The following is a 72089-nucleotide window of genomic DNA, read 5'->3' as shown; positions in this document are numbered from 1 at the left end:
AAGAAGTCTAACAGCAACATTACTTGTCCAGGCCACACTGTGAGTCTGATGCTGAGTCACAAGCAATCCGCACATGGACATGATGCTGATGTTCACATAGTTGAGAGACTTTTAGCAAACCCTACAGGGCATGTGTAAAACGGAGTGTACTCATGAAGACTGCTGTTGCGAATGGGACAGACGACATGAGAAATGGGGAGGAAAAGTGGTGGGCATTCCTGGGCGGTGACTGGGATGTGGCTAGATATGAACAAAAAAAGTCTGTCTCATATGCATGTTATGGGAGTGTCGCAGGCGTGTCAGAGAAAGTGACTGCTATCCCAGATGCACAGCCACAGCTTTAAGAGACCAGAGTCAGACGATGAAACTGCGCTGATGGTGGCGTCTAAGGAATCACCGGTGGTGTTACAGTGTACAGAGATGCAGAAAGTGGGCATCTCAGTTCATGCACATTCAGATGCAGGCTACTACACCAGGGCTCTCTCTAACCCTTTGTCCTTGTACACCATGGGAAGAGCTGAGGCTATATTACTTGCCCCACCGCACGCCCTATTAAAAAGTTACCTCTCCGGAGTGCCGTGTCGGTGGTACCATTGCTCTACAAATCACCTGGAAAGTGTCCGTCATGGCCATTTTCCCACGTTTCACGCAGGCGCAGTGAGGAGATCACATTTTCCTTGTGACCTACGTATGCGCAATAAACTCTGGCAGAGCACTAGAGCTCAGTGTGCAGCCAGCAGCCGGGCGGAGAGGAGGGGGCCCAGGACAGAGACCGTACACGGGCCCTCTCCTCTGTTAATACACCCCTGCTATGATCTTTACCAAATAAAAGTAATGTGTGTTGTTGATGTTTCACAGCCTCACAGAATCCCTTTCTAAGGACAGAGGGCTTGATTCAGACCCGGTCGCAAGCGCTGAGCGCTCACAGCCGGGTTGATGGTGGCCCAGAGCGCATGCGCACGACGGAGCCGGCTCCGTCATGCGCATGTGTGAGACCCGGATAGCGACGGGCAATCCGTCGCTCCAGGTCTCGCACCAAAGGGGGCGTGCTGTCGATGTTGAGTGACAGCACGCCCCCTTTGGTGGGCGGGCCGGGGGGGTGGCTGCCCAGATGGAGGCGTTCCCATGAGAACGGCTACTGTCTGGGGGCGGCCCCACTGACATCACAAGTGATCATCCTGGCCACGCGCATTAGCTGCGGGTGGCAACCCACAGCAATGTGAGCGGCCAGGAGGCCGCTCCATTAAATAAAAAAAGACGCCCTGATTCAGTGCGAGCGCTCTGTCACAGCGTCCGGCTCTGAATCAGGCCCAGATTACAGATTTCTTTATTTACAAGTGGACAAGCATATAAATACCTATTATAAGATGAGTGGCTATACTCCCCATTCCAATGACAAATACTTTATATAATGGTACCACAGTGTTTTCCAAAATATGTAATTCAATTATTAGCACTTGGCAAGACAGCACATTCAAAGTGAAATCTTTTAACACATCATTAGCTCTCCCTAAAATAAAACAGTGATGCAGAAAATTGTCTTACAAAATGAATAACCTTATCATACTGCAACTCGTATAGCTGTATTTTAGTAGATAAAAATATGCCCAGTGGTTATGTATGTTTCATTTTCTTTTTAAATATGTATTTCTTTTCTAGATCAAATATTTTCCAAAGCAAGACATAGATGCAAACACACTTTTAAGAGATATGTAGTAGAATGTTTTTAATATATAAAATATATCATACACAGTGTTGAACTGTGAAAAACATATATACGTGTCTTTAAATCTAATGTACAAGCTCCCTTATATAAAAGTACTAGTAATAACATTGCCAAATATATTTAAAAGTTTCATTACCAAGGGCCCATGTAGAGTACTGTAACACATCTGTTATGAGACAAATTGAGCAACAACACAGTGTTACAAATATTGTGCTCTATGGGTTAATTTCAGAATTGGGTTTTGCATATAGGACTTGGCATCAGATATGGCTCTGCGTGTCAGGCATGACATCTTCTTTGATTTTGCATATCAGACTTGGCACCATATATTGCTGGATATGGATAGCACCCTATACCAGACACCATGTATTGCTTATATTCTCTATTTTATATTTGCTACCAAATACAGATGACTTGTGGAGCTGTCTTATACAGCAGGGGTGACAAATAAAGAGTGGACGACTGTGCAGTATTGGTTTGTACAATCGTTTCTGTATAAAGTCATTGGCCACTATGTCCAAAGAAGCTGGCAATTGCGTTGTGCTATTTAAGTTAAAAATTGGGCATGTGACATCATAATAAGCCTCTGGTCCATTATTAAGCTTTAATGGGGAATATCATGAAATCTTCTCATTGCTCCAAGAAATTAGATACCATTTCCAAATTAAGGGCCTGATTCAGAGCCGGACGCTCTGAACGAGCGCCCGCTCTGAATCAGGGCGTGTTTTTTTTTTTCGTCCAGCCTTTTAGGCGCTCGCATAGCTGTGGGTTACCACCCACAGCTTATGCGAGCATCCATGATGATGGTCGCAATGGTCAAGACCATCGCGACCATCGGGCTTGCGACGAGACCCAGCGGTAGGGTCTCGGTGACCGCAAGCTCTGGAGTGATTTTGTCTCTATCAGAGCCAAAATCACTCCCACTGACATCACTAGTGATGTCAGTGGGGCCGGACACAGATGGTAGGCATTGCCATGGGAACACCTCCGTCTGGCAGCCACGCCCCCGGCAAGCCCACCAAAGGGGGCGTGCTGTTAATCACCATCGACAGCACGCCCCCTTTGGTGCGAGACCCATAACTACGGCTACCCCGTCGTTATTCGGGTCTCGCGCATGCGCACGACGGAGCTCCCTCCGTTGTGCGCATGCGCACTAGGGCACCATCGACCCGCTTTCGATCGCTCAGCGCTCGCGAGCGGGTCTGAATCAGGCCTTAAGTTCAAGCTGCCCGCACAGGCTAAAGCCACCCTTGTATTTAATAGACATCGAGATATTTTAAATTATACTTACATTTGGAGTATGATTCTGAGTTGGAGACATCTGCGGCTGCTTTTCCCTAGGGCTGTGTCAGTCTGCTTGATAACTTATGCTAATGCAAGTAACTGCCTGTCTATGCTGATTATACATTCATCTTCATGTGGATGGCCCGCAGGCCTACTATTTTTCTGTCTGCAGCAGTCATCATCAGTGGCGGCTCCAAAGGTGGGGCTGCAGGGCGGTCCAATATTAAAATAGGGGAGCCACACCAACTGTTACTGAAACTGCTGCCAAACATCACTGGCAGTTGGTGTGGCTCACCTATTTGAATTTTGGACTGCACTGCAGCCAGGGGTGTAGGGAGGGCGGTTCCACCGGAGTGCAAGCTCCTGGTGCCGAAGTTGCCAGAGGGCGCCCTCAGTGCCCCGAAGTTGGACTCCAGAAGCATCTGTCAAACAGCTGACAGCCTGCCGGGTGCTGTGAATCCAGAGCAACAGCAGCACCAGTCCTGCCTTCCTGCTCCTCTAGTGAGACTCCGTGGTAGGGATGGCCATCGACCATCGATGATTCATAATCATCAATGGTTTATGGCCAATGTCGGATGCTTTTGACATCGATGGGGGAGAACCAGATAGTTCTCCCCCATCGATTTATAAGCATAACCTGCAAAGCCACACCCCCAGATTCTGATTTGCCCATGGGCCAGTCAGTCACAAAACAGGGATGACCATCAGTTGGTGAAACCATCGATGGTCATCCATTGAATAGTTTGTAGCCATCGATGGCTACTTGCTGTTTTGCCATCGATGGTAACACCACCGATGGTTATCCCTACTCCGTGGTCAGAGGAACTTGTGCTGAACCCTGATTAGTGGAGCTCAGCATGTGCTCATCTGACCCCAGCAGAGGGCAGGGCTACAGCAGCATGTCGACATCAGGGGTATGTTTACTGAAGGGAATCTATCCTGTAACATGGAGGAAGAAGCTGCCGTGTCCACATAAAGATGAGAGAGGTACCCCAGTTATGTCTGTCTGGTTATGTCTATGACCCTCCCTGCCTGTATGTGTGACCCTGTCTGTATGTATATATGTATGTGTTACCCTGCTTGCTTGTATGTATGTTTGACCCTGCCTGTATATATATAAATGATTTCAGAAAAATGGCACTCCCAGACTGCAGTAATCAAACGAATTCCAGTGCTTTACTGTGCAACGTTTCAGGGTCCACCCCCCTGATGATGGGGGGTGGACCCCGAAACGTTGCACAGTAAAGCACTGGAGTTCATTTGATTACTGCAGTCTGGGAATGGCATTTTTTCTGAAATCGTTTATATGGAGGGGCACTTTACCCCAAGGTGAGCACCCCAGCAAGTATTTGCTAGCTCTTTGCAACAAGTGCCGGTATTGTGCACTATACATATATATATATTTATTTATTTTTTTTATATATATATATATATACAGGTTGAGTCTCCCATATCCAAATGCTTTTGGATATCGGAATATTCCGTATTTTGGAATAATTGCATATCATAATGAAATATCTTGGGAATGGAACCCCAATATACACACAGAATGCATTTATGTGTTATATACACCTAATGCACACAGCCTGCAGGTAATTTTATACAATATTTTCAATAATTTTGTGGCTCAAGCAAAGTTTGTGTACATACATGAAATTCATTTCTGTTTCATATACACCTTATATACACAGCCTGAAGGTAATTTTATACAATATTTTTAATAATTTGTGCCTTAGACAAAGTTTGTGTACATTGAACCATCAAAAGTCAAAATGTTTCATTATCTCAGCCCTGCCAAAATAATTGCGTATTTCGGAATATTCCGTATTTCGGAATATTTGGATATGGGAGACTCAACCTGTATGTATGTATGTATGCATGTATGCATGTATGTATGTATATAGTTATATTATACACAGTAGCTGCTGTGTGTGTGTCTCTCTCTCTCTCTCTCTCTCTCTCTCTCTATATATATATCTATATATATATCTATATATATATATATATATATATATATATATATCTATATATATATATATATATATATATATAGATAGATAGATATATATATATATATATCATCCACAGACTGCCGGCACTCCCAACACCTCAACTCCCTCTGGTGCACATTCAAAATGTAATTAAAAACTCCAAAAAAGCGTCACTCAGAGATTCCAAACTGGCAAAAACAATCTATTGTATAGGGTCTATGACCGTTTCAGGGCAGAAGCCCCGTCTTCAGGACCACAATAAAGATGCTTATATTTGTTGATTTATTGATTTTTAAAGTGTCAATCTGTGCATGATTTAATACTCGGATTTTTAAAGTTGATTATGTTTTTTCATATGTTTTTTCATATGTTTTTCTGCTTGCTTGGGGATTGTGTGCCTACACTAAGCGGTGCCTGTCTCGCAATGTCTGTGGGTCCGGCCGCGGGAGGAGGCAGACAGCCAACAGCTTTGGAATGCGGGCTTCCGGAGTTGGTGGAACGCACGCTGGGGTGACAACGGAGCTCGTTGTTCCCGGAAGTGCGGCGGTGATGCACTTCCGGCGGGCGGGTCCTGGAGGTGGCTGGAGATGAGCGGCGGTGTGTGAGGAGGTACATAAGGGGTGTAAGTGTTTGTTCTATTTGTTTGCTTTATATTTGTTGTGGTCCTGAAGACGGGGCCCTGAAACGGTCGTAGACCTTATACAATAGATTGTTTTTGCCAGTGTGGAATCTCTGAGTGTCGTTTATTTGGAGTATATATATATATATATATATTAGGGATGTGCAGGCTCGGATAGGTTCGAGTTTGCACGTTGAGTTCGGATTTTTCCCTCCAAAAAAACGGAACTCAGAAAGAGGCTAAACGTCATCTTACATGGACGAACATCATCATTCCTGGACAAAAGTATTGTATTGTCTTGAGAAAGGAGGTCCATCCTCCGAAACGTTGACCCATTAAAATACATTTTTTCTACTCAATTGGGAGTCTCTGAGTGCCGCCTGAATTTCATCTGTATATGTATGTATGTGTGTATATATATATATATATATATATATAATTAATTAAGGATAATGGATTTCAACCTCTATACGCACCTACCTATACCTTCTAAACCCTGCCTATAAACCTCTAAAATTGACGCTATTTGCATACGCTGTCATACAGTAAAATAAAGACTTCAGACCTTGAACATGTGTTTCCAAAGCACAAAGTATATTATTAAACATAAAACAGTAGGTTACACGCTGTGATCTAAAGACAATTTAGCGCAAAGAAATTATACCTACCCAAGGTACAGTTATTACATATGCAAAAAAACAGTGTTTAAACTTCAAACAATGAGAGAGAGGGAGAGAGAGAGAGAGAGAGAGATAATACAACAATACAAAGAGAGAGAGATCAAAATACAATGAGAGAGATATAAATGTCTGCTGAGAGCACATGTCCAAGATGGCTGGTGAGGGCGTGTGTGGGGGGGTTGGGAATGATACATGCCCTATTGTCCAAACCGCATGGTCTCTAGACAAACTCCATTTTGAAAATAAGAAAACTCACATTAAGTTGTAACTGTGTATTTCATTATATCAATTAATGATCACAATTATAATAACTACAACAACCTATTTGACCTATACAACACCAAAACTGGGTAGAATTATAACTATAATAACAAGACTATTAATTCACAACTTCCATGATTCAAGCACGTTTCAATGGGGGGGGGGGGGGGGGAGTATCACATGTAATGCCATTGTCTAACCCACTTGCTGGCAGCCATCTTTAACAAAAACTGCAGTGTCTATCTTACACACAATTATTATTTGTACCATTCAAAGCTGTTATTGATTAAACTTCCTTAATATAACACTGATACCAGCCTATGATTACATTCATGAGTATACAACACATACTAAGCCTATCTCTCCCAAGCAGTGCTATTGTTCAAGCACATGGGAAGGCCCTAACACAGCTCACCAGAGGATCTCAAACAATTATATCAACCAGCATCATCAATCATTACAAATATTACAAAAACTTCATAATCAATCCCTTTCTTGCATGCTGCTAAAACAACCAGTATGAACAGTATGAACAGACAAACTCGGCACTCACATACTTTCAAACTGCAACTCCTTTGAACATAGGGAATGTTGGTTCCAAAATATTGCAATAATTTGTTAAGCTGGCCACCGCTTCACGGTCATTCCCATCTAGCCAGTCCCTACACTGATTCTCAGATAAATGAACTTGATCTGCCATCTTGGGCTCAAGCTTGCATACATTTTAAACATGAAACTGGGTCCTGCCTTAAATTTTGTGGTCACACTTGCTAGGGCACCCTGTTTTTCAAATGTAAGACAAACGTTTTCTTTTTCCAGGTGCTTGTTAATTGATAGCCCTGGGTGTGGTCCTGTCTCTTTAAGGCAGGATCCAGTTTCAGGTTTAAAATGTATGCAAGCTTGAGCCCAAGATGGCAGATCAAGTTCATTTATCTAAGAATCAGTGTAGGGACTGGCTAGATGGGAATGACCGTAAAGCGGTGGCCAGCTTAACAAATTATTGCAATATTTTGGAACCAACATTCCCTATGTTCACAGGAGTTGCAGTTTGAAAAGTATGTGAGTGCCGAGTTTGTATGATATTTTTTATGTAGATGGTGTGGTCACATACCAAGGGCACCCCAGATGGTCGAGTGCCGTGGATTGAGCCTGTCGTGTGTATGTATATATATATATATATATATATATATAATATATATATATATATATATATAGGCAGGCAGGCAGAAGAGGGGGTTGGCTGGAGTGACAGGGGGTTAGTGTGACAGTTGGGGATAGAGCCCCCTCAGTAAATGTGCCCTGATGTCATCAGTTACTATCCACGTGGACATTGATCGGGAATAGTAACTTGCCCATGCCCGAAGCATGGTGCCGAAGCAAGCCCGCGAGGGTACAAGTGTCTAAAGTAACATCGCTTTAAGGGCACCCCCTCACTCCACGTCACATCCAGGTGCGTTAACTGAAGGGGATCTGTACACAACCATGGTGTGACGAGGCTGAAGAGACGGGGATGTTGTATGATGATGAAATTGGTTACATTCCTACACAAACAGGCATCTTCCAGAGCATGTGATTTCCTATATGAAGAGTACCGACTGAAAACACTGTCTACCCAGGGAGGATCAATTTCTTTAGAGGTTCACTATTGCAGAGAAACCACCATATAGGTAAGGTGTATTTTTATTGAGTACACACAAAACTGGATTTTATGAGTGGAATTGCTTAGTTGGCTGGAATATATCTAGCCCTCTATGCCCCAGTTTGGTGCTGCCCCTAATGTTTATTTTAGTATTGGCACTTACACCCACCCCATGCTGGGTGCAAAAGATTTGTCTGAGACAGGCATGCTGTCAGTTTGCCGATGAGCAAGGAGGTCAGCCTACGTGCCCATGACATTTCCATGACACTACCACAAGATGGATCAGTTCAGTGCCTCCACAGGGTCACCACCCAGCTGCCACCAAGAACAACCTACTTCACAGGAACAATGCCCCGTCATTCTGCTGCACATTCACTCGCCATCCATGTGCGATATGCATGATGTGGTGTATACATATATATACACCGTGTTTCCCCGATAATAAGACCTACCCCGAAAATAAGACGTACCCTTAATTTTGTAACCCGGTCTAAATTAAGCCCTACCCCGAAAATAAGACCTACCTGAACTCATTTTGAGCTGGGAACGCTGCAGAGACCAGCATTCCCAGTCATGCAGTGCGCGGGTAACGTCATGACGTCACCCGCGCGCTGAGGATCCTGTGCGGCCGCGCCTACTGGATCATGTTAGATCCAGTCAGCACGCAGGTGAGAGCGACATCCCGGACGGCGGCGAGTCAGGTAAGTACACTGCAATAAGGGACACTGCTACAGGGGGGGCCTGCATAAGCGGCACTTCTGCAAGGGGGGGCATGCATAAGCGGCACTTCTACAGGGGGGCCTACAAGGGGGGGGCATGCATAAGGGGCACTTCTACAAGGGGGCCTGCAAGGGGGTGGCCTGCATAAGGGGCACTTCTGCAAGGGGGGGCCTGCATAAGGGGCACTTCTACACGGGGGCCTGCGTAAGGGGCACTGCTGTCAATATTAATTAATATAAGACCTACCCCGAAAATGAGCCCTATGGTGTTTTTTTTAACAAAAAAAAAGACAGCGTCTTATTATCGGGGAAACACGGTATATATATATATATATATATATATATATATATACGCAGGATCCATCCTCATTTCCTGGGCTGTAACTACGCATCTGTGACTGTGCCTGTGTACAAAGTGCAGGGCTCTGTGGAGGGCACTGTCACTTTCTTTTGGTTAGCAGGGTGCCGTTCAACTAGAATCACTAACGTGGAGGCACCGCAGCATCATTTAGACCAGGGGTGGGGAACCTTTTTTCTGCAGAGGGACATTTTGATATACATACAACATTATTTGCAGGCCTGGTGCAGGCCACGCCCCCTCTGTGTGACTCACATGGGGGCAGGGCCACAATCATCAGTGATTACAGCAATGCCCAGAGCATCCTCAGGATGCTCCGGGGAGCTGTAAGGGCAACGGTGTGACTGTCTGAAGCATCCTAAGGATGCTCCAGGCGGCACTGCTGCATAGATTCTGGCTGCAGAGTGCCATCTACGCACCCTGCTAGCCAGATGAGGCTAGCAGAAAAAAGCTCAGAGGGCCAGACCAAATGATTTGCGGGCCTGAGGTCCCCCATCCCTGATTTAGACACTTTGGACAGGCAACCTGCATTGTGTGCAGCTGATCTGGCTCTTCTTTGCATTGCTCTTCATTTGGATTACTGCGACAAACTCTGTTGTGTATAGGAAAATGTCTTCCCTGATTAGAACATTGTTAGTTTTCTTCAATTCTGAAAAATAAAAAAAACTTTCACATATATAAATGTACAAATGCCAACTGGTTTTATAGGTTTAGTGGTTCTTTAACAAAATCTTTTTCCTATAATAAACACAGAGTCCTGAAAGGTCAGTGTTTAAATGTACAGGTTACTCTCAGCATGATTATGTTTTCTACAAAAATAATGAGTTATGGCCACTATGTATAATGCCAATGGTGGTGTAAATGGGATCACACTAGTTTCTTAGCTGTTGTTGCCCATATAAGAGAAGAACGCTTACTGTTTTATAAAATGTTTAGTGTTGCAGAGCTCAGCATGACGTTCTTGTATGGTGTATCAAAAGTCCCGGAGGCAAGCATTTTCCTGTTGTAAAAATGGTCAGCTTGTGCTGTGGGTCTTATTAAGTGGAAAGTGAAGATATTTTAAGTCTGGAACAAACAAACAACACACTGTGACAGATCTTGTGTAGCGAGGCTATTCAACTATTATTTTGAGTTGGCCACTCTGAAAAGTTTGGGATATTTGGGGCTGAACATTTGAGTTTTAATATAAAAACACAGGTAAAGTTTAAAATACATTATATATCTTTTTTAAAGTATGTATTTTAACCATTTAAACTGAACTAAATGTTCAATCAATAGAATAGAATAAAAATATTGAACTAGTTACTTATATGAACAGGAGTCAGAGCATAATCCACTCTAAATGTGACAAGTTACATTTTTTATCCAGTGCTATTTTATAAAGGTTTGACTCATATATAGTGAGAACAATCTGAAGGTAGTCTTGTAGTGTCTCATTACTTAATGAGCTTTGTGTGTTGCACTGTATTGCGTTCATGTGTGAAAATGTTGATTTACAAACATAAGTAGATCCAAACAACAAGAGGTCAATTTGTGTTAAGTTCCAAAATTGGTCTGAATCAACATCAATCCAAAAGTTCACTTCAAATGTTCAAGCTTGTGCATCAATTGCTTCCAACTGTAGCTGACCTTCATCAATTGTACACAAGTTAGAAAAGCCCTCACACTGCATAGGGGAGAATGGGTTACAAACAAAAGACATTATTTGACTAACTACACTGAAGCCTTGAAAATGTTCTTCAAAGTTATGATTAAGGTTAACCAAGAAATCTGTCAAAACTTGATTGACACCAACAGATGAAGAGTTGATAAAAATCCCTCAATTTTGGAAAATGGAGACATGTCTCAGAAGTCAAGTCAGACTTAAATAGGTCCAATTTTAAACTACATGCATTGAGTCTTTTAATGAGATGTACAATATGTTTATCTTTTCCTTGTAGCTATTGGTTCAGCACGTCAAGGTGAGCAAATATGTCACATACAAAACACATGCTCGCCATAAATTAATTGTCCTCCATTAGCTGCTTGTATTTACTAGCATTCTTGACAGTCAAGGTGCGGTACCCCAGACCCTAGATGTGCCTACCAATGCTGGATCCTATGTGAGATATATATAGCTTTATGTATATATAGTGTCAATATTCATATTGTTGTTGTTTATTAACTATGTTGGGGCTCTGGACCCCACAAGGGTAACCAAGAGCCAACAGGAGAAGAGAGGAGTAGTAAGTAATGCAGTGGCGAGCCAGCAGCAATGCACATGGAATGGAACCATCAGGAACCAGCATCAGGTGGGGTGAGGTAACAGCCAGTGAGCAGGCGAATGGGGGTGGATCCTCTCCCTCACAATGGCCTGATAGGAGGCGGCTCCCACTCCATATAAGACACTCATCAGGTGGCTTCATGTTCCTGGCGGGCAGGCGGTAAAGCAAGGTGCAGCTTCTTTTAGAGAAACAGATGAGGAGTAAACTGTGACTCCTTCAGAGACTACCCTCTCCATGACAGCTGGATAAGCATCTGGACCAGGTCTGTAATAAGTCATTTCACACAGCCTGCACTACATTTCTACATACCAACTGCAGTTTCAAGAGACAGCAGAAATTCAAATCGACAGGGAGCAGCATAGCTATTCAATGCACATACGCAGTTAGTTAAAAGTGCCGAATAGCAACAAGGACCCACAAAAATCTCATCAGTTGCAGGAAACACTAGGCAGCCTAAAGACTGGCAGTTCACTGAAGAGAGTCGCTATAACATTAAGTTTAAGCATATCTCAGCCATGCAAGCGCTATCTGACCTTCACACATCAGCACAGGCAGAGGAAGCTCAGACATGTACACTGCAGCTGACAGAACTTAAGCCGCATACACACTAGATGAATTTTATGAATGATATGGACGATAACAATATCGTTCAATGATATATCGTTCAGTGTGTATACAGTGAACGACCAATGATGTGCACTCCCACGGGTCGTTAACAGTGTCTTTTGTCATCCGTACATGCAGGCCAATCTGACGATATCATCAAGAACTGCCTGTTCAGAGATGCGCCAGGATGACTTCACTAAAATATATCTTTAAAGATATCTTTCAGTATGTACACCCAATATCGTTTGTCCTGCACTACAGAAAGTTCAAGGGAAATATTTCACCAATATCGTTCATACAGCACATCGTCTAGTGTGTATGAGCCTTTGAGTGCCGGATTGTATTCCCAAAAACTAAGATGGAGGAGCGAGCAACTAGCTTCATTTACACAACCCAGGCAATGAGCTGCAACATAATCTCTGCCAACGCTCACACGACAATGCTCATTAAGACGATATTAACTCTGTTAATCTTAGCAAGTGCACCACCTTTACAGAAAGCACTGGATGGTATCATAGACAGTAATTAGCATGTATGCAGTAAGTATTTTGAGGCAGTTAAAGATGACTTCAGTATAAACCTAGGTGGGCAAGTAATTTTGTAGATTTCTGATATATTGTTGTACAGGTTGAGTCTCCCATATCCAAAATGCTTGGGACCAGGGGTATTTTGGATAACGGAATATTCCGTATTTTGGAATAATTGCATATCATAATGAAATATCTTGGGAATGGGACCCCAATATACACACAGAATGCATATATGTGTTATATGCACCTTATACACATAACCTGCAGCTCATTTTATACAATATTTTCAATAATTTTGTGGTTCAAGCAAAGTTTGTGTACATACATGAAATAAATTTGTGTTTCATTTACACCCTATACACACAGCCTGAAGGTAATTTTATACCATATTTTTAATAATTTGTGCCTTAGACAAAGTTTGTGTACATTGAACCATCAAAAATCAAAGGTTTTATTATCTCAGTCATGCCAAAATTATTCCGTAATTCGGAATATTCCGTATTTCAGAATATTTGGATATGGGAGACTCAACCTGTAATAGTATTGTTGATTTTAAAGTCCTGTCAGATGAAACCAGGTTTATTGTGAACCATTTAATGACATTGTTCAACTGTATGTGTTTATTGAACTAATCTATTAAATCTGCAGCTTCCCTCTTATATTTGTACTTTGCATGGAGGCATTGGCGAGGGCTATCCGATGTAATGGGGATATTAAAGGTGTGCAGATTGGAGACCATGAGTACAAATTGGCACTATTTGCTGATGATCTCCTTACTACCATCTCTTTGCCGGTGACCTCTCTCCCTGCCCTCATGCATGAGTTTGATAGATTCAGTGGGGTATCTAATTTTAAAATCAATTATTCCAAATCCGTTGCCATGAATGTATCAACCCCTGACAGCACTGTGACAAGTCTTAGAGGTGCTTTTCCCTTTGTTTGGACTTCTTCTAGTCTTAAATATTTGGGTGTTCTTCTATCCCCTTCAAATAATAATTTGTACCAGCTAAATTTTCCCCCTCTTATTCAACAATTTAAGACAGATTTTCAGAGATGGTCTATATTGAAGCTATCCTGGTTGGGTAAAATTAACACGGTTAAGATGTCTATTTTGCCTAAGGTTTTATATCTGATGCAAGTGTTGCCTATTACCATACCAGTCTCCTTTTTTCGGGAACTACAAAGTTTAGTGGGTCATTTTGTTTGGGGCTCAGGCAGACCCAGACTATCACAGGCTGTATTAACGCAAAGCCGTTTGAGAGGTGGTTTGCAATTACCCCACTTCCTTACTTATTACCATGCAGTTCACTTGTCTAGGATTGTTGAAATGTCTCGTCTATCTGCAATCAAACAATGGTCATGTGTGGTAGGTCACACAGTAGGTAAACCACCCCATGTCCTTCCCTGGATTGTTAAATGTCCGTACTTATCTCACCCGACACTAGGCCCCACTCTACGCTGTTGGAATAAATTTAGAAACCTCCCCTTGTTTAGCCCATGCGCTTCATTACCTACTCCGCTGGTAGATAACCTGGATTTTCCCCCAGGCCTTATGGCATCTAATTTATCTAGTTGGTCCACAAAAGGTATTACACGTATATCCCATCTAGTGACACCTAGTGGATTATGATCCTTTACAGAACTCCAGTAAATATATAATCTCCCACTTCGCTCATTTTGGGTATTTCTCCAATTAAGACATTATGTGAATTCTCTTAAGGCTAGTGAACCTCGCTGGACTCCAACTAAATTTGAAGTTTTATGTATGGCAGTAGAACCACCAAGACACCTTATTTCTTCCATATACCAAATATGTCTTGAATGCTCTAACCCATCTCTACCTTCTTATGTCTCTGCTTGGCATAGTGAACTAGGAAGGGACCTAACCGAGGATCAGTGGTCACAAATATTTGATTTTACTTCACTCCAAGTTTTAGAAACCCAATATAAGATTCTGGCAAGGTGGTATAGATGCCCTGTTCACATCCACCGGATGTTTCCAAATTTACCTGATTTATGTTGGCGATGTCAACAGGCGGTGGGCACTCCCCTCCACATTTGGTGGCAATGCCCGGTGATAGCTGATTTCTGGAGGAAGGTTCGACAATTATCGGAATTGATCACTGGTCTTCCTTTATCTGATAAACCTGAATTTTGGTTGCTAAATTTATCTGACCTTCCAATATCCATATATAAAAAATCCGTGTTGCGTCATCTGGTGAATGCTGCGAGGGCTACAGTACCATGTTATTGGAGGTCTTCGACTTGTCCTCCCATCTCTCGATGGTTCCAGAGAATAGATCAGTATATGTATATGGAAGACCTCTCATTGTCTAAATCCTCTCCCCTAGATTTTACTGACATTTGGTATTGCTGGCTGAATTTTAAAGAGACTGCTGAGTACAAAATAAATATTTAACTGCTTCTTAGGATATTGCGACATCCTTTTTTATTTTTCCCTACTATTATTTTGTTATCTTTCTTTCTATATATTATTATTTATTTAATTATTTTGATTTTTGTTTTTATATTGATTGTTTATTTTTGTTTTTCATTCTATTTCAGTTAGTAATACTTGAAGACACGTTCAAAATTAAGCGATTTGAGATTTATTCTTTCTTGCTCCTATATTTCATGTTGTTTGAGTATATTTGTCCACTGAATCCATATTGTTACTTGATCTTGTTTGCTGTTTCTGTGGGCCGTTGTAGGCCATATATGTACTGTGCTGCTTTCATTTTCAATAAAAACAGATTATATAAAAATCTGCAGCTTCCCAAGGTTGCTGTAATCTCTGTAGCTAAGGGTATCAGGGCCGTAACTAGGGTAGTGCGACCAGTGCCATGGCACAGGGCACCGCAGGGCAGGGGGCGCTGTTCGGGCCTGTCAATTTTCCTGTTTATTATCATTCTTACTTGTAGCTTCCTCTAATTTCATCCCCAGCATCTCCTGGCCTCCATTATCTCTTCCCTGGCCCTTCCCCATGAGGCCAGGGCCCTTTTTCAGGCTCTTTCTGGCACAGGGCACCAAAAAGTCTAGTTACGGCTCTGCAGGGTATATAGCCGTTCCAGCGGTCCAGTGTAATTAAACCTTCATTTTGTTAGTGTGTTTTACTAGCTAATGTGTGAAAATGTATTGTATTTTGTCTAGAGATGAGCGGTTCGGATTCTGTGGAATCCGAACCGCTCCGAACATAGGGTATCCGAGTCCACCCGAACGCTGTTCGGGTGTTCCCCGCCTGACTTGGATCCCCCTTCGGGGCCGAACGGCGGCCTCCTGATGTCGGATTCTCGCTACAGAATCCGACATCAGGGCTCCTCGAGTGTAGGGCAGACCGCTGTGATAGCGGTCTGCCCTACACAGACACAAACACACAGCCGCCAACAGCAGCTGTGTGTTTGCTACAGCAGCCAATGAGAGTCAGACAGACTCTCATTGGCTGCTGCACGGAGGGAGCCGGCTGGAGCTCACTCAGGAGCTCCGTCTTCCGGCTCCCTCCTCGTCGCGTGGATGCAGAGTGGACGGCGCGGGAGCGGGGATTCAGGTACGTTTTTAATTTTTTTTATGTGTGTAAGGGCTGGGGGAGCTACTGGGGGGCACAGCTACCGGGGGGCCTACTACTGGGGGTCTGCTACTTTGGGGGGCTTACTACTGGGGGGCCCATACTACTGGGGGGGCCTGCTACTGGGGGGGCATACTAATGGGGGGCCATACTACTGGAGGGGCCTGCTACTGGGGGGCATAATACTGGGGGCCTGCTACTGGGGGGGCCTGCTACTGGGGGGGCCTGCTACTGGGGAGCCTACTCCTGGGGGCCATACTACTGGGGGGGCCATACTACTGGGGGGGTCATACTACTGGGGGGGCATACTACTGGGGGGCATACTACTGTGGGCATTGTGTAAAAGCAGCACTACTGTGGGCATTGTGTAAAAGGGGCACTAGTGTGTGTCGTAACATAAATAAGAGACACTACTTTATGGTGTAATGTGAATCAGGGGCACTATGTGTGGTGTAATGTGAATAAGATTGTGCACTGTGACTCCTTGAGCCGTAGCCTACTTTATAAACAAGTACTGTGATTCTGCTGGCCGTACCCCACTGGGTGGGTGCACTACTTTTCATTTCTGCCACTGCTGTGTTGCAATGTTTCATAGATGTTGTTTATACTGTGGTGTCTGCGTCGCTGCGCCGCTGCATTGTCGCTTAGTAACCAGTCAGCTCACTGCAACCTTTGGCAAATAATGTTGAAAACAATATTATAAACTGTGAGGTGTTCTAAATTGACTGGAAATTAATGTTATTGAGGTTAATAATACTCTAGGAAGAAAAAAAGCCCAATTTATGTGATTTTAGCTTTTTTTTGTCAATTTTTGTAAAAAAATCCAAATCCAAAGCCAGTCACCGCAGTCTGGCAAATCCAAATCCAAAGCCGGACGACGAATTAGAACCAAATCCAAATCCGGCAAAAATGGTCCGGCGCACATCCCTAATTTTGTCATGATGGTGCATGCCATTTGCAAAACCTTATTTATTGTGTGCAGGAAACTTTCAATGAATTGAGACCCTTATTTGAAATGAAGCTGTGACGATCTTTGCCTGCATCAACCTCCCTGCCTCTCTGATACATTAAAAAGGACCACGAGATCTGTTTAACTCTGGTAAGATAAGAAACCTTTGCATCACACCATGTATTATCTCCAAGCGGGGTGTTACAGAAGCATAACAAATTTGTACAATTTTATCTTTGAGACCAATGACTCTCTCCAAAACTTGCTTTTACAACAGACATCAGAATGCAGCGAGAGATCGCTATGGTCAGCAGGCATGTCAGAACGAATACTGTGATTTTCATCACAGTATTCATAACATTTTTGAAGTCACTTGAGAGTCTGGCACAAAGCACACTTTGATGAATAAGACGATGCAATGACTGCATATAGGGTGAAACTGCATTCAGTTTAGCGACCAAGCCATTCTCTCTACAATCATCGGAGGAACAACTCTCCCAAAGATCTGTCCTTTGGGATAGAAGGATTTCCGGGTTGAGGACCCAGGAGCCCTTCTGCACATGCGTCGAGTGACACACACACCGCAGGGAGTGCCATAATTATTATTTTAGTAGCAGTAGTAATAATATTATTAATAATAATAATAATAATAATAATAATAAAACATTTTAGATCATATATTCTGTGCGTAAAGATACAATTCATAGATTCACTTTGTACATTATTTTTCACCACTGTAGCACAAAGTTTTGATCTTTTGTTTCAATTCAAAAATCATCATCAAATAACATTTAGCACTGTTGCGTAGGTTTCCTCTGGGTGCTCTGAGTGCTCTGGTTTCCTTCCTTATAATAATAATGTAATGGTAAGTTAAATGGCTTCTAACACAATAGCCTCTAGTGTATTTTTGTTTGTGAGTACTTTTACTACAAGTTTCCCTGGTAGCATAGACTGAGGATAGTTAAACATTCTTCTTTTTTAAATCAAATGAATCTTGTTGCAGATTATTTTATTTCTTATGATCCGTATACCACCATTAATTTGACTTAAATTACTGCATATAGAAAAAGTGGGCTTCGTTCGGTCAGATTCTCAAATGTATGGATTTTGGAATATTATTTTGATGATTTTGCCACCCTGATCTTTGTCAGCCCTTCTTTTGTACAACTTGGATGAAGTGTGTAATGTCCTTTAGACACTCCCAGAAACTCTGGAACTGAAAGTTCTGCCTACAGTCATTCTTTTTGGATTGAAACAAAAACGAAAAGTTAGTTTACTACTATCTTCAAAGTTCCTTTTGGCCAATACATATGAATATGGAGAATTTTAATCTAACGTCAGTTGGCTGTGATTGTTTTAAAAACATGGGAGAGCACCCGAGGAGAACATAAGAGCAACATCTATGAACTAAAATATGTAGCTGAAAACAAGTAAATGAACCTTTGATTAGCAGCTTAATAATGTCTTTTATGGCAGTAGGTGCGGGTATTATGGAATGCAGACTCCCTGCTGCATTAATACCATTAAACCATTCTGGTTCCAGCACACATCTGCACTGCCTTCTTTTCTGGACCAACATGAAGGTTATTATGGAGGTCCAACCAGTCATTTATTAGTCCCACATAATCATATTTTAATGGTACATCTTTTTGGGTCTGTATAAACAAATCTTAATAACTGGTTCTCCGGAATTTCCTGGAACACATTTCCACAGTTTCAGTGGTTATACGGTTCCATTAATAAACAAAAAGTAAATGCAGCATCTGTTTTCTATGAATACATATTTTAAAATTACACATATATAGATGAACAACCATTTAAATTCCTCATATTGCCTTTATTTGTCTCTATCCCGGTGCATTCAGCTTCCAAGTAATATCAACGGTCGGTGTGACACATGGCAGGGATATTTCTCACAAAGCTTTATAGCCCAGATCTTATCTGAAGGGCCATCTACAGTGAGTAACATATTGATAGTTTATGGCTGCTAGTAGTGTAAAATATTAAATTTTTACTCAGAAATTATTTCATAATGCGGGAACACAACTTTGGGCCTGATTCAGAGACGAAGTTAAATTTGATATTTCCGTACATCTCCGATATTTGCAGATTTTCAGGAGCCGCAATGGGCATGTGCAGATTTGTTTCTGCAATGTCGCTCACAGTGCCCCAAAAGCCGAGGTGGTGATTGACAGAGTTCCAGAAAACGGGGGCATCGGCCTCATAATTAATACACCGCTGGTGATGGCTGCAGGCTTTAGATGCAGCCGCTGCTATACCCACACTGTTCCCTCTGGGCTGGCTGGTAACACAATCACAACAGCGTTGACACTGACAAATCTGTTGCGTGTTGTGATGCAGCCTCCCCCGCTCACCGTGTGAAGATGCCAGCACCCTGCGCAGCCCGCCCCCTTGTATAGTGATAGTCGATCACTAGACAAGGGTTGAGCTCAGATCCGGATTAAGGGAGGGAGGGGAGGCGCAGAAGGTCCCCCGGCCAGAACTTCTAGAAACTGGTGCTGTGATTACCTCCAACGCGCCGTGCTACTGCTGACTGGAGAGGCTGGAGAGTAGTAGATTCACTCCCCATGCAGTGTGGTGGGTGGCCGGAGCCAGACACCTGTCCGGTTTTCACTCCCAAGGTGAGGTGACAAGCCGATAGCAGTGTTTCGCTGGGGGTGAGAGGGATAATTAGATATATTAAGGCTGGTGGTGAGGGGGATAATTAGATATATAAGGGCTTTGGGTGATGGAGAAAGAAAAGATATATTTTATAAGGTGGGGTGGAGAAAATTCTGAAGAAAAAAAAATATATATACATATATATATATATATATATATATATATATATATATAAAGGAGTGGGTGTGAGACAATCATTAAACAAATTATTTAAGGGGTGGGAGTGATGAGTTGTTGGGAGGGGAAAAGAGACAAAATCATATATGTAAGGGAAGTAGTGGGGGGGACATTTACAATATATATATGTTACTATATAATATATTTATTATTGAAGGCAGAGCCAGGGGTGGGGGGGTTGCTGACTACAGGGAATTGGGCCCCCCTGTCTTTAGTGCCCCGGGCTCCCTGAAGGCTTAATCCGGCCCTAGTTGGGCTGTGTTGGCAGCATCACACAGTTGGTACGGAACAGGGGAAGGTGCTGCATCAGGTATCTAAAGCAATCTGTTATATATTTATTTGTTTGTTTTTGAAGTTATATTTATTACATTTGTTTTGCAAATATAGTCTTGGCATTTTACAATCATCTTGTCCTGTAAATCTTATTTTTATTGGGGGGGGCTGAAGTTTTGCCTAGGGTGCTGGGAAACCTTGCACCGGCCCTGCTCAAGTGTTCAATGTCCATGCATTTGATCTGAAATTGAGTCTTCAGACACAGCAGCGGTTCACAGAAGCCAGCAGTGCTCGTCTTCTTACTAAAGATGCCTCCTGCAGCTTATTCGTAATTTCGCACAGCCGCTATGTACAAAGGCTGTGCCTTTAGCGTCTATCTCTGAATCAGCTGTTTATTTGTAGTGGACATGTATAAAGTTATCTAACTAGCATGCAAAATGCTATTGTGACTGATTACTGTAGCAGTGGTTTGGGTGGTTGCATGGGGCAAAGGACTTGGGGAGGCACAAAACCCTTCAATAGAAAAATAATATGTAAATAGTCTTCATCTTTAACTTTGCCAGACAAGACGTTTTGCTGCAACTTATTTCTTTCCTGGAATGAATAGTTTGGTGGACTATATAGCAAAACTTATCGGGATTTGCAGTACTCTAGACATTCAGTGGCTTTCCCAGGATCTGTCACAAATTGGACTGAAATGTATGTGCTGGAACCATGTACATGCTGCACAAGTGGTTATTGTAAATTTGATAACTATTATCTCAGCAATAATATCATTGTGTGAGATTGTGAAGTATTAGGAAGAAACACAGGGCCTGATTCAGCAAGGATCGCAGTTGCAAAGACGCGCGCAATCGGTCGATTAATTCGCATTGCACATGCATTGCGGTGCACGTGCACGAACTAGCAGTTGTGATGGGAACTGCGTCTGCAGAGACTACGCAGACACAGAGCACATTGATTGACAGGAAGTGCCGTTTGTGGGTGGTGACGGAGGGGTGCATTAATTAGGCACTGCAATACCATACGCAGCATGAGGGCTCATAGCGTGTGCTGAAGTTAGCAATTCCTGAGTGAGCTCTGACCTGCCTTAACTATGCGTATGGGTCCAATGTTAGTATGTTACTCAATGTTACAATTATTTAGCTATATTGCACAAGTATACGGATGTGTGTAAGGGGAAGTGGGAGTCCTTGCATTAGGCTGTGATCACAATGCGATTGTAAACATTTGCATATCACCGCTAATATTAGCAACTGTGGTGCCTGCATATTAGCAGAACAGCGATTCTTGCTGAATCAGGCCCACAGTCCCCACTGAATGCCTCACCACTCATGTGGGTTAACTAATGAATCAATTAATTATGCATGCTGTCAGAATTGCACTACAGGACTCATTACGGTTTATCTATCTCAAAATACATATAGAGCTACAGTAGCTATATCATTTACGGATTCTCTTGGATCGCCCTTTTTACTGAGTTACTTACAAGTGGATATGTGACTCAGGGGGTGATGTACTAAGCCATGGAGAGAGATAAAGTACAGACCAGTCAGCTACTTACGGTCATGTTACAGGCTGTGTTTGAAAAATGTCAGGAGCTGATTGTTTGGTACTTTATCTCTCTCCACTTTATCTTTCTCCAAGGCTTTGTACATCTATACCTGAGTTGTGTATGACTCTACATCGCCAGTGCTTACATAAGTTTGGTTCCAAGCATGTGCAGTGTGAGAAGATACATCTGCAAAACCAGTCTAGCTGTAACTCTGCATCAGCTCCCTAGTTACTAGCGTATATAAAATGAGTACTGCACAAGAATTGAATGATCAGACTCCTGCCCCGTGTGGGACTTTAAAACTATAACTATAATTGAATATGAAGAACTATGGGACACATAGCGAATGATACATTAGCTAAAAGAAATGGTTTTATTTCAGGTCAGCGATTGCAGGTATCTACATGGCTTCAATTCAAATAAAAGTGACAATAGCAATATTGCTATTTAACACATATTAAGAAACACAGGGCCTGACTCAGAGATGGACGCAGCGTTGGTGTTAGTGCAGTTCAGCGATTATTTGCTAATGCGTTTGCACAAAAAGTCTTGGAAACGTCTACGACATATGCGTATCAGTGAGTGTCCGCAGAGACCACTGGTGTATATGGAGTAGCTTGTAATATAGCTGGGAGTGGAAAGCTATGAGCGTTCCTTAGAGGTGACTGGAAGGTGACTTGAAGTTAACGTAAAAAGAGGCGTCTCATGGGAGTTTGTGTATGGGAGTGTCACTTACATGGCAGACAGTGAACGCACCTGTCTTCTCATAAGTAGAACTGCAGGCCATGAGGAGACACTGCACCAGCTATGGGGCATTGTAAATTTCAATGGTGATCGCGATGGTGTGCTGTTGGTGGAGTGTCTGAGTCTACTGGAGGATTTACACTGTCCACGGACATTGAAAATGGGCTTCTCAGGGCTTGCACTTTCCATCACATGCTAGAACACAAGGCAAAGGCTTAAAATAGCATTTGCATATTATCGCAGCAGCAAATCAGGAAAACTTTGCAGTTGCGCATGCATTAGCCATACTTGCCAACTCTTCCTCATTGTCAGGGAGACTCCCTGAAATAGTAGCAATCTCTGGCCCTGATTCAGACCCACTCGCAAGCGGCTGTCCGCTCGCAAGTGGGTCGATGGTCTGCACTGAGCATGCGCACAACGGAGGGAGCTCCGTCGTGCGCATGCGCCAGACGCGACGAGCGAAGGAAAGTCCTTCGCTCGTTGTGTCTGATCAAAGGGGGCGTGCTGTCGATGTTGATTGACAGCACGCCCCCTTTGGTGGGCGTGCCGGGGGCGTGCCTCCCTGACGGGGGCGTTCCCAAGGGAACGCCTCCCGTCTGAAGCCGGCCCACTGACATCACTAGTGATGTCAGTGGGAGTGATTTTGGCTCTGATAGAGCCAAAATCACTCCGGGGCTTGCGGTTGAAAACCTCAACCGCAGGCTCCGGCTCGCAGTTTCGATGGTCGCGACCATCGCGGCCATCAAACTGCACGCTCGTATAGGCTGTGGGTGGTGACCCACAGCTATACGAGCGTCCAGCTATACGAGCGCTCCATTTTTATGGAGGGCGGCCCTCATTCAGAGCGTGCGCTCTGCTCAGAGCGTACGGCTCTGAATGAGGGCCTCAATGTCTCCCTGAAGAGTCCAGCAATCTCCCTGATTGCACCTTACCCCCATTATGAAGCAATTATGTTAAAAAAACAGAGATATATTCATTCAATGGGATCATTAGTATAATTTCCCTGAATTGGATATAAGACAATGATCCCTATGGCTACATGCATTTTCAAAAAAGTATCAGTGTGTTTTCATTAACAAAATAGATTTTACTAACTGCTTTTGGGCTCATTTACAGTTGAATGTAAATCCATTTTATGACACACCTCTCAGATGTAGCAGTACAAATCCACTTTACCGCTGCGCTCATAAGTGCTGCTATCACAATATCCCTGAAATGCTTTATCAAAAGTAGGCAAGTATTTCATTAGCTCCACCAATGGATCAGGCCCACAGTGTTTGCTAATGTACAGCATTTACAAATTTATTGTGTAATACATTAATACTCCACTAGATGGTAGCACACATATTTTGAACTAATAGAAAGGTTTCATTTATCTGTATAATTTATAGTTCTGTAAACTTCATTTAGATCATTCCACTAGATGGTACTACACAAATTTTATTTTAATAGAAAGATTTCATTTACCTGTGATATTTATATTCTAGTGAACATATGGTTTTTAGAGCTCGCACAGGATAAATAGAAAATGTACCATCTCAGAGTTGTCAACAGAGACTAAAGAATGGAGATGGTTGAAAAAATGCTCAAAGACCAACTTAATCAGATATTGACGCAGGGTATCGCGTACATTTGGATATGTTGGTGGTGCTCCCCAAAGTCAGAAAAGGGTACTATAGTGGTGAAGAAAAATAGGACTCTTTGCTGGTGGCACTCTTATCAGAAAGTGAAGGATTCTGAAGTATATTAAACTTTAGCTTTTATTCTTATACCTTAAAATAAAGGGGTATCACAAATCATATGACGTACACACAAAAAAAACACAAAATATAAAAAAATTGTGTGTAGAAATTAAGTTTTTGGGTTATTCATCAAAAAGGTAATGCAGGAGATAACACAGATATCTACTGCTTACTTTTATCTCCCAGAATGGCCCACTGTCCCATACACTAGTATGGGAACAGAATTCATCAAGCTCCGAAAATACTATATTTTCAGAGCTTGACTGTGGGAGCATTCACCATCTTCAGATCCTTTCCCTCCGCCCCTGTCCGGCTCCTTCCGAAAGGAGCAGTAAAAATACTCGGGGAGACAGCTGATTTTAGGATTAGCGGTCTCCGTGCGGGAGCAATGATGAATTTCTCCAGCGCTCGCGTTGAGTTGGAATGTTAATTAACGGGGTCTGTTCGGACCCCGATAATTAACAATGAATAGAGCCCTTAATGCGGGTGCTTTCATTTTCTGCTTACAAAATGTAAATCTTAGTCATGGAACAAAAGTGGCAACAGTTCCAAACCGGGACTCGTTTCGAACCGGGCCACAAAAGTGAATCTGAACCTTCACCTGGTTCTACTCGGAATCCCAAAATTCGGGTGTGTTCAGATTGGAGAAATCCGGACCCACACATTTCTAGTTTCCATCAATTAAGTTAACAATCTTTAAATGGTAGCAAATGAAGTATGTGAGCAGGAGGATCAATTACATGGCATAGTTTCTTGCCTTTGCCCTACTACTGTTTAATATATAATTGTTCAGATTTAACCTACACTGAGCACCTCTTTAATTTTTTGCATGATTTGTGCTCATTCCAGACTGTAAAGGCCAGGATGAAAATCCAAGAATGGATATATTATTGCAATATTCACATACGTAGTATAGCAAATCAAGTATTTTATAAATGGTGATTGATGTTTATGGATAAAATGCAGTCAGAGATTAGTTAATAAATGGCCAGATGAATTTGCTGTTATAGTAATAATCACTAAGCAATTTGCATTTCAAAAATACTCCATATAGCATTACGTCAATTAAAAAACAGAAATCCCTAATTAAATAACATCTTAATTAACAGATACATTTCAAATATTGAATTTAATGCTGAGCACATGCTGTCCAATAATTGAACAGTGTATTAACCCCGACCAATCAGTAATTATCTATCTGTCAGACATGCAAAATCGTCGAGAATGACCGATAGATCCGATAATTGGGCGGCTGCATCTAGCAGTGTATGCACTGTAACGACCAACCACCCAACATTTCACTTGTTCCTTCAAAGGGTAGGAATGGGGAAATGTTTCCTCCCAAGGGGGGGAAAGCAGATATCGTGACCATAAGCTGGGTACACACTATACGATGTGTACCCGGCCAAGGGTACTACACGATTGAACAATATATTGCGTCGGCCATACACACTACACCATCGGTTCTAAAACTGTGGGTCGCGACCCCAGAGTGTCGCACCCATCCCAGCATGGGGTCGCGACTGACCCACAGCAAGTTAAATTGGCTGGACCGGTCCCACTCCCTGGAGCCTGCTGCAATGTTGATTCGTAGCGGTACGCCTGCATTAGCAGTCTCCCGCCAGTTCCTTCTCCCCACACTGTGATTTACACCCATGAGACATCCCAACGTTCGTGCATCATGACATCTCCTGGATGTCAGTCACAGTGAAGGAGCCGCAGCACAGCCTGTGTAGTTGTAGGAGGCGTGCTGAGTCACTGTCCTGCAGCAGCTAGTGGCAGCTCTATAGTGTAAAAAAGAAAGAACCATTTTTTATGGTAAGTAAAGTAAAATGTAGAACTATGATCATAAATTAAAGTAGGATGATTTGTATAAGTTTTATGCCACATCACCACCCTTGTCCATCACCAAGAAGAACCCAAGAGGCTGGAGAACGCAAAGGGGGCATGGCTTATTGAGAGAAAGAAGAAGATAAGTAGATGAGTAAGGGGAACTATAGCGTGAGAGTGTGTGTGTGTGTGTGTGTGTCAGAGGGGAATGTGTGCGGGGCTCATTTAGTGTGGGGGATTGCTGACAGAAAAAGGGGATCGCTGAGAGAGAAGGGAATGTGGGGGGATCGCTGAGAGAGAGAGAAGGAAATGTTGGGGGATTGCTGAGGGAGAGAGAAGGGAATGTGGGGGAGGTCGCTGAGAGAGAGAGAGGGGAGTGTGGAGGGGATTGCTGAGAGAGAGAGGGGAATGTGAAGGGGAATTGCTAAGAGAGAGAGAAGGGAATATGGATTGGATCACTGAGAGAGAGAAGGGAATATGGAGGTGATCGCTGAGAGAGTGAAAAGGGAATGTGAAGGGGAATTGCTAAGAAGAGAATGTTGGGGGGATCGTTGAGAGAGAGGGGAATGTGTGGGGATGTCACTGAGACGGGGGGATGTGGGGGATCGTTGAGTGAGAGGGGAATGTGGGGGGATCACAGAGAGAAATGTGGAGAGGGGTATTGGCGGTTGCCTGGTACAATAAAGTTATTTTTTTTTTACATCACATGCGCCGCACCACCAACAGAGAAACCAGCCGCAGTGTGAAGAGAAGCAGCCAGGAGATACAGAAGGTAAGTGTCTGTGGCCCGTAAGGGCTGAATGCGGGGGCTGTCTGTATAGACAGAAAGGGTGCTGTTTAGGGAGACAGAAAGGGTGCTGGCTGGGGAGACACTGTGGGGTTTGAGTTGCAGAAACACGGGGGATCATGACTATTTTGTCAGTCTCGGGCCCCACAATTTCTGATGGCTGACCTGCAAGTATATAATATGATGGACATAAAAATATAGAAGAAAGATATTGGTAAGAGCTGTCCTTTGCGAATGAGTGACTTTTGGGTCTATAACCCAGAAGTCCCTCTGGTGTCACTGTGCACACGCTGTGGAGGGTGCTGGGAGGGATCCAATTGGATCCCTCTCGCATCACTCTGCGAATAGAAGTCCATAGGCTTTCTTTAAGGTAAAGATGGCGTTATCCACCTCTTGGTCCGTATGAGAAATGCGGTCAAAGCCGCTTTTCTCTCATTGCTGCACCCAGCCCCAGATCTTAAAAAAAAGTGTGTTACATATAAATATATAGGGGCATTGTTCAGCAGTAACTTGCTGGGGTCCTGTAAAAAAATGTTTTGTCAGCCGGGGTCTCAGAGCAGAATAGTTTGAGAACTCCAGAACTACATGATCAAGTGTACAACCACTTGATAAATCGTTCCAGGCTGCATTTAGCAGCATGGCTTCATTGCATTGTCCCATCTGCTGTGCAGCACAGCAGATGGACCAATGAGATGAATGACCACCGTGCATGTGCGATTGGGCATGCGCACTATATTAGTCACATGATATATATCATTCCACGTTGGAATATGAAGATATATTGTATAGCTTGTACCTAGCTATACACTGTGAAATATCTCACCATATCATGCCATTACAGCTCATGGGTTTCAACTTTTCAATAAAGGGGGAGATTTATCAAATCTTGGAGAGAGATAAAGTGGAGAGAGATAATGTGCCAACAAATTAACTTCTAACTAATATTTCTATTACAGTCTGTAAAAGTGCAGCTAGAAGTTGTTTGGTTAGTACTTTATTTCTATCCACTTTATCTCTCTCCAATATTTGATAAAACTCCCCCAAAATGTCTGTCAGTCTTAAGTTGGGTACACACGTAAAGATTATCTGTCCAACCATCCAACTAGTTGATTGGTTGGAATGAAAATCTGGTAACGTATGGGAGTAACTGATGATCAGCAATTTGCACCTAAATGTCAGAAAACAGATGAAAATGGTCGGTCAGACAAGGTTGTTAAATGTTTGATCTAAACAATTTGTTCAAACAACAGTTTTTGTCCAGTTTCCGGCATTTGGGAGCAAATTGCTGATTGTCATTTGCTTTCATACCTTACCAGATTGTCATTCCAACCAATCAACTAGTTGGATGGTTGGACAGAAAATCTATACGTGTGTATGCAGCTTTATAGATATTTTATCTGACAGTGTATGCCCAGCATAAGTGAAGGATTACTATTTATATAGCAGCTGAATTGTGTTGAGTGCCAGACAGGTCAGAGACCCACACAGCTGACATAACTATGGGCTGGTAGAAAAGAAATAAATAAGTATACCTAATTCTATGCAATAAAAGTTAAAATATATGCAATTGTGGACTTTTATGGTGGGACTCTTGCACTCAGCTTCATACAGTAGGTTGTAAGATAGAAGCATTGGACATGCACCAACAAAATCTACGTATTTACAACTTTTTATTGCATTTGTTTTTCTTTAAATAGGAGGCACAGCAGAACATTCACATATATTCAGGACTAGATGGATCAGTCTTGATATTGCATTGTAATTTCCTAGATACATCTAAAAGATAATCTTTTCTGATATTCAGAATGAATCACTACAGCATTCTTGCATCGCGGATCCTACAAGAGGACCAAATATGCCACGAAAATGCAGCCATTTGTAATGGAACATCCTGTTTGTTGCCACCTGATAATTTCAATTATATTTTAAACCTAGTTTTAAGTATAGTAATTACAATAATGTTAGCGCTTGTCATGTTTTCCATGGGCTGCACTGTGGAGGTGAAGAAATTCTGGGGCCACATAAGGCGTCCCTGGGGCATAGCAGTAGGCTTCCTTTGCCAGTTTGGGATAATGCCCCTCACAGCCTTTATATTAGCCCTGATATTTAATGTTCATCCAGTACAAGCCGTCGTAGTCCTAATTATGGGCTGTTGCCCAGGAGGAACTGGCTCTAACATCCTGGCATACTGGGTAGATGGAGACATGGATATGAGGTAAGAAATATAAATAGATTGTAATCATGTTTGGCAAGTACGCTTAAGGAGATATTTACTAAAATGCAGGATTTTAGAAGTGAAGATGTTGCCCATAGCAACCAATCAGATTCTACTTATTTATCTAGAACCTACTAGAAGATAATAGCTATAATCTGATTGGTTGCTATGGGCAACATCTCCACTTCAAAAACCTGCACTTTAGTAAATATACCCCTTAAGCTGGCTACACATCTAAAGATTATCTGTCCAACCAGCCAACTAGTTGATTGGTTGGAATGAAAATCTGGTAAGGAATGGGAGTAAATGATGCTCAGCAATTTGTTCCTAAATGCCAGAAAACAGATGAAAATGGACGTTCAGACAAGTTTTGTTAAATGTTTGATCTAAATAATTTGTTCAAACAACAGTTTTTGTCCATTTTCCGGCGTTTGGGAGCAAATTGCTGATTGTCATTTGCTTTCATACCTTACCAGATTTTTATTCCAACCAATCAACAAGTTGGCTGGTTGGATGTAAGTTGGTCTAGTGTGTGGCCAGCTTTATTCTTTATCTTCTGTTTTAATGTATTTATATATGTATTTGTGCCACAATCACATCAATGATGCTTTATAAATAGACATTAGACCTTTGGTTATTTTTTTCATACACAATTATATATAATGATCTGGAGTTTGTGATGTGATTTTCAATTCCAGTTGTACAATTAACTTATGGTGCATACACACGGGACGATCATCAATGATAACGATATCGTTGAACGATCTCCCGGGTGTGCTGGATGATTGATATTGATCATCCAGCACACCACCAACCCACCAACGATGGCCAACGTCCCTATAGTAACCTGGTCAATATCGACCAGGTTGGCCTGCATGCATGGGCGATGGATGATATCGTTATCGTCCATATGTGCCTGCACATCGCAGGTCGTTGGGCACCGAAAAATGCGCAATATGAACGATAATGATATGATCAATATCGCTGTTGTTCATATCGTCCATTTTAATTGTACCGCACATACGCGCCATAACAATGCACCCTAATCTGAGAAAGCAGAGCCAGGGGTGAGTTCAGGGGGGGAGATTCCAGCTTTGCATTTTATCAAAATCTTCATATGCTTCTATTATTTCTCTGGACTAACTTACAAATCACCGGGTGCTGCAAAGAGAAACCAGTACAAGTGCTTTTCCAATGATAGTTAAACAATACATCTGTAATATTTTAGTTCTGTTATCTTTCGATGGATTATTCTTGTACTGCTTAAAAAACACAGATCACAGTATATTTAAACTATACAGACAATGCACTGAATGTTCCTACTCCACATTCTATTCTTTATTCAATTGTAGAGCGTAACGGAATTTGCTGGCGCTATATTAATACATTTAATTCTTACTAAGAAAGGCCCATTCAGAACTAGTAAGGTATTCTACTTTAATGTGATCACAACACAGTGCTGACAATGGGGGTGATTCAGAGTTGTACGACCCTGGCTTCGGCACACATACTAAATGGGGGCGACAAACCCACATTTTGTAAAATGGACCCCGTGGCCACTCCCTTCCCACCCCCGAATGGTCACAGCCTGTCAATCAGGCTGCGGGTTAGGGGACACTGCGTGCGATGACACAGGACCCGTTCTATACAGAATGGGTCCTACACATGTGCAGTCCACCCACCATCGTAGTTGTACGCAAACCATCAAGTGTGCGTACAATTATGAATCAGACACAATATTTGGTAGACTCAAGCATCTTGGCAGTAAAGTAATTTAACCCCTTATATTATAAATACAGTCTACGGTTTATTGTAAATATTCTACAGTCTGTTTAGTATCACTGACTGCAAAAAAAGACCTAGTGTAACTGTTTTTGTAGATCATATATTCATAGGTTACACAGTATTACTTGCCTAGAGATCCCCCAGCACTTGCCATTGTGTGTGCGCAAATTATATATAATTGGATACTAATAATGAATTTAACTAGAAAGCCTTTTATATAGTTAGCATTTAGTTATGATGATCCTATCCGTCATCACCAGTAATTGCTACAGTGACTCTTCCAAGCTTATAAAAAAATTATTTCAGAAGTATTAATTAAATAGTTGTCATCGGACACTGGCCACATGTAATTTCTGTTGCCACTTTGTTCCCACCATCTATGTGCCATCTGTTCCCTACTCTGTTCCACAACCCATGTGGTTACCCCTCTCCACAAGCCATGTTGTTACCCCTCTCCACAAGCCATGCAGATTGTACATACTGTACACAGCCTGTTAGTCTAGTTCCCTGCTCAAGATAATTGAGTCCTCCCTGGAGTAACAAGTGGCTGAAGTCAAGTGGTATCCATATAATAATTAACAAAGAAGTCAATATATTAAGGTAGTAACAAAAATAAATCCAACAATACCAATTTATTTTTTTCTGAAATAAAATTGTAAAGACTAATTGGATTCACATATAATATATTATATGTTTGTATTTTTATTTGCTAGATGGTATAAAAGAATCACTAGCTATTGTTTTAGCATACTGAAGTGCGAAATCAGATTTTCTACATATGTTTTTGCTCTGTTGTCTGACTGTTATTGTACATTTGGTTTTAATAGTTCATATGTATGTACATTATCATTCCATATTGATTTGTTTTGCAGTATAAGCATGACAACTTGTTCCACACTCCTTGCATTAGGCATGATGCCTTTGTGTCTCTTCCTCTACACCAAAACATGGGTTGATTCAAGTGCCATAATTATTCCTTACGATAGTATTGGTAAGTGCTGGTGGTTAAGTATAGTTGCTTTTTATAACAAGGGTGCAATGAAAAGCTTCAAGGTAAATCTCAACTATTATGACTGATTAAAAAATGGATTGTGATACAATATAGAAGAAAGAGACTGAAAGAGAGAGAAATACCAGCTATAATGCTAAATACTAAATGCTAACCTGAATGCTATTTCTTCATTAATTGTCTTATGCAATGATACCAGCATATGTTCTTGGACAGAAGAGATACCAGCCACCTACGCACAACACGTAGTTTACAAGCTTACAGCTAATGATTCTAAAATATTACATAAGAATAGTGTCACAGGTCCTTAATCCACTCCAACAGCTATTTTAACAAACTTTTATTAAATTCAACAGTTCTGATTCTCAGCAACTAGAATTGTTTAAAAAAAATTTAACTTTGACCTAAAAGTAAAGCAAAAGGTCACTTTCACGTGATGCAAGCTTTCGACTCAGCACTGTGCACTGCATGTATACTACTCCATCATGATAACTGCCATTTTGTTCTGAGAAGAAAGGTTGTAGAAGGCATAGGATCCCTACTTAAAGAGACATAACCCCTGTAGCACTCGCTAAAATGGTTGTGTCCTAAAATCAATATTTAACAAACAACGGTATACTATAGATGGAGAGAGCGATATGGTCCCTATAGCCAGCAATGGCGGCTGCTGTATATATAAATATATTATATATATATATAATGTAGTGGGTGGGCAGCGGCACTCCTCAATAAGATACGTTACAAGTTGGGTAATAAACCACTAATTTACTTCAACGTTTCAATCATACACGATTTTCTTCAGGAAGCAATGAAAAAACAGTACAACACTTACCTATATACCGCACCACAAGTGAGACACACCACGTCTGTCGGAAGCTGTCAGTGATGTCACCTGCGGCACACAGTCCAGCGGGCACGACGTATGACGTAGCGCTTGCTATGACAACAGAGTACACAAAACACAGAACATAAAGTACGTGCCACCCCCACCAATGTACAAAAAATACACAAAAAATATACATGAACGGAAAGATATATGATGGTGAACAACATAAAAAAATATCCAAAAAATATATGCCAGCAATAAAGCAGGGAAGCAGCCAGTAAGATCACAAGATCAATGTATGTACAAGTAACGATGACAGTGAGGACATAAAAATGAGAAATAGAGTGCGTGGTCAAATGAAGCAAGACAGAGGTAACGTCTCATTGAGACAATGGGGTTGAACAGTATTTAAACGGTGTATCCACCTCGTTTCTGTCTGCAACAAGATCTTAGATCTGTCACCACCTCTAATATTCTCCGGGACATGATCAATCATTTTGTAACATATAGTAGACAGACCATGTCTATGGTCCCTAAAGTCGCGTGCTACCGGTTGTTTGTTGTCACTGCCACCTAAAGCCAGCCTAATGGCTGATCTATGGAGGGCCATTCTTTCACGAAATTGGCGAGTGGTCTTGCCAATATATAAAAGCCCACATGGGCATCGAATATAATATACAACAAACTGGCTGGTGCAGGTAAGTATATGATTAATTTTGTACCTAAAGCCTGTGTGCGGATGTACGAAGCTGTCACTTTTCTCCATGAAACTACAGGTCGTACAGCCAAGGCACTTGTAATTACCAGGTTTTTTGGATAAAAAATGTGTTTTGGTAAACTTACTAAAGCCGGTAATATCATTGTGCACCAGCCAGACGCGAACATTTTTACCTCGTTTATAACAAGGCAGGAGGGCAGTGTTTTTCAGAGACGGTAAGTTAGTGGCAGATTTAATAAGAGGCCAGAATTTTTTGGCAGTATTAACTATCGTACCACTACCAGCACTGAAATGGTTAACCCACACCAAATTATCTTTAAGTTTCTTCTCTTTTTTTGTACAAAATCTGGAGATTTGGGGGCGGATAGAGCCTTTTGACGAGCAGTATTGAGGGACTTGAGAGAATACCCTCTGCTCAAAAAGTTGTCCATCATGAGATCCATATGCTGAAGTTCATCAGAAGGGTTACTACAGATTCTATGTATGCGCAAATATTGAGAATATGGTAAGCCTTTGATAAGACTTCTAGGATGATAGCTGGAAGCTAGGAGCAAATTATTGCAATCGGCGGGCTTTTTATACAAGGAGGTGTTATCAGCAACCAACTGGTAACATTCGGTTCTTCACAAGATACATAGATGACATCTTCATAATCTGGCTTGGCAGCAGGGAGGATTTTGTTCAATTGATGGATGTCATTAATACTCGTGACCCTGATATCAAGTTTACATATGAAATTAGTTCCCAAGAGGTACACTTCTTGGATGTATGTGTGTCACTGGTTGAGGGTAGGCTAAACACCTCCTTGTATAAAAAGCCCACCGATTGCAATAATTTGCTCCTAGCTTCCAGCTATCATCCTAGAAGTCTTATCAAAGGCTTACCATATTCTCAATATTTGCGCATACATAGAATCTGTAGTAACCCTTCTGATGAACTTCAGCATATGGATCTCATGACGGACAACTTTTTGAGCAGAGGGTATTCTCTCAAGTCCCTCAATACTGCTCGTCAAAAGGCTCTATCTGCACCCAAATCTCCAGATTTTGTACAAAACAAAGAGAAGAAACTTAAAAATAATTTGGTGTGGGTTAACCATTTCAGTGCTGGTAGTGGTACGATAGTTAATACTGCCAAAAAATTCTGGCCTCTTATTAAATCTGACACTAACTTACCATCTCTGAATAACACTGCCCTCCTGCCTTGTTATAAACGAGGTAAAAATGTTCGCGACTGGCTGGTGCACAATGATATTACCGGCTTTAGTAAGTTTACCAAAACACATTTTTTATCCAAAAAACCTGGTAATTACAAGTGCCTTGGCTGTACGACCTGTAGTTTCATGGAGACAGGTCACAGCTTCGTACATCCGCACACAGGCTTTAGGTACAAAATTAATCATATACTTACCTGCACCAGCCAGTTTGTTGTATATTATATTCGATGCCCATGTGGGCTTTTATATATTGGCAAGACCACTCGCCAATTTCGCGAAAGAATGGCCCTCCATAGATCAGCCATTAGGCTGGCTTTAGGTGGCAGTGACAATGAACAACCGGTAGCACGCCACTTTAGGGACCATAGACATGGTCTGTCTACTATACGTTACAAAATGATTGATCATGTCCCGGAGAATATTAGAGGTGGTGACAGATCTAAGATCTTGTTGCAGACAGAAACGAGGTGGATACACCGTTTAAATACTGTTCAACCCCATGGTCTCAATGAGACGTTACCTCTGTCTTGCTTCATTTGACCACGCACTCTATTTCTCATTTTTATGTCCTCACTGTCATCGTTACTTGTACATACATTGATCTTGTGATCTTACTGGCTGCTTCCCTGCTTTATTGCTGGCATATATTTTTTGGATATTTTTTTATGTTGTTCACCATCATATATCTTTCCGTTCATGTATATTTTTTGTGTATTTTTTGTACATTGGTGGGCGTGGCACGTACTTTATGTTCTGTGTTTTGTGTACTCCGTTGTCATAGCAAGCGCTACGTCATACGTCGCGCCCGCTGGACTGTGTGCCGCAGGTGACATCACTAACAGCTTCCGACAGACGTGGTGTGTCTCACTCGTGGTGCGATATATAGGTAAGTGTTGTACTGTTTTTTCATTGCTTCCTGAAGAAAATCGTGTATGATTGAAACGTTGAAGTAAATTAGTGGTTTATTACCCAACTTATAACGTATCTTATTGAGGAGTGCCGCTGCCCACCCACTACATTGTCGATATTCTCTGCAGAGGGCACCCACAGTACCATATTCTGAGGGACGAGTGCCGAGCCTTTGCTACACTATATATATATATATATATATATATATATATTATACACACACACAATATTGTGCAAAAGTTTTAGACTGGTGTGGAAAAAATGCTGCAAAGTAAGAATGCTTTAAAAAATAGAAGTGTTAATAGTTTATTTTTATCAATTAACAATGCAAAGTGAATGAACAGAATGTAAATCTAAATCAAATCAATATTTTATGTGACCATCCTTTGCCTTCAATACAGCATCATATCTTCTAGGTACATTTGCACAAAATCAGGGTTTTTGTAGGATTCTAGTCAGGTGTATGATTAACCAATCATACCAAACAGGTAATAATGATCATCATTTTCATATGTAGGTTGAAACACAGTCATTAACTGAAACAGAAACAGCTGTGTAGGAGGCTTAAAACTGGGTGAGGAACAGCCAAACTCTGCTACAAAGATAAACTCATGTCACAGGTCCTCCACCATCGCAACAAGACACACGGTGGTTACACTGCATCAGCAAGGTCTCTCCCAGGAAAATATTTCAAAGCAGACTGGGGTTTCAATATGTGCTGCTGAAGCTCTTTTGAAGAAGCACAAAGAAACATGCATAGCAGGAGTGCAGGAACCAGGAGAAAGCCTGGATAATTCCATCTCCAGGTGGCGTTATTATCACAGGGCTTCCCCCGGTATTTATGCACAATTTATTTTTAGTAAATCTGAGCAGATCACATTTCCCATTGTGATCCACCCATTGTGATCCACCCATTGTGATCCACAGCTCCAAATTGATATTAAAAATAAATTTATGTTATACTAACAGATTGTGAAAAGGGTGTGAATAAAACCCTTTTTCACATAGGCCCCTAAGTATCATCATCTTCATCTCAGTAAGATACTGCTAGCACACAGCAGCAGGTCACTCTCAGGAAGCATACTGATGGCAATTTGTTGGAAACCCCAGGAGTATCAGAGCACAGTGGCTCTCACCTTTGTACTCTCCAATAATGGAGTTAACATTATAAGAGCCTTATGGTGAGTTAGTTTCAACACATTTCATACTTTGCACAAACAATAAACATGGAGATGCCACATTTTCTCAAAAAATTATACATCTGTGTAGCAGAAGCTGACTATGACCCAAAAATGTCACAACCACATGCAGAACACTGTAACAACAGCAACATGAATACTGTATATTATTTTTATTATTATTATTATTATTATTATTATTATTATTATTATTATTATTATTATTATAACAATCTGCCATTCCACCAACTAAAGCAAGAGGTAATGGAAAGATAGAATTGAAAATGCTATAGGCTTCAGCAACTTCAGGAACAGAAAAAAGCTATCAAGAGATACAGAGCAAGCAATGAGATGCGAATAGGAGCCTGTTTTCTTATTCCACCACACTGGTTAATGTAACCTCCTTGAAAAAATAGTAATAAATGAAGTGTTTTAAGATACTACTGTCAGATCAGGCCACCATTCTAAACTGCTAAACTAGTGGAAAATCAGCTGACTCTTATGGTGGAAGACAATGGGCAAACTGACAAAGATTCCCTCTCTGATCCTTAACCATAATATGTGAGGACCCACCAAATTCCCTGTTGCTGAAGTGCCTGGTTTGTGAAACTATGTGCATATTATATTTAATCTACAACATATGAGTCAGTGACAGGGCCCAATTGCTATCTTCTTGTACTTTAAAGAAATTATGGGTTATGCCTACTTGTATACAGGGTTGGACTGGCACACAGGGGTAGAGAGGAAATCCCCGGTGGGCCCCAATGCCTGAGGGCCCCACCCCATCCACTAGAGGTCAGGGTTTAGTCTGCACATATGTTACATTACTGCATTCCCAGGATTATGGTGTATTCACTTCAATACATTGTTGTTATCAATCTGGTACATTATCATAAATCAACATTTACTTTGAGGACTGGTCACACCCCTTTAGCTTGGGCCCCCACCACTGCATTCCCCCGGTGGACCTTTCATGCCCCAGTCAAACACTGCCTGCATATTTTATCTATTGCTACCCAGTGGCGCCACTTAGGGGGGTGTGGAGGATGCTGTCTCTTCCTCAGTGACAAGGAACCAGGGCTGCACACTAACATCACAGTGCAGCGACCGGCTCCCAATCACTGAGGAGGAGCTGGCAGTGCAGCCAGAGTAGAATAAGGGTGTAGGTGGAACGGCGCTAAAAACACATTACAACATTAAAACAATGTAATCATAAATCATTTTATAGAATGCAAGAATGCAATAATGTTAATAGAACAAAGAGGAATATAATATAAAACATGTACAAATAAAATAGTGTCTCTGCGACAATTAGTGGATAAATAAATGAGAAGAAATATCCTGTAGCAACTGCAACAATGTTACCAAAAAATAGGTATGGCTACTTGAAGCTCCGTGCAAGCAGGGAGTGGACCTCCACAGATAAATGGTTATTAATACCGGTATACGGCCATATGAAACAATCGTGGTAGGGTACCCCAAAAGTGTAACAATGAGTAAGTCTGGGTGGTAAATAGACCGCTCTCAGCAATAGTGGCTCATGCTCACCCCTCGGGCGCGGAGTAGAGTAAGTCCAGAATGGGATGCGATGACAGCCTGGAGTGGAGACAGGCTGGTTCGCGGCTGGAAGTGCTGAGGGCTAGACGGCAGTGCGGATGTACATGCGGGAGCACTGCAGCTGTAAGCTGTACGGTCCGGGGCACAGCGGCGTGTAGTCACCGGCGGGATGTGGCCGGACTCAGCGGTGAAGCAGCTCTCACCGATGATAGACGACCGGACTCCGGGTGATCTGTAACTCTCTCCAGAGAGATGTATGCGGCGTGTAGATGGCTCACAGGGCTCGGCCGCAGCTGATATTCCAGTCCTGTGATGGCTCAAACAGGACTCGAAGTGGAGAGACATATCAGAGCCAAAATCACTCCCACTGATATCACTAGTGATGTCAGTGGGGCCGGCTTCAGACGGTAGGCGTTCCCATGGGAACGCCTCCGTCTGGCAGGCACGCCCCCGGCACACCCACCAAAGGGGGCGTGCTGTCAATCAACATCGACAGCACGCCCACTTTGGTGTGAGACCAGGAGCAATGGGAAACCCGTCGCTCCCCGGGTCTCGCGCATGCGCACGACGTAGCTCCCTCCATTGTGCGCATGCGCAGTGGGGAACATCGACCCACTTGCGAGCGTACTGCCACTCGCGAGTGGGTCTGAATGACCCCCATAGATTTCATTTGGATTCCAGTTGTATTACTCATTCGTTTCTCTCTCCCTTTTTCTGCTTATGTCAATATTAGTGCATCTAGTCTTTTGGTGCAATCTCTCAGTTTTTGGTATTGATGCTATTAAATATCTGATTAGATTAGCATGACTAACAAATTTGATCATGCTAATCACTATTGTATTTGCAATTAACGGTTTAATATATTATATTTATTTCTATGTGCCCGTAGGAATAGTTTGCTCTCTATATATACTTTCACATGCTGTATCAATACTATTCATGTTATGCTACAGCTATGAGCTTGTTGCTGTTTTTAGGTTTTATGATGAATCTCTCATGATAATATTTTGATGTGTCTTGATATAATATCTCTAAATAATAAAAAAGCACATTTATTAACTGTAACACGACAAATTATTTTATCTTAAAAAAGCTTGTATTGTTTGTTTATTTATTAGTTTTTCATATTGATCATATACAGTGTTGTTGTAATACCAGTATACACTGCTATTCATATAGTATCTCTGCATAATATATGAATTGTGATGAATTAGGTAATGAAATTCTAACATACACCTATTAGTCAGTTGATGCCTGACAGGTGTTGATCCACAGGTGGTCCATTAATGAAAATGGGTATATATTAGCCGCCCATGTTACAATCATTCATTCTGCCTTCTTGAAGAAGCTGCTACATGCAGTGAAACGCGTTAAGGACTACAGAGACCACTTCCATTTACTTACTGCACCAGTACCCCACCATATCATCACTCCTCCAGCCAGCGGCTTGACACACAGCCCGGATTTCTCTCCACTTCGAGTCCTGTTTGAGCCATCACAGGACTGGAATATCAGCTGCGGCCGAGCCCTGTGAGCCATCTACACGCCGCATACATCTCTCTGGAGAGAGTTACAGATCACCGGGAGTTCGGTCGTCTATCATCGGAGAGAGCTGCCTCACCGCTGAGTCCGGCCACATCCCGCCGGTGACTACACGCCGCTGTGCCCCGGACTGTACAGCTTACAGCTGCAGTGCTCCCGCATGTACATCCGCACTGCCATCTAGCCCTCAGCACTTCCAGCCGTGAACCAGCCTGTCTCCACTCCAGGCTGTCATCGCATCCCATTCTGGACTTACTCTACTCCGCGCCTGAGGGGTGAGCATGAGCCACTATTGCTGAGAGCGGTCTATTTACCACCCAGACTTACTCATTGTTACACTTTTGGGGTACCCTACCACGATTGTTTCGTATGGCCGTATACCGGTATTAATAACCATTTATCTGTGGAGGTCCACTCCCTGCTTGCACGGAGCTTCAAGTAGCCATACCTATTTTTTGGTAACATTGTTGCAGTTGCTACAGGATATTTCTTCTCATTTATTTATCCACTAATTGTCGCAGAGACACTATTTTATTTGTACATGTTTTATATTATATTCCTCTTTGTTCTATTAACATTATTGCATTCTTGCATTCTATAAAATGATTTATGATTACATTGTTTTAATGTTGTAATGTGTTTTTAGCGCCATTCCACCTACACCCTTTTTCTACAGTTTTTTGGCATTTTTCTGGTGCCTATTGGGAGTGGTGGCTTACTCCCAGGTGGAGGGCAGCTTCATACACATTTGTTATTCATCATAATTACTGATATACACCCCTTTGTGGTGCTTGGTTTCTTTGTTTATTAGTGCAACCAGAGTCCCTGGGGAACAGCCTGGCATCTCGGAGAGTACTGGGCATGCCCCCAGAGCAGGGTTGGACTGGCCCACAGGGGTATTGGGGAAATCCCCGGTGGGCCGCACTGTATGTGGGCCCACCCCCACCTCTAGGTGTCAGGTTGTAGACCCCAAATTATAAATTGTTACACTATTAGACAGTCAGTTACATGATGGAGCAGGACCTCTGATTAACAAGGAGGCTTGGTTCACTTCTATAGAAACTACACCCAGTTTTGCCTAATGGTTAGCCAAGCATCTGTGGTGGCAGGCCACACCCCCTCTGGTGGATGACTACACCCCTTAAGCATGGGCCCTAACCACTGATTACCCCGGTGGGCCCCTCATGCTCCAGTCTGACACTGCCCCAGAGTGTTGAAACCAGAGGTGTGCTGTGAGGTCATGCCCCTCACCATGGGACCACTCCCCTTTCAACACACGCAGGGATTTTACTGGCAATACTGGGTCTCACCAACCCCAGTGCTACCACTGTTGCTACCTATCCGAAGCTACTCTTCATAGCTGTTTAATTTGAATTGAAGGGTACCATTTTTTTGTAATAGGAGTTGCTGGAAAGCAGCTACCTTTAATGCTGCTCTTTTGATTTAGTTTATCTCCTTTATACCCATTGTAATTAAATATAGGACTTTTCCCACCTGTATCTTTTATTAAAACACCTTCTAGCTGAGGCACTTCTGCCAGCCAGTTTCCATTGAACCCAATGCTGGCTCCAAGTACCAGACAGATCGAACCAAATAGAAACATCTGTTTTTTTCCCCTTTAGTAAGCAAATGGGATTTTCTTTCCTGCCGCAGTCAAAATGAAAATAATTATTAAGCAATGCGCAATAGATGAGTGTGACTTAATATAAAATAGTAGTAACATACTATACTATAGTAAATAAAATTTTATATGCTAGAAGTGGGATGTATTCAGGGTCAGACTGGTCCACAGGGGTCCCCCGGTGGGCCCCACTGCCTGAGGGCACACTCTCTCCACTAGGGATCAGGTTCAAGACTGTGCGGTTGAACTATACATTATACATATGTTACATTATACTGCACAGGACTATGATGTATTTTCTACAATGCATTGCTGTTCTTAATCTGGTACATTATCATGAATGCACTAGCAATATTTACTATATAGACATTTTTAAGGGGCCCAGACCATACACTCTCTACTGGTTAGCCAGGCCTCTGTGAAGGCTGGCCACACCCCCTCTAGAGGCTGGCCACACCCATAAATATGGGCCCCTTTCACTGCCTTCCCCTGGTGGGCCCTTCATGTCTCAGTCCGACACTGGATGTATTAACAATAAAATGCAGTCAAACCTTTCAAAATCTGAAATTTTCAGAGATTTGACTGCATTTGCCATATGTATCAAGCTCCGGAATGCAAAACTTTCTGGAGCTTGCACCAAAAAGGCAATGCCATCTGTAAATGGCATTGCCTAATAGAATCCTATGGGCTTCTTTTCGGAGAATTTCCCACTGGCTGACATCTGCATATGCGCAGAAGGACTCCCTCAATCTGTAATCAGCCAACAAAAAACAGTTGGCCAAAGTTGTTGATCATCATCATCATTGCCCCTTATTGAAGCAACCCTTGAGCACTGGCAAGAGATACGCCCCCTAGAAAGGAGCATACACAGTACATCTGCATTCAGGTATACCTCAGTCGAAATTATGCTAACACGTTCAGAAGTGCTAGGAAGAGGGGGGAGCAAGTACAAAATTCTTGGACCTAGCCTAAGTAGAGGCCTGGCAAGTGCACAAGAGGCATAACTACACTCCCTGTGAAGCCGTGACCACACCCCATGGTGCAAAGCAGCAGGATACTGCTGCCAGGTAATCCAGTTGGCACGCCTTCCCCCCAATACCAGGTCCAGACAGAAGTCTTAATGGTCCTGGATGCACCTCAACTGTCCTTGGCCTATGCTTACCCAATTATTCCGTCTCCTATTACACCTCTCCAAGTGTAAAGAGTTGCAAGTATAAGGTACAACAAATCTGCATAAAGTTGCATGTATACGCATTTTTTTGAGCATGTACAGAATGCAGAGTTTACACGAAAAAACAGAAGTACTACTCTACATGATCCCCAATATTGCTTATAGTGAGGTAGTCATTATAAAATACACTGCAAATGATATACTACAGGTACTAATGCATAAAATTACATGATTTTTTGACTCCCTACAGAGGTCCATTGGTAAAGTGTACGAGCGTTGTCGATGTGATTCACATTATCATGACCCTGTCCTGGGATTTGTGACATAACACAACAGGGGGAAGCCAGGGCCATGACTGCACAAATTACCTCATCGCTGCTCTGCCCACTTCAGCTTTTAGGCTCCAATACCTGCAAGGCAACTAAATTTGAGCAAAAGTCTCTATTATTATGATTATTGCATGTATAGATACAGTATTACATTTTATACATTCTTTTTTTTTTTTACATTCTTTTTTAGGTATTGCTTTAGTATCTCTTGTTGTTCCAGTGGGAGTTGGAATGTTTGTAAATTACAAATGGCCCAGATATGCTATGAAAATTCTTAAGGTCAGTAGTGAGGCTGTTTCAATCATTAAAAACTCAACATTCACATAGAAAATAGTGTATGTAGAAAATCAGACTGTTGAATATTGTGTATAACAAAGCTAAATAGAAGATGCAGCAATTGCTGCTTAAGTCATTTCTATGTTTACCTTTATAATTGTACAGAGGTAAACCACATAATGATTAAACAGACCATTCATGTTTCTAGCAAATGGCCTCCCTGTAGTCGTACACAAGTTATAGACATAGAATGAGGCATTTCAGGGGCAGTCAAGTGAATCGGGTCTCTGACACTTTGGGGTATATTTACTAAAGTGAGGGTTTTTAGAAGTGGAGATGTTGCCCAATCAGATTCTACTTAAAAAAATGTTTACACCTTCTAGAAGATAATAGCTAGAATCTGTTTGGTTGCTATGGGCAACACCTCCACTTCTAAAAACCTGCACTTTAGTAAATATACCCCTAGGCCACTTCCCCCATTCTAATGTGTGCTGCAGAGCCAGATTTAGACCTTATGGGACCCTAAACAAGATATCAGCCCCACTCCCTCAACTGCATGCAATTTACACACACACACACACTGTCCCATAGCCGCACACACATTGCCTTCATAGCCATACACACACACACTGTCCCCATAGCCGCACACACACACTGCCCGATAGCCGCGCACACATACTGCCCCGATAGCAGCACATACAAAACCTGCTCCCATAGCCGCACACACACACACAATGCCCCCATTGCTACATACATACACTGCCCCATAGCCACACACACACACATTGCCCCCATACAGTAACTGCACACACACACACTGCCTTACTGACATGGACGCCCCTTACTGACAGATACCACTTTCTGACACAGACCCCTTAGTGACACTGATACAAACACACTGACACAAACACCTACTGACACACACTTATTGACACAGACACCACTTACTAACAGATACACTTACCTACACAGACACATCTTACTGACACAAACACACTTACTGACACAGATACCACTTACTGACACAGATACCTCTTACTGATACAGATACCCCTTACTGACACGCACATCCCTTCCTGACAGGTACCACTTACTGTCAAAGATACACTTACTGACAGACACATTGTCACAGACACCACGTACTGAAAGATATCTCTTGCTGACACCACTTATTGGCACATTATTATACATACTTACTGACAGATACCCCTTACTGACACAAACACACTTACTGATCCAGAAACCAGTCACTGACACAGACACCACTTACTGACCAATACCCCTTACTGACACACACTTACTGACACAGACCTGTTCATTTATTATGCATTCACACAGCACAAGAAGAGGCACCACCTCCCCCGCTCCCCAAGCGATCTATAGCAGGTTGGTGCTGGAAACATCATGGATTTCCAACTACAAGCCATCTAGTTTTGTGGAGCCCGGCCACAGGCCCCTTGGGACCCGCCGTGCCCTAGGCGGACGCGTATGTTGCCTTGTGGCAATTCCGCCCCTTGTGTGCTGTGGTGATACTCACATGAACATCTCAGTTCCACAATAGGAAACGTTGAGAGGTAAGTCAATGTATGAAGAAGAGCTAATACAGTTTTCAAACTCTTACATAAAAGGGAATGCCTCCACCAATGACAACTTTCCTGGCTTGCTACAAAATAGTATTGGCTTAAGAAGAAGGGAGTTTGCTGGAGATTGGTGGTTGAACTCCCTTTTATGTTAGGAATGGAAGGTATTTATCAGGCAATGATAATCCCTTTCTCTGGCTCTTTTGCCTGTGAAGGTAGAGGTGCATTAATGCCTGTGGGGGTTGTGTGCAGTGGGCCTCCCCTATACCTGCTGCCAACAGCCATCTGCTGCATGCGCAGAAGAGCGCAAAGAATCTAGCACAGCATGGGAGACTGGCAGAGTAGGACCCTTTCTCTACCAATCGTCCACCATTAAGTGTGCAGTCTAAGTCAGCCCGCCCCTCACTGGATCTCCCACTGTGCCCCTGATATGTTATATACATGGTGTAAAGTGGCTATATAAATACCAGTACCATCGTAGCTACTTTACATTGCAAAGTTTTAGTTGATAGATAGGTGGATGGATGGTATAAACATGTTATGGAACCCAGGGCCGTCTCCAGGATTAGCCGCGCCCTGTGCGGGACCGGGATCTGCTGCACAACCGAAAATGGGGGTGTGGCCTAATTACCATAAGCCACATCCCCTAATTTATGTTATTTAGGGTCATGCCCCTAGCCCTCTTCCTGCATGCATGTGCGCGACATCCATTCCTCTTCCCTGGGGCTGGCACTGTCGCACGACTGTGGCAGTGGAGGAGCCCACCCGACCACCCGCGGAACACTTTGCCGCTGAAATCGGGAATGGTTGGAGGGGTTTGCCCTCTATGGGGTGGCCCCCCTGTTCGACCGCACTGGTCGAACATGCCTCGAGCCGGCCCTGATGGAACCTATATATTAAGCTCCGCATTAGTGATACATTAACTTCTGTTATTACCACTCCTCACAGCCATAATACATTTCCATAGCTACTAATAATAATGTTGTCACAGTGCATCTTTGGGTAAATAGCAAGTTCAACATAAGTTTTGTGGGAAAATAAATAAATAAATAGACCACTATGTATGATAAACTTGTTTATATACACTCCAGTGGCAAACGCAGGATTTGTAGAGGTGGGTTTCCAAATGCTTGATTTTAGAGTGTGGTCTTTACATGAAGAGGGCATAACTTACACTTATCCAGCTTTAATATGCATCATACAAAGTGTATTGTGCGTCATAATTCCAGCACATACAGGACCAGCCATCACAGTAAGCCATTAAATGTGGCAGTAGGGCCACCATTCCAGAGCATTGGAACAAGTCCGGGAGTCTGGGGGAGCAGCAGAAGAACCTGGCACTGCCCTAAACATATATGTACATATTGGTCTCCTTATGCACTGGATAGTACAGTATTAATAGTTAACCCCATTGACGGTCTATAGCAGTGCACCTTTAACAGTGCATGTGTTCCACATCTCCTAACTGGTGCACAGGTGTATTTATTACTTACCGATACATGTTAAAAGATCCACTGGTGGTGCTAATTATTTCATTTGTGATACTGAGAAGAACATGCAGTACTAGTAAAATTCTGTTATATACTATTTATATTGTGGGCATGGTGTGGGCTGGGGAAGGGGGTTTCCAGGCAACCAGAAAACCCCCTGCATTTGCCTATGCACTCTGCATGCTTTTAACAGAAGAATAGTTTTGGATTAGATTATTACTAAGCACAATGTAAGTTAATAGTGTATTTTTCTTTATAGGTGGGATCTATTACAGGATTCATTCTCATTGTACTTATCGCTGTAATAGGAGGAGTGCTGTACAGAGGATCTTGGGATATTGCCACAGAAATATGGGCTATAGGAACAATATTTCCAGCTGCTGGTTACATCTTTGGATTTTTATTGGCTTACTTATCTAATCAGTCATGGAAAAGGTATACAATGCATCTATACATCCATTTATTTATTAATTAATTAACAGTTATTTATAAAAACAACAAGTCTTGTAATTAAGGACCAACTTGTAACTAACGAATGCACACAAGTAAACGCCTGCATATAATTTTTGGTTTATGTTTGTGAAATTAATGTTTTGAATGATCCCGGCTGATATACCGAATTTCGAATGCCGACAAATGCCGGTGCCACTATCCCGAATGAGATCAGGATAGTGGCGTCGGCATCCCAACAGCCGGAATCCCGACAGATAAGGGGCACTATATATTATGAAAGGTAATCTCAATCTCTGACAAAAAAATCTGTTTTCACTAGAGATAGGGCTTTTCCCTATCTATTAAAAGCTACCGTGGTGTTATCAATGCATAATAATGAATAGGGACCAAAGGGAGTTCATTTTGCTGGGGACTAGCCTACCATGTAGGCCCATATTGGAAAATGAGCAATAGAATGGGTTTAGAGCAGCACAGGTGCAGCAAAATACCAAAGCTCAATATTGAATTGAAGAGATTAAAAAAGTGCAAAACAAGAAAAAAAATAAACAAAATTTAATAGAGTAAGAAAATTAGATAGCAAAGAGAAAGAAGGATAGGAAAAAGAGGCAGAGATAAATAGTGGAACTACAAGAGAACAATAAGCCTAACCCTAGTCGTCCCTTCCCACAGCCTAACTGTAACTGTCCTTCTCCAGCAGCCTAAACCTAACCCTCTCCTCTTGCAGTCTAACCCTAACCCTCTCCCTAGTACCTTACCTTAAATCCAACCCCTTACCCTAACCCTAATACTTACCAGCGGGATTCCGACCGTAGGGATTCCGGAGCCAGTATTCTGATGACGGTCGTGATTCCAGAGCTGGTATTCTTACCTTCGGGATCCTGAGTGTCGGGATGCTCAAAACATCCCTTACAAATCAACAATGTCCTCTCATAAGAGTCTGTTACTTTAAGAACAATCAATCATTTTGTGAAGAGCAGGTGGACAGTAAGAGATATTGTAAGGAAGTACAAATAAATAGAAAGCATTGTCAATGAAGCCACTTGTGTATGAGGAGTCCTAGGACCATTTCAGCAGCTCTTTAGTGTATAGCTTTACATTATTTCTCATATTGCAACTAAACAATTGAAAAATAAATTTTCACATACTTTTATATCTATACTATTTTGTCACATATATAAATGTCACTTCTGTAATAAATAATCTCTTACACAATAACATAATTAAATTGGCAATTTATCCCTTTTATTTAGGTGTCGCACAATCTCTTTGGAAACTGGAATGCAAAATACCCAGCTTTGTACCACAATAATTCAGCTTTCATTTACACCAGAGCAGCTAAGTTTGATGTTCACTTTCCCACTTATCTACAGTATATTCCAGTTTCTATTTGCAGGTTTATTATTAGCAGGTGAGTCATTTATAATCGCAGATATCTAGTGTTAAGATACTAATTTAGGGCCTGATTCAGAGCTGTACGCAATGCCGATATTTACGCAGTTGAGCGATTATCAGTAAACTGAGCCTGCGCCAAGGTACATTACCGTAGTCATACGCAGCGACTTTTTACTCACAGTGTGATTGACAGTCAGGGAGTGTTTGGGGGAAGTAACGGGAAGTGTCAGCAAAGAAAGTAGGAGTGTTGCGACCATTTTCGGGAGCGTGTCGCAGGCTGTGCCTGCGATTCCATATACAGTGACAATGGCTCCGGCGTCTCAGCTCCTGGGCTCATACTCAGATCGCCTTTAGTAATTATCAGGGCCCGGGCTTGTTGGAGGGTCCCAGGAGTGAGAAAATACACTTAATAAAATGATCACACAACAGTATTAATTATAGAGAAATATTATATAGGTAATCCAAAGATAACAGTGCGAGTCTCAAGATGCTAATTTATTCCACTATAATATCCCTTTTGTGTATATTATATTATATCACTATGACTGTGGATCTGTTTGGACCTAGGGCCTGATTCAGAGATGGACATAATGCCAATTGCTATTGTGCATGTGCAAACACCGCAGCACACATGCACAGCAATTGCATTGCCATTACTCTTGTACACAGGAGCCACTCTCAAAGTGAGTGCAGGTAGTCAGTACTTGTGGGTGGTAACGGGGGGTTATAAAAATGCAGACATGTCTGACTGTTTAAACGTCATTTCATGGGCGTGTATAAATTAGCCATTGCGGTCTCCTTCAGAGTATGAGAGCTCTCAGTGTGTCATGAGACCTGCAGTGTTTGCATCAGACATGACTTCCATGCTGCGTGACTGCCCAATGAGACATTTCTGCTATGGGATATTTCTATGTGATATTTCACCAGAATAATGTATAGGAATTAGTGTGTAATAATGGACTCTTAAACGCCTCCTGTGTGATACAGTACAAACACAGTGAAAAATTACTGCAGCTTGATACTTTTATGTGATATTATATAATTAATCCTCACATGCAATTTATCAACCTATGGTGCATGAAATGTAAACACCTATTTCTTCAGCCAAATGTCTTTATTGACTTTAATGTGAATATTTCTACTACAGAGATGACAACTTGGATAATAAGTGACATATCTGAGTGTAAAAAGGCTTTAGAAGCTTATATAATTTTTTGGATAGATTGCATATACTGTAACTAACTGATGCGTCTTTCCACTGCAATAGACTATTGAAATCAAAACATTATACCTCATATCTGTTGAACCTATTTCAGGCTCATCATATACTGTATGTATCTTTTACTCTCTCATTAACAGTCCAATGCAGTCTGCAAATGGTGGAGAGCAGAAGTTTTAATCTACCTAGATAAGGATCTACTGTCCTTTATAAGATGATAGAAATGCAGTACTTTCTCTCTCATTCATCATTCAATGCCAAATGGGGAAAGCAGAAGTCGCTGTGCATAATTTATTACCTTACTATTATCTCTCTGTTCTGTGACTCTCTTATTTCTTGTTTACTGTCCTTGAGACACACAGGGTACAGCAAAAGTAATCATACCCCCATTTCATTTTCTCATTTTTTTATTTTCCCAATCCACTGGTATCTCATTTTCAACTAGCTTAATGTCCTTTGTTATGATTATCATGAAATACTCTCATTACAACTTGAAACTTGCATAGTTATTTTTGGATTAACTAAATAATATTTATCCATAATTGATACTGTGGTGATATAATTATATTAAGTGTTTTTTTCTCACTATTACACACATGTCACTGAATGACTATATTTAGCCACCACTTACACTATAGAACTTTGTGTGTCAGCAAGTTTTTTTGGAATGTATTGTATTGTTGTTTGTTTGTGTATATTCAGCACATGTGGTGGTAGGACTCTTATTTTAATTGTATTCATTAACAGTTACATTATAACTATTTAATTACTCAACTCAAATGGGCTCTCAAATAAGTTACTAATTTGGCTCTTCCCACAACAATTATAACCATAGAGTAACTCAGAACCAGGGGTGCTGAGATGGGGGGTACTAATTACCCGGGCCCAGGCTTGCTGGAGGGGCCTGGTGGGGGCCCAGGTCAGACGCCACCCCCCTCACTCCTGTCAGCAGCCCAGCACATGCTGCTATGTTCTGGGCTGCAGTGTGAGACTGCTCACTTGTGCATGCGGCGCTGCTTAGCACTGCAAAAAGGTTTTTTTTCTTTTTTTTCCTAAAGGGGACATGGCCACGTCTCCTGCGATTAGGCCATGCCCCTTTCTCCTGGTCCCAGGCTGGCTCTCTATGGCCCTGCTCAGAACTACAATAATCAAATGATCTGCGAGTCTTTGTTTGCATGAATTTGCAATTCCGCAGGTGGGCATCTCAATACATTCCTCTGCATTTGCGACATTTGCATATTATCGTACAGCAGCTGCATACAGGATAGCAGCTGGTTTTATATATCTGTAGGAGTCAAGAGACGTGCAGTCTCCACCAATTTATTGTCATAAATAAAGCAAACACAAACAAAGGGCCAGGCTCCCGGGGAGAGTCTTTGTGCCCTGGTTTTTCACTCCAGTCTGATTTACCTATCCTCTGGCTCCAAAGAGGAAACTACCAGCTACAACATTTGGGATGTGGAGATAATGGACATCTGAAAGCAGTTAGACTATTACTTTGCATTTACCGCTGGATCTGCCATACCAGGGGATCCCTCTATTTTATATATATATATATATATATATATATAATCAGGGCCGGCTCCAGGGTTCCGAGCACCCTGTGCCGGCTCTTGAGAGAGCGCCTTAACCTCGTGTGCGACAAAGCCACATGCGACCGAATTTGGGGGTGTGGCCTAATTATCATAGGCCATGCCCCCTGTGTGACATTATACCGTGAGGCTGGGGGTAAAGCCCAGCCCTCCGTCTCCTCCCCCAGCCCTCTCCCATCAGTGAATGGTTCCATTCACTCTCTGGGGATCCGGCACCGTTGCACAGCTGTGACGGTGAGGGTCCCCAGTCACCCGGTTTGACCACCCGCAGGCCACTTCGGCCCGCGGGTGGAACAGCGGGACAGTGCTGTCCCGCTGAAATCGGGATGCTGGGGAGGGGTGCCGCCTTCTATGGCCTCCAAATTGCCTCTTTTTCCTGCCAGTACAGGTATGGACTGTCTGACTTGGATGCTGTCATCGATGTAATCCTCCACCATTCTGTCAATGGTGACAGTTTCATATGTAGTGACAGTAGACATGTCAGAAATTGTTGCCAGGTCCTTCAGTCTGGACCAGATGTCCGAACTTGGTCCGGCCTGCCCTGCATCACCGCCAGCGGGTTGCTTAGGATACCTACGTTTTTTCCTGGCAGCCCCAGTTGCGGGAGAAAATGAAGAAGGAGCTGTTGACGTGTCACGTTCTGCTTCAGCTGACAGTGTTTTCACCAGCAGGTCTTTGCACCTCTGCAGGCTTGTGTCGGCCGGAAAGAGAGACACCACATAGGCTTTAAACCTAGGATCGAGCATGGTGGCCAAAATGTAGTGGTCTGATTTCAACAGATTGACCACCCTGGAATCCTGGCAAAGCGAATGAAGGGCTTCCTCCACAAGTCCCACATGCCGAGCGGAATCGCTCCATCTTAGCTCCTCCTTCACTTTCTCCAGCTGCTTCTGCAAAAGCCTGATGAGGGGAATGACCTGACTCAAGCTGGCAGTGTCTGAACTGACTTCACGTGTGGCAAGTTCGAAGGGCTGGAGAACCTTGCACAACACGGAAATCATTCTCCACTGCGCATGAGTCAGGTGCATACCCCCTCCTTTGCCTATGTCATAGGTGGATGTATAGGCTTGAATGGCTTTTTGCTGCTCCTCCATCCTCTGAAGCATATAGAGGGTTGAGTTCCACCGCGTCACAACCTCTTGCTTCAGGTGATGGCGGGGCAGGTTCAAGAGTGTTTGCTGGCGCTCCAGTCTTCGGCACGCAGTTGCTGAATGGCGAAAGTGGCCAGAAATTTTTCGGGCCACCAAAAACGTCTCCTGCACGCCCCTGTCGCTTTTCAGAAAATTCTGCACCACCAAGTTTATTGTGTGTGCAAAACATGGGACTTGATGGAATTTGCCCAGATGTAATGCCCGCACAATATGGGTGGCGTTGTCAGATATCACAAATCCCCAGGAGAGTCTAAGTGGGGTAAGCCACTGGGCGATGATTTCCCTCAGTTTCTCTAAGAGGTTGTCGGCGGTGTGCCTCTTACTGAAACCGGTGATACACAGCGTAGCCTGCCTTGGAACGAGCTGGCGTTTCTGAGATGCTGCTACTGGTGACGCTGCTGCTGTTGCTGCATAAGGTGATATATCTACCCAGTGGGCTGTCACAGTCATATAGTCCTTAGTCTGCCCTGTTCCACTTGTCCACATGTCCGTGGTTAAGTGGACATTAGGTACAACGGCATTTTTCAGGACACTGAGGACACTTTTTCTGACGTTTCTGTACAGTCTCGGTATCGCCTGCCTAGTGAAGTGGAATCTAGACGGGATTTGGAACCGGGGACACACTACCTCCATCAATTGTCTAAATCCCACTGCACTAATGGCGGATACTGGATGCACGTCTAACACTCAGGGCCTCAGTTATACATTTTGCTTCAGGATGACTGTGTGGTTTGCAGGCGCTTGGATACAACAGGACAACGGGATTTAGGTGTCCCTTGACTGCTTACGGTCTTAGCCAAAGTTTCTGAACTTGACAGTAACTTTTTATGAATGCGCTGCAGGTGCCGTATAAGGGAGGATGTTCCTAGGTGGTTAACATCCCTACCCCTACTTATTTCACCTTTACATATGGTACATATGGCAAGACAGTTGTTGTCCGGATTTGGATAGAAATATTGCCAGACCAAAGAGGTGGAATGTTTGGTCTTCTGCCCAGGCATGACCGTGATGGGCTTTTTCATCCCACGGACAACAACTGTCTCCCCCAGAGCCTGATTTAAACAAACCACATCCCCATCAGAATCCTCCTCGCCAACTTCCTCCTCAGCGCCAGCTACACCAGTATCCTCATCCTGTTGTACTTCAACAGTGACATCTTCAATTTGCATATCAGCAAGTGGACTGTGGGTTCTCCTTTCAGCACTTGCAGAGGGCGTGCAAATGGTGGAAAGAGCCACCTCTTCCCGTCCAGTGCTGGGAAGGTCAGGCAACGCAACCACCACCACACTTGGACTCTCCTTAGGGATTTGTGATATCTTCTTAGAATGCACAGTTCTTCGCTGTGCTTTTGCCAGCTTAACTCTTTTGATTTTTTTAGTGGGAGGAGGGCTTCCATCGTCATGTGAACCTGAACCACTAGTCATGAACATAGGGAAAGACCTTAGCCATTCCTTGCCACTCCGTGTCGTAAATGGCATATTGGCAAGTTTATGTTTCTCCTCAGATGATTTAAAAAAAATTTCAAGGTCATTTTCCTGAACTTTGCCATTTGGGATTGTATGTGCCCTCTACTATGACATTGGGCATCGGCCTTGGCAGACGACGTTGATGGCATGTTATCGTCTATGTCATGACTAGTGGCAGCAGCTTCAGCACTAGGAGGAAGTGGTTCTTGATCTTTTCCTATTTTATTTTTATCGGAGAAAGTTTGGTCCTCCATTTATGTTATATTGATATATACGTGCGGCTAACACAAACACAGAAAATAATTTTTTATTTTTGTTGGAGACTAGTGCACTTTGTGGGTTACACCACCCTTTAAGAAATTAGCCAGCCGGCCCTTTACTTATGGGACACAGGCGCACGCTTGGCGCTGCTCCTTTGTTGATGCACGTGCAGCCACAGTGCACACAATTCACAAACACAGAAAAAAAAATTTAATTTTGTTTGGAGTGTACTTTGGGGGTTACAGCACCGTTTAACGGACAAGCCAGCCGGCCCTTTATTTATGGGACACAGGCGCACGCTTGGCACTACTTTGTTGATGCACGTGCGGCTACTGCGCACACAATTCACAAACAGAAAAAAACATATTTTTTTATTTTGTTTGGAGTGCCCTTTGGGGGTTACAGCACCCTTTTAATGGACAAGCCAGCCGGCCTTTTACTTATGGGACACAGGCGCACGCTTGGCGCTGCTCCTTTGTTGATGCACGTGCAGCCACAAATTCACAAACACAGAAAAAATAAATAAAAATTTAGCACTTGGGGGGAGCACCCCTGACGGACAGAGCACCCCATGGACAACACTACAGCACCCCTTTAGGACTGGGACACTGCACAGGACTTTGGAGTGGACACAGCCCCTATGGACAACTGACTGCACAACACAGTCCAGCCAGCCCCTATGGACTTTGAAGTAGTGGACACAGCCCCTATGGACAACAGCAGCACAGCGCAGCACAGCACAACACTACACTGCACTACACTACACTACACAGCCCAGCCAGCCCTAACTCCCACTCTCCCTCTTCACTGTCCACAGCCGAGTGAGAAAATGGCGCCGACGCGGGTACCTTTATATAGGATCCAAAACATGCGAGACCCAGAAGGCGGGATGATGACGTTTTGCCTCGATTTCAGATCCGAGTCAGGCAGGAAAAGTCGAGTCTGACTCGGATCGGCCTCGGATCGGGGGGGTTCGGATTTCAGAAATCCGAACCCGCTCACCCCTAATATATATATATATATATATATATATATATAAATCAGGCCCGAAGTCATAGCTTTGGTTGCAGATCATTTGATTATCGCAGTCCTGAATAAGCCTATGGTCCTGTTGATATGTGTTTACTATGAGTATTGTGTACTGGAGCACAGGTTTTAAATAGTAGACACCAGTGGAAACCATATACAGCAGCCAGCACAGTACTTAACCATGAGATGGGTTTATTGTAGTGTAGCAGTGTGCTTGTAGAGCAGTACTCACAGTTACATACACACAGTAGTCCTGGATGGAGCAGAGCTTGAGCGGAGCATACAAAGGACCAGTCGGTCATTTATGAAGGAAACTGTCTTGTTACAGGCTGTATTTGAAAAATGACAGTTAGGAGCTGATCAGTTGGTACTTCCATCCACTTTATTTCTCTCCAAGGCTTAGTACATAGACCCCACAGTGGTTTAACACAGATATATGCAGTATATATGTCACGGTCACCTCACCTGAGCTACAGTAAGTAGTACACAGACATGTACTATTGTGGCGCTAAAACACACAGTGGCAAGATAGCGTCTTGCAGAATGGCTGTGGGAGCGAGACGACAGAGCCAGATTTGCGTATGGGATCACAGATGCGTGATGTAAGATGCCCCCAAAACTGTTGCAAAATTACTGCTTTCATAAATATAGGTATTCCATACAACTCTGAATCTGGCCCTAAGGGTCTGACATCAAATGTTCTAAGGGCCTGATTCAGCAAGGATTGCAATTTGCAAAGCTGCACGCACTTGACATTATGCAAATGCAGCCTAATGACACCCCTTGCTGCATTTGCGATCCCAGCACTGCAACGGACATTACTATCATGACCATCAGTTGTCAATGGTCATGATGGTGGACGGCACCAGGCCTCCGGCCAGATGAGTAAACCTTGAGAGCCCAGGACACTGTGTTGATCAACGCAGATCCTGGGCTGGCCACTCCCAGAAAACGGGGTGGACACGTCCTTGTTTACGGTAACGCCGGCCGACCTCGCCCCCGCACCGCCCCTTAAATGCCTCTGTCTGTCAATCAGGCCGAGGCATTCAAGGGTCTGCATGTGACTACGCAGGATCCATTCTGCACACTCACAGAATGGGTCCTACGCACACACGCAGATTCCCGATAATCAGTGCCTTGCTATCAAAATGTGGACTGAACTGCATTTTGAAATGTTCATGTGCTATGTCATGTTATGTTATTTTTGTATCCTCTTGTGTTTTGGTTACAGGAATTTATTGTACACATTGCTGTGTAACCAGAGACAGCCTTGAGTGAGGGGGGGTGAAGAAGACAGAGGTGTAACTAGGGTTTTGGGCGCCCAGGGCAAAATTAAAAACTGTGCCACCTAAAAAAAATATTCACATTGCACCATACAGTAGTGCCCCTAAATCATGATATGCCACACAGTAGCTCCTTATATACATTATGCCTCACAGTAGTAGTGCTCCTTATATACATTATGCCACAGAGCAGCAGTGCCGCTTCTGCACATTATGCCACACAGCAGCAGAGCCTCTTATACACATGCCAACTTATGTGACCTGGGCCTAATGCCCAGGGTCACTTATAAGAGCACAGGACTAATGCCCAAATATCCGTTCCACAGGCCTGAGGCCTGATTATCCCAACAGGCCTAGTGCCTGATGACCTGGTGGTTTAGGGAGGGGTTACTAAATACTGGTGGCCCAAGGCTGCCTACCAATGCACTGGAAGAGGCTGCAGTGGGAAGCTTCGTTAGCTCTACTACTTCCCATCACTGCAGCACTCTCCAGTCCTCAACCCCTGATGGGCTACGGTCCATTCAGCTTGCACCCAGCTCCAAGTTTAACCCACTGCTGCTACTTGGCCAGCGCTAGAAGCAGACACCTGCTCCCAGCGCTCGATGCCACTGACTGACTCCACCGCTGCTGCACTTCTGGCATTTGTACTGCCCTGCCCAGTGGCACCTCCCCCTCTGCCTGGCCTGTCATGGCACCCAGGGCACATGCCCCGCTAGCCCCGACCTAGATACACCACTGGTAGAAGAGTGCACTCTGCTCTGTCTCCTCATACGTCCCATGTTCCCATAGCAACAGAGGCTGCTGACCTCCAACCCAATGTTCCTCCTGCGCATGCGTGCCTTACTGTGCCTTCTTCTTCCTCTGTCCTCTGGACAGATAGGACATGCCCCTGAGAGTCTCTGGAGAGGGACTGTGCCCTGGGTATACACCAGCTGGTGCCACCACATACTACTGTGTCACCACCGCTGGTGCATTACAAATCCAACTGCCACCACCGCATGTATCTGCAGGTGTGCACTACAAACAATGTAAGCCACCTGCATTAACACGCACAAGGCTGGATCTGTTTTATATTGTATGTTCCTGTATCATGCTGCATTAACCATGTGTTGTCTCACTTCCTTCTGTTCTACCTGGTTGACAAACTAACCCCTGATTAAGTTACTCATTATGTGGACTGACCTCCATCACGTACCACTGACACCTATTAACATAGATTCTGCTAATAAGAACATCAGATTGATGGCCATGTAACTAACCCAAAAGCAGTTGTGCCACTGTAGAGACCACTTTTGTGTCTTTTTTTAAATGCAAAATGACTCAGTGCACAGTAGCTTATAGTACATCTTAAAGCTATCACTACACATTTGTAAAAAAAAAAAAAAAACTCTACATATAGTTGGCAGGCACGTGTACACCTCTCTAAAATGTCCATGTTTTGCCAATTGCTTCACTTAAGTTTACAATGCAGTTATTTGTATCACTGTATATTATATTTTTTCTCTTAGGTTATCAACTGACCTTATGTATTACACGTAACAAAACAAAGACAACAGAGGAAGAAATTAAAGCAGACTCATTAAATGGAGAAATGAACATTGGATTCCAGTTGGATGACAAACCTAGCAATGGGAATATCTAATAAGACCATGATAATACCATCAGATCTAACCAATAAAATGAGCACATAGACATAACTCTCTGTATTATTATACTATGTAAAATAATATATAACACGATGGTAATACAGGGCCTGAATCAGAGTTGTACACTTTTAGCATCACTGCTGCATCTTTGGACACAGCAGTAATGCTAATATATGCTACAATATGTGTAAATATACGGCTCCTGATGACTTCTGTGATCCGCTGCTGAATCCAAGGATGCAGCCATTGTATCACTTGCATGAATATCCGCCATCTAAGTACCCCTCAGGTTACTCTGGATGGTTGGAGTTTTCACACATCTGGGGCCAGTGAAGCTGAGTCTGAAGACACAGACACTGGCCTTGGCATGCACAGAAAACCGGGCCGTCAGTTTTCTGAAACGCTCAACGTTGCTACCCCTTCCCCACCCCCAAACGGCCACAACATGTCAATCATGCTGCAGCTTAGGGGGACACTAATCAGCACAGTACAGATCCTGCGCATGCGTCGATCAGCAACATCGGAGTTTCCGTGCAAGTCTGAATCAGGCTCACAGTTCCTTATAGAAACATAACTGAAATGTAACTAAAATGCGTTGTTATGTTCATGCATATGTTAATAATTTATTATAACAATTTATTTCAGGAAATGAGTTGCATTTATATAATTATTTTCATGTTTAACTACAAGTTAAAGAAAGATAATGAAACTCTTTCTGGTACAGTTGTCATGTTTTCATGGGTATTAAAAGTATGTGTTAAGGTGCATACACACACGATTTTTTTAAAGATTATCGATAACGATATCGTTTATCATTCAATCGTTGAAAAAATCATTCACTTTCTGAGTTAAAACAATGAACGATTATCATTCATGCGCGTTCACGTTTGTAGTTTGTGGTTTGTAGTTCAGTCAGTCTGACCAACACAACGATTTTCAGTAAGGGAATATGCAGAAATCGTTAGTAGTTCAAAAAAATTGTTCATTACATTTAGTAAATGAACAATTTTAGTAAACGATTTTCGTTCACTTTTCCCTTGAAAAAATTAATGAAAATCGTTTACTAAAATCGTTCATTTACTAAATCGTTGTGTGTATGCAGCTGAAGTCTTAGTGAATGTATTTGAATATATTCTGATTTAGATATATACTACAATGGGAACATAGAATGTGACTTCATTTCTCAGGTTATTATGATGAAATCAGTGAAGCAGATTAAAACCTGTGACCTTGTATCTAGATCTCTTACTATCATAACAATAATTTCAGGAATAGGTATAAATACAAAACATATGGGGCATGTTTTTATGAAGAATCCAACAGATCTGCAGTTTAGGGAATGTTTCATGGGCACATGCAACTTACACGCAATTCTGATGCTCATGTTGATTATTTGAACCTGCACATGTGCAAGAAATGCAGTAAAACTCCCCACGGTGCATGCATTACACAGAGCGTATGTACAAAGATGCTGGTGATATTGGGACAGATGGTATAATCTATGGGGAGGCAAAGTGATGGGCGGTGACTAGGAGGTGGCTAGAAGTGAACACACAAAAAGTCCATCTCATGGGCGTGTCACGGGCGTGGCAGCGAAAGTGGCTGCTTTCCCAAAAGCCAAGCCTACTGGGGGCATGGTCACACGGCTCCCCTGCACTCCTGGGCCTCTACAGAGGCACCTGCTTTTCCCCTCTCGGCACCCTTGTGTCCATGGACACCATTGAAACAGTGCTAGAAGTAAAAATATAATGGTAAATAGAAGAAAAACACCTTACTTTACATTTACCTGAACTTACCTTTTATGTAACCTTACCATACAATACCTTTATTTTACTTTACCCTACTTACACTTACCATGCTTTTATCTTACTTTACCCTACTTACACTTACCATACAATACCTTTATTTTACTTTACCCTACTTACACTTACCATACAGTACTTTTATCTTACTGTACCCTACTTACACTTACCATACAATACCTTTATTTTACTTTACCCTACTTACACTTACCATACATTACCTTTATTTTATTTTACTTTACCCTACTTACACTTACCATACAGTACCTTTATTTTACTTTACCCTACTTACACTTACCATACAGTACCTTTATTTTACTTTACCCTACTTACACTTACCATACAATACCTTTATTTTACTTTACCCTACTTACACTTACCATACAATACTTTTATCTTACTGTACCCTACTTACACTTACCATACAATACCTTTATTTTACATTACCCTACTTACACTTACCATACAATACCTTTATTTTACATTACCCTACTTACACTTACCATACAATACCTTTATTTTACTTTACCCTACTTACACTTACCATACTTTTATCTTACTTTACCCTACTTACACTTACCATACAATACCTTTATTTTACTTTACCCTACTTACACTTACCATACAGTACTTTTATCTTACTGTACCCTACTTACACTTACCATACAATACCTTTATTTTACTTTACCCTACTTACACTTACCATACATTACCTTTATTTTACTGTACCCTACTTACACTTACCATACAGTACCTTTATTTTACTTTACCCTACTTACACTTACCATACAGTACCTTTATTTTACTTTACCCTACTTACACTTACCATACAATACCTTTATTTTACTTTACCCTACTTACACTTACCATACAATACTTTTATCTTACTGTACCCTACTTACACTTACCATACAATACCTTTATTTTACATTACCCTACTTACACTTACCATACAATACCTTTATTTTACTTTACCCTACTTACACTTACCATACAATACCTTTATTTTACTTTACCCTACTTACACTTACCATACAATACCTTTATTTTACTTTACCCTACTTACACTTACCATACAATACCTTTATTTTACTTTACCCTACTTACACTTACCATACAGTACCTTTATTTTACTTTACCCTACTTACACTTACCATACAATACCTTTATTTTACTTTACCCTACTTACACTTACCATACAATACCTTTTATTTTACTTTACCCTACTTACACTTACCATACAATACCTTTATTTTACTTTACCCTACTTACACTTACCATACAATACTTTTATCTTGCTTTACCCGACTTACACTTACCATACAATACCTTTATTTTACTTTACCCTACTTACACTTACCATACTTTTATCTTACTTTACCCTACTTACACTTACAATACAATACCTTTATTTTACTTTACCCTACTTACACTTACCATACAGTACTTTTATCTTACTGTACCCTACTTACACTTACCATACAATACCTTTATTTTACTTTACCTTACTTACACTTACAATACAATACTTTTATCTTACTGTACCCTACTTACACTTACCATACAATACTTTTATCTTACTGTACCCTACTTACACTTACCATACAATACCTTTATTTTACATTACCCTACTTACACTTACCATACAATACTTTTATCTTACTTTACCATACTTACACTTACCATACAATACCTTTATTTTACTTTACCCTACTTAAACTTACCATACTTTTATCTTGCTTTACCCTACTTAAACTTACCATACTTTTATCTTGCTTTACCCTACTTACACTTAACTTACCTTACATTTTAAATAGAAGAAACACACATTAACTTACCATAACCTTACATTACCTTAAAACTACCATATTTTATCATCAACTTAACCTTATACTTTCATTTACCCTTATCTTACCTTTAACTTTCCTTACCATTATTTTGCCTTCCTCCATTATTTACCTTCCTACCGTTCTTATGGGCCTGATTTAGAGATGGTCGCATTAGCACAGCAGCTAAATATGCAAAAGCCACAGGAGTCCTCTTAAGTAATAAGATGCCCATTGTCAGCTTCTCTGATCCGATGTTGCATCTGGAGGTCGGATCAACTGCATGGCCATGGGACATCTGAGTAACTTTCAGGTGGTCCAGCAAAATCACACTGCCGGTGCCAGTGAACTTGCACTTAAGGACACAGCCACTGGCTTCGGCACACCCAGAAAATGGTGCAGACAAGCCCCCATTTTCTGGAACGCTCCGCGACGCCACCCCCAAACGCCAGTAGCTTGTCAATCATGCTGCTGGTGTTTGGGGCACTGCGAGTGACTACGCAGCCCCAGATCTGCACGTGCGCAGTGTGTTTGTTTTTGTGCATGCGCAGATCTAAAAACATTGTAGATGTGAGTAAACATTGGGTTTACGTACACCTATGAGTTAGGCCCTCCCCTGCTTACTTTCCTTTATGGTTCTTCCCTCCCTTCTCAGCATTCTTTAGTCTTTCCTTCCCTTCCTCTTATTCTCATTTTCACTTTCCTTTGTTCCCCTACCTCCTTTCCTTTATTATTTCCCTATATTGCTCCCCTTCATACCTCGTTCCATTCTAGCATCAAATTATCCCTGAAAATCTTATTTTCGCAAATGTAAAAGGTTAATGGGAAGTAGGAGGTTCTTGATACGTACATATAAAGGAAGGAGGTGAAAACAGCGTAGTTGCAGATTGCGTACAGTTGATTGTGAGGTAATATATCATAACAGACAGAAAGAAAGGCAATAAGTACAAGAAGACAAGCGGAGATAGGAAGTAGATCTACAATTAAATGACTGTATCAGTGTTATTCCAGGAGTTCAAATTCCCGTCTGCATGAATAAAATATGGACTTAGGTGATATTTTTATGGCAACCGTAACTCAAACAGAAATAATATGTAAACAAATAAAATGTCATCCAATCAGATCCATAAACTCTTTACTGCTGGATATGCCTGCAAAGGTGTATGGATTAAAGGGATAAAAACCTACGTGATGTGGAAATCAGTGTAAATAAAACTGAACCACCTGACATTCCGTTGAAAGGTGAATCACTATATTATATTTACCTATTGCTTATAGAGGATGACTGTCATCCCCACTGAGTAAGTAGAAGATTACTGAAATATATACACACATAATTTTACATCTGCATGTAGCTAAGCTACTATCATTTTATTCATGCCTCAAATGCCTCCAGTATTAGTAATGTTAGTTATTAGTCACTGGGGTCATTTAGGAACATGGAAGAATGCAGAGTAAAAGCCTACATTGTGGCTTCATGTGCCGATATCTATGCACTTATACCTACTTTAACTAAGAGCATTAACTTTTTGTGATAGTAACTGTTTCAGCATACAAATTCAAAGTTTAGATTTAATAAGTTATTGTAATGAGCTACTACCACATATTTAGAGACATTGCTAATTCAGCATAATTTGCAGATGCTTCTAGTCACACATAATGAGAAACTTTTTACAATGTTGTAGGAAGTGGTCGTCAGTCATTGGCCAATACCTTCAATTAGACTTTCCTTGCTACATCTTGGCACTTTTCATAGCAGAAGAGTAATCATGGATTATACACTTTCGGACAATGCCACTTACTAATGCCTTCCTTCACTTGTGTAGCAGTCAGATAGTTCTTCTGGAATCACCCATCTGAAGCTAAAAGACAGATCATACCAATCCTTGAACTACTTTCTATACAGAGGATTACAGTAGATGGTCTGTCTCCCAGGACAAGAGCCGGATTTAGACCACATGGGGCCCTAGGCAAGATACTAGTTTGGGCCCCCCTCCCTCAAACACTAATATATATATATATATATAATTATATACACATATATATATATTGCACATTAGCAAACTGCACACAACTGTAGTGTATAAAGCCAGAGTGCAATGGCACATAAAGGTTAATTTTAGAACAAAGCAATCCAGAGCCAGCACATCCGTATCAAAAACATTTTATATATGTCCTAATAAGTCGCCATATAGGTGATGGTATGATGATGATGCCTTTGTTTCATACCTATATGTCTTCTTACAGGACATACAGTATATAAAATATTTTTGATATGGATGTGCTGGCTTTGGATTGCTTTGTTCTACATATATATATATATATATATATATATATATATATGAGGGTCTAGGCGGCACTCACAGGTCTTAGTAGCAAAAGTAGTAAATAAGGAGGCACTACTACGTATAGTTGATAAATCCTTATTTACTACTAATGCTACTAAGACCTGTGGGGGGGGGTCACGACAAGGAAGGCTGGCAGGGCTAGGAGGGAGACAGGGAAAGCTGGCAGGGCTAGGAGGGAGACAGGGAAGGCTGGCAGAACTAGGAGGGAGACAGGGAAGGCTGGCAGGGCTAAGAGGGAGACAGGGAAGGCTGGCAGGGCTAGGAGGGAGACAGGGAAGGCTGGCAGGGCTAGGAGGGAGACAGGGAAGGCTGGCAGAACTAGGAGGGAGACAGGAAAGGCTGGCAGGGCTAAGAGGGAGACAGGGAAGGCTGGCAGGGCTAAGAGGGAGACAGGGAAGGCTGGCAGGGCTAAGAGGGAGACAGGGAAGGCTGGCAGGGCTAGGAGGGAGACAGGGAAGGCTGCCAGAGCTAGGAGGGAGACAGGGAAGGCTGGCAGAGCTAGGAGGGAGACAGGGAAGGCTGGCAGGGCTAGGAGGGAGACAGGGAAGGCTGCCAGAGCTAGGAGGGAGACAGGGAAGGCTGGCAGGGCTAAGAGGGAGACAGGGAAGGCTGGCAGGGCTAGGAGGGAGACAGGGAAGGCTGGCAGGACTAGGAGGGAGACAGGGAAGGCGGGCAGGACTAGGAGGAAGACAGGGAAGGCGGGCAGGGCTAGGAGGGAGGAAGACAGGGAAGGCTGGCAGGGCTAGGGGGGAAGCACAGGGCAAGGAAGAATAGCTGGAACAGGGGGGGGAGCAGGCAGGGACAGCTGGCTGGACTGGAGGGTGCGACGAGAATAGAGCTAGGCCAGAGATTAAGTAATTAGCAGGGTACCTGTTTTAGAATTTCTTCAACTGGCTGCGCTGGTGCAGCCAGCCAACCAGAATCAGCACCAACAGAATATAAAATATTGGGAAGAGTGGGGGGCCCGGGTGGCTCTGGTAGTAGAGCCTGCATCGACATTTCAAATATGGCGCGGTCGCAAGCCAATCACAGCTTGAGGACTGCCAGCCAATCAGGAGCGGCCACTCCAGATTGGCTGTCATTCTGCGAGCTCTGGCTGGCTAGCAGCCGCCACCATAAATGACATGCAGCCTGCCTTGTATTCCAATTCTACGTAGCTGCCAGTGCAGCGCTGCTGCATCCGGGCCCCCTCTCTTTCTCCTGTCTCCGGGCCCAGTACTCGAGGCCCGGCAGTCCCCTCCCTGATGGCGGCCCTGTGTGCAGGCGCCACGCTGACCGTTGCTGCCTGCACATTCACTCCCCGAGAGAGCACCGTGCAGACAGCAGCACGGACTCTCTGGTAGTGGAGGCGGGACTCGTGCAGTGCTCCTCTGGGAGCGCTGTGAAAGGCTGATTTCTTCGGGCAAGCACCTATGATGCCTAGCGGGAAATCCGGCCCTGCCCAAGACTGTTAAGCTGGCCACACATCTAAAGATTATCTGTCCAACCAGCCAACTAGTTGATTGGTTGGAATGACAATCTGGTAAGGTATTAAAGCAAATGACAATCAGCAATTTGCTCCCAAACACCGGAAAATGGAAAAAAACTGTTGTTTTAACAAAAAGTTTAGAACAAATATTTAACAAACTTGTCTGAACGACCATTTTCATCTGTTTTCTGGCATTTAGGAGCAAATTGCTGATCATCATTTCCTCTCATACGTTACCAGATTTTCATTCCAACCAATCAACTGGTTGGCTGGTTGGACAGATAATCTTTAGATGTGTGGCCAGCTTTAGTTGCTGGGTCCCTATTTGCTATAAAGACTGTACAATGTTGTAGTATGTGAGAAATATTCCAAAATGGAATAAACCGTTCAAAACGTGTACATAAAAACAAGGTCTAGTTAAAACAAAAACTTACAATTGGAATAGTTGGCACTTTACATCTCTCCTTATTGTCATATTTTATAATAGCACGTAAATAGGGGCAAACAAGCAGTATTTTAGGAGAGAAAAATGGTAATAGCTGAAATGAATTGAGGAAGTGGTCAATGTGATAGAAGGCAATAATAAGGGGTGACATGTTCACTACTGCCCATATACATAATTCTGTTAGTGAGCAGAGGCCCTGATTCAGAGGCGCTCGCAAAAAGCGAGCGCTCGCTCTGAATCAGGGCGGGCACTTCTTTTTTTAGTTGCGGCCTCCTGGCCACTCGCATAGCTGTGGGTTACCACCCACAGCTTATGCGAGCGGCCAGGTGATGGTCGCAATAGTCAAGACCATCGCGACCATCAGGCTTGTGACAAGACCCTTGCGGTAGGGTCTCGTTGCTGCAAGCCCCAGTGGACTTCCTGCTCTAATAGAGCAGGAAGTCCACCTACTGACATCATAAGTGATGTTAGTAAGGCCGCCCACAAATGGCAGGTGTTCCTGCAGGAACGCCTCCATTTGCCCAGCCACCCCCCTGCCTCGCCTTCCAAACGGGGCGAGCTGTTGATCAACATCAACAGCCGCCCCTTTTGGATGCAAGCGCCGGAACTAGTGCTTTTTGCGCTCGCTCCGGGGCTTGCGCACGCACAGTGTGCACTCCGCGCATGCTCACTGCCTAACAATCGACCCGCTTGCGAGCACATAGCGCTTGCGAGCGGGTCTGAATCAGGCCCAGAGATCTGTAATGTGTTGCAAATACCATCTGCACAGACGAACACACTGAACAGTGAAATGGGGACAAGCTTATAGATGTGCTTAAAGTAAGATTGTGGCACGACAACATACAATTTGATGGCAGATAAGAATCACTTGGCCCATCTAGTCTGCCCTTTCAGTACATGGGGACAAGACACTGGAAGTTGCCACCACTGTGTAAGTAAGGTGTCAGATTGAAGGATAATATAAAGCAATAACTGCACTTTATATTAAAAGCACTTTACATTAGTGGGATAAACTTTGTAAAGCTTGGGTATAATGTACTAAAGATACCAGAACCATTGTCACCTATGTGTGAAAGCTGCATTCCTAGCCCAGGTAAAAGGTATTATTCCTGAACTCCTCTGTGTGTCCCTTTACAATCTTACATAATTGTATTGTTTGTACTGCTTGGTGCACTTTGTGCACGTGCATATATAAGGCAAGCCATGTGGCTCCAGTCCACACAAGAATAGAGCTGCGCCATCAAAAAAATAAATTAAATAATTGGATTGTTTGTACTGTTTGGTGCACTTTGTTCACATGCATATATAAGGCAAGCCCTGTGGCTCCAGTCCATGCAGGAATAGCGCTGCAACATAAAATAATCTATATATATTTTTGTACTGTTTGGTGCACTTTGTTCACATGCAAATAAGAGCCATACAGTGATCTGCAAATTGAAAAATGGATAACGTTCAGTTTAAGGAACGGCAACCAAATACTATTGCTGCAGCTTCTGCCACCAGTCATGAAGAGGATGCTAATCCTTCTACTAAAGCCAATGCTCAAGGGCATAGAGGGTCTAAGTCAGGGTATCTAAAATAAAAAAAATGTATAAAAAAACAATATACAGTGCTAAAAATAAAACACATCTAATAAAGGGAAAATGTGGTGCAGAAAAACATAAAATTGCCAACATGCCATTCACCACACACAGTGGCAAGGAAAGACTGAGGCTTTGGCCTTTATTTATGAGTGGTGGTTCTGCAAGTGTCAGTGAGGCATCTTCCTCTGCCTCTCATGATGATGCAAGAAATTATCACTCAGAGTGTAGAAGAGGTGTAAAAAAAATTAAAACCACTAAGGTAGTAGAACAAACTGTGCGTTCAGAAACAGTAATGTCACAAATCCCTGAGGAGAGACTAAAGATGCCTACACACTTAGCGATGTGCTCATGATCCGACATCGTGTATGATTTCTCTTGAACTCTCCCCCGGCAGCTCCCCGGCAGTCCTGCACACGACTTGGTGTAAAAAGTGTCCAATGTGACAAACGATCTATCGTGCATCCTTTTTCCAGTGCATCGTGTCCCAGATTGGCAAATCTGCCCTACAGCACGGCAGATCCCTGAGGACACGCGTTGACATTGTGATCATTAGTGGACACTCACGAGTTGGGCATATTTTACATGATTTGTCATGATGATGCGTCAGAATTGGCCAAATCATGTAAAATGTCGCTAAGTGTGTAGGCACCTTAAGTGTGTCCACGAGTGTGATGTGTGAGTCTGACCTTTCTAAAACTGTTGTACTCACAGAGAAGCCGCCTTCCACCATTTATGTTCCCTCTGCAAATGTGAGGGTGAGCAGTACAAATATAGCTGATGATATAGAGATGGAGGATGCCACCAAGGAAGTGCAAGAGGATGAGGGGGATATTTGTGTAGCTGATGCCAGCGCTAATGAGGATGTTGTTTGTGTAAGTCAGGCACCAGTGGAAGCAACTCTTGACCATGTTAAGAAGAAGGCCATTGTATTGCCTGGGCATATGACCAACAAATGCATCTCTTATGTGTGGAATTATTTTTACCCAAATCCTGACAACAATTGTTAAGCCATCTGTAGCATTTGTAAAACTACAATAAGTAAAGATAGGGACGTTAACCTTCTAGGAATCTCCTCCCTGTTACGTCATTTGCAGCGAACTTTTGGTGCTAAAAAAATACCCACAACCATTTGTGCATCAGCTAGCTCCCTTCTCTCAAGTTCAACTAGACCCCAGCACCTGCAATCTCTACCGCCAACACCTTTATCATCAATATCCACAATAATGATCATAGGTAGTCCTGCATCCAGTAAAAATGGTCTGGCGCACATATTGTTTGCTGTGTCATGTGTATATATATATATATATATATATATATACTGATCCAAGTGCGGCACTCTGTGGACTTCAAATAAGGACATCACATCTCCTCCTTTGCAACGTTTCGGGCAATAAAGCCCGAAACGTTGCAAAGGAGGAGATGTGATGTCCTTATTTGCAGTCTGCTTAGTGCCGCACTTGGATCAGTATATATGTTACTGTAGCTGGCACCGCAGCATTTTCAATTACAAGGGAAGGAGTGTGCCGCACCTGTGGACATTATATATATATATATATATATATATATATATATGCATATATATAATATATATATAGCAATCCAAGGTCCGGCACTCCAGATAAATGAAGAAACAGCTGGGGTGCCCTCACAGAAGGGTTAAATAAACAATCAGAGGTGCGGCACTCACTTGTAAAAAAAATCACACAAACTGTTTATATCAATCCACCATATTGCTTGCGTTAAATGGGTAACGATCATTTAGATGCATGTGTACGTGCCTGATGTCACTGAGGATCTGATTCTGTTAGCCTGATAATGTTGTCTTTATTCATGCTCGTTATCTGTATATGTTCACTTGTTGCTATGGTGAGGCGATTGGGATCAGCTGTTGATGATGCGCTTGTTGATGACGTCATCAGGATGCGTCGCCGGCTGGCCTCGTATATTCTGTCTGGCGCGCTTCTTGTGTATTGGGCAGTGGGGTGTATTTAAGGTAAGATGTATGTTTATGTACTGCATAGCTGAAGATAGTACTTAAAGTACTGAAACTTTCTATTATCACTGCTGTGGTTTGTGTGATTTTTTTACAAGGGAGTGCCGCACCTCTGATTGTTTATATATATATATGACACAGCAAACAAGGGTATATCTAGATGCCTATGTCAGTGCCTAGTGCCCTCCCTGTCCCTTCAGGCCTGCTTGCCTATCTGTGGGCCCAAATACCTCTACAGGGCCTAGCACCCTTTAATTTACTGGGCCTGATGCCCTTAGTAGTGTCATGAGCCCCTAGCCTGCCTACTGCGACACAGGCTTGTGCCTGAATGTATCCCCGTACCTAGTGCCTGAACACTGGTGGCCTACGCAAAGATGTGGGGGTTGTCTTGGTGTAAGGCCTACAGCCCCTTAGAGCTCTCTGGCCTTTTGTCTGCCTAACCATGCTCTCCAGGATATCTATGGGGCCTGATGCCCCTTTCTGCTCCCTCAGGCCTAGTGCCTGCTGGTGCCCACGGGCCTTGTGCCTGACTCCTGGTAGTCCAGGGAGCTCTGACTTTATCCGTACCGCAGGGCTTGGCTGTTCAGCCACCTGGCCAGCTTCTGTGTATATCACCTGATGGTTAACACATTATCTATGATTCTACAGATCCTCTCCGGGAGTACTAATTTTTTTTCCATTGATTTTCTCTTACATTTCTCCCTTTTCCGTGTGGTTACTTTCTAATTAAGTGGTCTATTTACTAAGCTGTGTTAGGAGATAAAGTGAATGGTGATAAGATACCAGCCAATCATCTCCTAACTGCCATGTCACAGGCTGTGTTTGAAAAATGGTAGTTAGGAACTGATTGGCTGCTACCTTATCACCGTTCACTTTATCTCCTAACACAGCTTAGTAAATAGACCCCTAAGTTATACTTAACAAAATTGTAGGTGACAGTTTTTACATTCCAGCAGTATAAAAATTAAGATGATAAACTGCTCAATACAATTAAAGATTTGGAGAAAGAACTGGAAAGGTCATTTGAAAAATCTGCCCAGTCTTGCCTCTTAAAGTGGCTGCCAGTGTCAGTGCAACTGTGTCTTTATATGAAGTCACTGACAACGACACATCTGTAAATGATAGCCACCGCCTAAGTTACCACCCAGAATTCCCCATCAAAATTGCACAGATTTCCATGTACGATCTGCTTGTCCTGTCTGTAAACATTGGGATGCAGAGGACATGTTCTGAATCAAGTTTTGTTATGCCAGATATTAGATTAAGCATAAATCATATATATAGTGTTTATATTTTTAAATTGTACAATAGCTATCCATTTCTAAGATTTAACCACGTTCGTCACTTATGGGATGTAGTCATATTGCCGGCATCCCAGCAATATGCTGACGCCGATATCCCGAAGGTGAACAGCATACCGACGTCGGCATCTCCAAGAGCAGGAATCCTGATTGTCCGAATGAGTAAGTAACTGCTCTGTCCCCTGGGAAGGGGGGGTTAGGTTTAGGCACCTCTAGGGGGAGATTAGGGTTAGGCACCCCAGGGAAGGGTTAGGGTTAGGCTAGGGGAAGGGTGGTTAAGGTTTAACACCCCCCCCGGGAGGGTTAGGTTTAGGGGGCGGTTAGGGTTAGGCACCTTTTAGGGAGGTTACGGTTAGGCATCCCCGAGGGAGGGTTAGGATGAGGGGGGGAATGGGGAGGTTAGGGTACTTGGTAGACTTTACTTTCCACCAAGAATTAGTCGATTAAGGTTGCATGAAAATAATTCTAGATGGAAATAGGCAATCCCACAGACCATTATGTTTTGTATGATTGATAAAAGCAGTTAAACAGTTTCAACGCAGATTCCAAGGAAAATAGATCCATGAATATAAACTGTCAATGTTATGGTTAATCTTGGTATTTCAGGTATAGGCGTTCAGTATCATTATTCCACTATTAGTGTATGTAGGCGCATTCTTGGCTCTGTGATATGAACGTAGAAAGTAGGTAAATAAAGATACCTAAGGTAACAAGATGCACCATGTTATTCTTATTGTTAAGTCCAGAATAACCTGGGTGAGTCCAGGGCAGTGAGCCACAGTAATTAAACTAGATATGATGACAATGGTGAGTAGTATATACACTGCTACACAAGGTTCATATAGTCCATAATATTCAGTCGTGAGGGGCACTGTCATATGCAGCATGTGATGGCTGGGGCAGCCCAAACATTACTGTTAATATTTAAAAAACAATAAGGGGCCTATGTATCAACCTGTAATGGCACAATACAGGAGATTTCACAGAAATCTCAGGCAAAGTACTAATTAGGACTTAAGATCACAGATCCATTATTATCAATGGGGACTACGATCTGACCCCTATGTACCAAATTCCAAAATACAAATCTTTTCGGAGTTTGGCCCCAGTAGGTTACACCATCTTCACATGGTGTAAACTGCTTTAAGCCTATGGAGGCTTCTGGTGCAGGAGAGTGATCTTCCGATCTCTCTCTCGCAGCCCCCATAGCCGGCTGCGGAAGCTGACACTGTGCGTATGCGCAGTGTCAGCTTCCCCCAGAAAAGTCTTTCACTACACACAATTTGCCGGGATATAACTCGCAGGGAAAGTGGTTACCTCAACTGCTGTCTCTGCAAGTTCACTTTAGCACATAGCACGGATATTTTCATTAGTTAATAATAATCGCAACAGTTTCACAAATTATTAATATGTAGACTCCTAAAGCTACAG

The 72089-nt window shown here is 42.7% G+C and overlaps 1 protein-coding gene across 1 annotated transcript; it reads left to right on the top strand.

Moving 5' to 3' along the window:
* The first annotated feature begins 28783 nt into the window (after positions 1-28783).
* On the top strand, positions 28784-57888 carry LOC148538111 (ileal sodium/bile acid cotransporter-like). The gene is made up of 6 exons (XM_088457520.1): positions 28784-29193; positions 31851-31969; positions 43245-43333; positions 46660-46835; positions 48104-48261; positions 57755-57888. Exons 1-6 carry the CDS (start codon positions 28784-28786, stop codon positions 57886-57888), a joined length of 1086 nt encoding a protein of 361 aa, XP_088313646.1.
* Positions 57889-72089: the final 14201 nt, after the last annotated feature.

The sequence above is a fragment of the Taudactylus pleione genome, unplaced genomic scaffold, assembly GCF_031769625.1.
Source record: "Taudactylus pleione unplaced genomic scaffold, aTauple2 ptg000041l, whole genome shotgun sequence".
In the NCBI taxonomy this organism is placed as follows: Eukaryota; Metazoa; Chordata; class Amphibia; order Anura; family Myobatrachidae; genus Taudactylus; species Taudactylus pleione.
Note: the sequence above shows the minus strand (reverse complement) of the source record. Positions and strands in the feature narration are given on the sequence as shown.

Excerpts from the sequence above, each read along its gene's own strand:
- LOC148538111 (XM_088457520.1), top strand. The coding sequence starts at position 28,784 with ATGAATCACTACAGCATTCTTGCATCGCGGATCCTACAAGAGGACCAA. Across the intron at positions 31,970-43,244 it reads TATTCCTTACGATAGTATTG|GTATTGCTTTAGTATCTCTT; the intron begins GTAAGTGCTGGT and ends ATTCTTTTTTAG. Across the intron at positions 48,262-57,754 it reads TGCAGGTTTATTATTAGCAG|GTTATCAACTGACCTTATGT; the intron begins GTGAGTCATTTA and ends TTTTTCTCTTAG.